Source organism: Sphaeramia orbicularis, chromosome 7 (assembly GCF_902148855.1).
Source record: "Sphaeramia orbicularis chromosome 7, fSphaOr1.1, whole genome shotgun sequence".
Classification (NCBI taxonomy): domain Eukaryota; kingdom Metazoa; phylum Chordata; class Actinopteri; order Kurtiformes; family Apogonidae; genus Sphaeramia; species Sphaeramia orbicularis.
In genome coordinates this window covers 8,070,480-8,142,568 of record NC_043963.1, presented here as the reverse complement: position 1 = coordinate 8,142,568, position 72,089 = coordinate 8,070,480, and the positions used below count along the sequence as shown (strand labels likewise).

The 72,089-nt window shown below is 36.2% G+C and overlaps 1 protein-coding gene across 2 annotated transcripts; it reads left to right on the top strand.

Moving 5' to 3' along the window:
- The first annotated feature begins 16,108 nt into the window (after positions 1–16,108).
- Positions 16,109–70,492, top strand: bcap31 (B cell receptor associated protein 31). Of its 2 annotated transcripts, none has more exons than XM_030139687.1 (8): positions 16,109–16,256; positions 18,442–18,541; positions 25,146–25,246; positions 25,321–25,465; positions 33,590–33,725; positions 59,547–59,673; positions 61,896–61,996; positions 68,397–70,492. In XM_030139687.1, exons 2-8 carry the CDS (start codon positions 18,450–18,452, stop codon positions 68,421–68,423), a joined length of 729 nt encoding a protein of 242 aa, XP_029995547.1. In that variant the 5' UTR covers positions 16,109–16,256; positions 18,442–18,449; the 3' UTR covers positions 68,424–70,492. The 2 variants fall into 2 exon arrangements, with proteins under 2 accessions (XP_029995547.1, XP_029995548.1); XM_030139688.1 differs by having other exon boundaries at positions 16,117–16,253; positions 18,438–18,541.
- Positions 70,493–72,089: the final 1,597 nt, after the last annotated feature.

Genomic DNA, 72,089 nt, shown 5'->3' with positions numbered 1-72,089 from the left:
ATTGATGTGGAGACGTCTCACTCTGGACCAAAGTGTCCGTCTGTAGAGCAGAAACAGACTCTGTTTACCGTCAGCCGGTGAATAAAAAGTCACTTAACTAATGGCTTTTCCTCATGTATTAAATTATGGAAGATAATAATGCGACTGATGTCATATTTACCAGAGTCTGGGTGGCTGGAGGTCACAGATTCACATGCGGTCAGGGTTTTATTTTGTGAAAAAAAAAAAAAATGTTAATAGACGTTTTCATGTAAACAGATTAAATTTTTTTGAAGATCAGAAAAATGGAAAGCATCTGTCCTCTATCCTGCTGTGATTTTTTTTTTTTTTATTCTCAGTCTTTAGAAGCAGACAGGGTTAAACTGCCTGGCAACAGACGAGCAGGTCAAGCTTTTGCATCATTTATGATTGGGTGGCAGCCAGTCACATGATGCTGGGGGTGGTCATGATTAATAACATGGAGTCTGGTCACACTTTAAACATCTGGTCACCTCAGACATACTGGATTTATCGTCTGTCTGTCATTTAGACGAGTGGAGAAACCTGAAAACAGTCGAATATGTGTGTGATAACATCCCAGTATCAGTCACAGCAGCCTGTTGTCTCATAAATAAAAGCTAAATAATAGCAAAGCAGTTTATTTATAGAGCTAATAATAACTTACACAGATACAATGCGGTGTTTTACTTATAGGAAAGGAACATCCAGAGGGAATTAGAATCAGAATCAGAAATAATTTATGAACCCATAAAGACCCAGTGTTACATTTGTGTCAGTTCCCAAATGAATTTTTCTTTCTATTTAACCTTTAAGTAATTTTTTTATCACTATTTATTATAATATCATCCTCTGTATTTTGCATTTTTCACAGTAAATCCTGTGTTTTCCCATATTTAATTTCCAACATTTAATTTAGATGTTCATATAAACTCAAAGTAAATACAAAGGCTATTATATGAAAACAGAGAAAACTGAAGAAACTGACTTTTCAGCAGAATATATCATTAACTGAACAAATACCCAGTGTGTCCATCTACTGTCATTGATCCAACTCCATGGGTTTTACTGGTGAATCAATGTTGTAGAAAATGGTGGTGTTCCCATGTTCACTACAGAGCCTCTGAACATCCAGATGGGTCATATCTGATGACCATGATAAGATGACAAACTGTATTTTACTCATTATTTTACAATTTGCATTATTTTACAACACATTTTACGATTATTTACATGTATTGATAGGATTAGTGGATCAACACTGATTAAACAGTTTAGATCAGTAGATGGTTTTGGACACTGGTGGATGTTTGGGTCTTTATGGGTTAATCCCAGAATGGGAAAGTATTGGTTACAGTTTACACAGAAAAAAGAGAAGACAAACTGCACAACAATAGCAATATATACAATTATATAATACAATAAGAGCAATGACATCAATGCAAAATTTGACTGATAATTGTTAATAAAGTGCAAATGAGAGATTGGGAAATCAATCCAGAGTTCAGTATAAGAACAATGTGCTTTAAACAAGAATAGTAAAAATAATAATAATGATAATAATACTAATAATATAATAATAATAATAATAATAATAATAATAATAATAATTCATTATAAATTAGTACAGCACACATATAATTATGTGTCAATAATAGGTGTAATAAACCCTTATTAACCAGGTTACCACCCTGATAACATCTTACAATCTACCTGGTCTCAGGTCAGTCACAGCCCCATAACATCCAAAATTACCCAAACAAAAATCCCATGTTTAACCCTATAACAGCAAGATATTTGCCAATAACAGTCAAATATCAGCCCAGTAGCTGCTCACTGTCATCATCCCATTAACAATCAAATATTAGTCCATTAACAGCCTGATAGCAACCAAATATTAACCAAACCACAACCACATATCAGTGTAGTAACAACCAGATATCTGCACTTCAACAGCCCAATATCAGATCAATAGCTGGTCAGTCTCAGCCCAATATAATTTGATTAACTGCCCAAAAACCAGCCCAGTAACAGGCAAATGTTTTGGTCAATTTATCAGTCCACAACAGCATGATATCAGTCTGTTGTCAGATAAATTTCAGACAAATAACAGTCTTATATAACCCTATATAAACCTGATAACATTTTAAAATACGCTTTGTGCCAGTAAAATTACAGCCCAGTAACACCTGAATAACAGCCTAAAATTAGTTCAATTAAAATACTTTATCAGCCTAGTAGTATTAGTGGCCACCATCAGCCCAATATCAGGCCTTCAACAACCAAATATTAGTCCATTAACAGCCCAGTAGCAACCCAATATTAGCCTAATATCATCTGACTATCAGCCTAATAACAGCTGGATCATCAGCTAATGTCAACCCAATGAATCAATCCAGTATCAGCCTATTATCAGCCTGTTATCAGGTCATTTAAAGCCCAATAATAGTCCCATATCAACCAGATTATCCTCCTGATAAAATCTGTATGATGTCAGCCTAATGAAACTCCCATATCAGCCATATAAAAGCCTGGTATTAACCCAATATCTGCTCAATAACTGGCCACTTTCAGCCCAGTATCATGCCATTAACAACCAAATATTAGCCCATTAACAGCCCGATATCAGACTAATGACAGCCCAGTAACAAATAAATATTAACCAAATCCCAACCATATATCAGTGTAATAAACAAATATTAGTGCTTTAACAGCCCAATATCAACTCAATCTGAACCCAATATCAGGTGATAAACTATCCAATATCCGGCCAATGTCAACTCAATTGATCAGCCGATGACAGCTAACTATCAGTCTATTGTCAGATGAATTATAGATAAATACTTGTCTTATATAACCCCTTATCAAGCTGATAATATCTGAAAATCTGCCTGATATCAGAAAAAATTACAGCCCAATAACACCTGAATTATAGCCCAACATTATCTTAGTAACAATACTTTATCAGACGTATTATAGTCTGATATTGGCCTGAAAATGGACCCATAGTCAGCACAGTAAGTGGTCACTGTCAGCCCAATATCAGGCCATCAACAACCAAATATTAGTCCAATTACAGCCCAATATCAAACATCAGTATCATATCAATATCAACTGGATTAACTGCACAATAACCACTCAATCACAGGGCAATAACAGGCAAATGTATTGATCAGTTTATTAGTCGATAACAGCCTAATATCAGTCTGTTGTCAGATAAATTATAGACAAATGCCAGTCCATATAAACAAGATAATAACCCTATATAAACCAAGTTACATCTTAAAATCCGCCTGTCAGTAAAATTACAGCAAAATATCAGCTCAGTAAATACCCAATGCCATTCCAGATTAGCCCAATAACAATAATAATAATAACTACCTTTTGTCAGATCAGTTAAAGTCCAATAGCAGTTCCAAATCATGAATCTCAGTCTCATTCCAGGTTTTGTGTGGAACCCATCGTGTCCACTGGCGTTACATGCAGAACCTGCCTGTTTAAACACATATATATCGTAAATTATTCTGCAACAGCGGGCATTTTTGTGAAACACTCTGCCTTGCATAATTAGCTCCCAAAATGTACCTGTGAAAGAATAAAGAAATATTTTAAAAAGTAGTAGCGCATCATTTTTGTGTCCTTCTGACTGTGTTACACGCAGAATTTTGTATTAAAAATAATGCAAAGTAATATAAAAATGTGTTTTATCTGAAAAATACTTTCTCTTTTATCTCAGTATTTATATCTTGTTTGAATTTTTAGCCCCTATATCCTGTTTTTAGGTACCAGTTTTATAGAAGCATCCAAATCTAAACATGCATAGACATTTAGAAAGTCTAGATTTTTTTTGTAGCGTGCACACTTAGCTATACAGTTTAATACAGAACAGTTGAATGCAGAACTACAGCTTGGATAACGTATATATTATTTCACGGAGGTCAGAGGTCGTCATCATCCTGTCAGAGATGTCTCTTCACCTGTCACATCCGTATAATTCCTATTAAACTGGGAAATAAGGAGTTAATCTGTGTGGCAGCTTTAAGTTTAATAACACGCACACACTTCATCCTGTAATCCTTCACTATAGAAAATCCACCTTCTCTCCTCCTTCATTTCCATTTAAATCCTCACCATTTCCTTTTTCTGGGGGATCTACTGCATATTTGATTTTTTTTTTTTTTTTTTATAATACCACTGTATTAAATGACTATAATGACATAAAGGTATCCTTGGTAGAGATGGAGACGGTGCATTGTGTTGGATTTAGAGGTGAGGTTCCAGATCTCAGATATGTGAATAGTCCTGACAACCCTCCTCTGAGCGCTTAGAGCTGGTTGGGTTGGTCTTTTCGACGACTTTAGAAACACGGCAGCCTATTACCGAAATGGATTTAGAAATTACCACATAGTAATGACACGCCAGTCGAATCTCAAATGACGGAAAATTATGTAGATATAGTTTCATCCAGCTCTTTTTCTATGGGTGAACTGTGCAGAATAAGCATAAGTGTGGATACGTCAAATAATGATTGTGTGAGCGAGTGTTACCTAGAGATGGAGCGCACTGTGACGCTTTTGTTGCCTTGATCGTACATTCTGGGCAACAGATTGAAAATATGTCACTCAGCATTAAGGGATTTAAGTGGCAGTGAAATAAGGAAATGCTATTCCTCCCTGTTGAGTCGGTTCCACTTCTAAGTTGTCACATATTTGGCCTAAGCTCAAGAGTGTCCATAGAGCTGAATTTACACAACACCATCATACAGAAATGTCTTTTTCTGTTTCCCTAAAAAAATTCTATCCACATAACTTTATTTTACAAAATATTCAACGTGATATCATGACTGGCATAAATATACACACCACTTTTTTTTTTCTCCAAAGTTTTTTTATTGAATTTTTATATTGTAAGAATCATAAATTGAATGTACATAAAATATAACATAGATATGTACCCCCACTCGAACAGAGTCCCAACCCTGATACACCTCATACTCCAACAACAATATATAAACACACATCCAAAATGAATACATAAAATTAAATTAAATTAAATTTGAATTAAAATGAAATAAAAATGAATTAAAAGTAAAAAATAAAATAAAAGTAAAAAATAAAAATGAAAATAAAACGAAATATATATCCTTTATTACAATGAGAAATTGTTTGTGTCCATCTCTTTAATATATAATAAGACAGGCTGCTTCATTGTGTAGAATTTGGCTGCATTGTCTGTTGTGGTATATCTTATTTTCTCTAATGTCAGATATATTCATAAGGTCTTTAATTGAAAGGTTGAATGACGATGGATTTCTGTCTTTCCATTTACTGTTAGTAGAATGCCACTTTTAATTGGCTTCAATTGACCTGTTATCTAAATCCATTATAAGCTTTTCTGCGTGTTTGTTCACGCCGCGTCAAATTCTACACACTGAGGGTCAGAGTTAGGGGTTTGGGGTTTGGGGTTTGGGTTATGTGAACCGGCGATCTCGGCATAAATTAACACGTAATCAAATGGTGTTGAATAACAACAATTCAGGTCTGCAGGTGCACCTGCTGATATGTACAGAGAGAGAGAGATAGGTAAGGTATACAAAGTATTTATTATTTATGTGCATGGGGACGTTCGCGAATTCCGAGACTGCAGACAGTTCGGTTTAGGTGAAAGTTAGTACCAGTAATGTAAGATATAGGTGGAAGAAGAGTCTGTCACAACCTGTCTGTTATTTACATTGGTTTGTAGTCACTGACAGGGTTGTCCTCCACCGTCGAGGATGAAATTTATTCAGCAGAAGTAGGGATATAAAAACCAGGGGGGATATTCCCCTTCTACCCCCCCACCCCCCCAACAAATTGTACCCAGTACATGACTCACATCATCCGGAGACTCAAATCATCCTTTGACATGTATGTATTAGGATGAATAAAATATGGAGACTGAATTTTCTTATGGGGAAAATAAAGTTAACCTTTTCTTTATTTTCACTCTTACATGTACTTCCCAAATGACTTCACAGCCAATCAGGAATGACTACATAAACCAATCAGAACCCAGAAAGGCCCATGGAGGTAAATGCATGAGAAACACAGAAGCAGATTCAACAATTAGTATCAAAGGATTCTAAAGATTACATAAACACTTAGGGGCGTTGCAACTTGGGGCATAAACGTTGTGGACCCTTCATAAATTCAGTATCTCTCAATCTGTCGGATCTAGGGGTAGGGGTGGGGGTGTGTGTGGGGGTGGGGGTGTGGTCCGTACATAACGTCACTTACACTAGCATGAAATGAAACTGAAGCTTAACATACTTTCAACATCCTACTCCTGACTTCTATGCCTCTGTTACATATCAGATCTTACATGACATTTTTACAACTTCTAACCTGTATCCACTGGACCCCCTCCACTGTTCTATGGCCCCCCCACAAATGTTGGGCCCCATGAACTTGTCATGTTCAGCCCCCCTTATCAGCGCCCAGTGAACACTTAACCTGAAAATACAGAAACATTAACTGTATGATTGCAAATTTTTCACATTACCCAGAATGCAGTAGTTTTGTCCCTTAAATGCGGTACATAAATATGAAACACAATGTTGTGACTTTATTTGGGAATATCAAGTATAAGTAATTTGCATTTGGATATATTATAATTTCATGATGCATATGCAATTACGTGTTCATTTATTTTTGAGTAAAAAGATGTAATATATTTCATTTGTGATTTATGTTAAAGCGGAGTTAAAATAAGCACTAGTAAATGCTAAGAAGATAACTACGTTTCCCATGAGGCTTAGCATTACCCATAAAGAATTTTCACGGAAGTAAGATGTACAGTATGCATGCCACAAGTTGTAAAAAAGTTGTATGAGTTTTTGAAGTTGTAAAGAGTAAAGAGGAATGCGTCTTTTTAAACCGAGAGTCTTCCTTCGTTATTTTTGGATGTAATTTTGATCATTACAACACACATGAACTGCATTAATCAATTTGCATTTTAAACTTTATGTAAATTAATCAAATCAGCTTTCCTAATTTTCCTTCTTAACTCTGACTCTGACCCATTTTCTATCCCGTTGTCTTCAGACTATTCCAACCCCCCGTTGTCGTTTTACCCTCATGTCCAGATGCGGCGCCCTGGCCAAGCATCAGTACGTGACGAGTTGGGAATGTGTTGCCTCATTGCCTACGGGTCGAACGGGAACCGGTTGCCACGTTGGCAGCGTTTTTGTTCCCCAGTCACATCGATAATATCTGGACACAAATCTGATCTGATCACTTCAAATACGAGTGCAGACAGTCCATCTTAAAACGTCTGATTTGACAGACACATCTGATTGGCCTTCAGTCTGAACAAAGCCCCCGCCTCCTATCTGGTCTCCTCATCTCCTTCCCCCCTTGGCTCCTTGTTTACTCATCCTCATCGCCTTATTTCCTCTGCTCTCTTCTCCACGGTCCGTTCTCACTCTCCGTGGCTGTATTTCCCTAATCGTTTTATCCATGCACCATGACTCGAACACACACTCTCCGGCAGAAGGACACATTACCCCCTGCATGAACCGACTCAGCTCTGCCAGGATCAGAGGGGCTGCACAGCGCTGATAACAACACACACACAGGCTTTAGTCGTCTCTGGTTTAATGTTGCAGCTAATCGATGTGTCTGAAATAAAACTCTGTTCGAAAAGACGACAGTTAAAAGACAGAATCCAACAATGAGACGGCGGGAAAGACTCGAAAAACGGAGCGAAATGCAGGAGAGTTTAAGATCCGACCGTCCTAAAAAATGACAAGTGACGACAATGAGGGCGAAACCTGAAAGCCTGTTATCCATGCTGGTGTCACTGCATCAAACACAATTCATATACAATGACAGAGTAAAGAGCTGACACTGCCCCCTATAGGCTGCAGTGAGCGACACACAGACATCCGACGGTCAACTAAGACTGGATAGTTTTCTTAAAGGTGGGGTAGGAGATGTTTTCCAGGAGCATTTTTACCCCCGCCAAGGACGGTGGAGGTTATGTTTGTTACCTCCACCAGAAGGTATTGTGATCACTTTGCTTTGTGTGTTTGTTTGTTTGCATGTTTTTTTGTTAGCAACCTTACGGGAAAACTATTATAACCATCTTTACCAAATTGTCCCCACAGATAGGCCTCGGCCCTGGGGCGAACCCATTAAATTTTGGGCCAAGTAGGCCAAAGTTCAAGGTCACAGCAAGGTCACAAAATCTCATATTTCCTATCTCTCATCATTGGGCAATTTTCAGAAATTCATAAAAAATTCAAAACGACTCCAATTAGCCTCCAATTTGATACACCCATAGCTTATAACAATATCTTGTATCTGGCACAAAATTGTCCACATCCACTGTGGAATGTGGACTCTGTGGACATTTCAATTTAACATTGAAAATCCTATTTACCACACATTTTTCATGACAACTCAACAAATATTGATTGGAATTTAACAGAATTGGACATACACATGACTGGTACCAAGCTTCAGCTTTTTCTGCTGTATGGAACAACCTTGAAACTGTTCAATTTAAAAAGAAATAGTCGATCCACACATGCACACTGTTCGGGGTGCTCGGCGGAGGTTTGCGTTCTCTGAACACTTGTTTCTATATCTGTTTGTTAGCAAGATAACTCAAAAAGTTATGGACGGATTTTGATGAAATTTTCAGGAAATGTTGGTACTGGCACAAGGAACAAATCATTAAATTTTGGTGGTGATCAGAGGGGGAGGGACTAATCTGCCTTAGCGGAGGTCTGCGCTCTCCAAGTGCTTTTCTAGTTTATTATATTGCTTAAAATCCCCCTCACACCCCGATTACAACCAATTAATTAAATGCTCTAACACAAAAATAAAAAAATTTAGTCACCTGTGGAACGGACAGGAGTGAAAAAATACTATTCAATCATTTTAAACTAGAAAAGCACTTGTAGAGCACAGACATCCGCCAAGGCAGGTCAGTCACCCCCATAACGCCACCAAAATTCAATCATTTGTTCCTTGTGCCAGTATCAACATTTCCTAAAAATTTCATCCAAATCTGCTCATAACTTTTTGAGTTATCTTGCACACAGACAGACAGACAAACAGACAGACAAACAGACAAACCAGCGCTGACAAAAACATAACCTCCTTGGCGGAGGTAAATATATCCAGAATTCTGCCGCCCGCCTCCTCACTCACATCCGCTCCAGAGACCACATTACCCCTATCCTCAAACAACTCCACTGGCTCTCCGTATCACACTGCAACCAATACAGGGTTCTCCTCCGCCATAACCTGGCCCCTCCCTATCTCACTGATCTCCTTCAGGAGCACTGCCCCACCCGCTGCCTCAGATCAGCCAACACCAACCTCCCCACTCCCACCACTAGGACAAAGCACCGGACTTTGGGGGATCGAGCCTTTGCTTCAGCCGCCCCCCACCCTGTGAAACTCACTCCCACAAAACATCAGGAACTCAGACTCAATACAAAACTTGAAATCACTACTCAAAACTCACCTGCTCAAAGTTACATTTTCTTGAGCTCCTTTAGTAATTTAGTAAGCAATTTATTGAAAACAACAAATACACTGAAATAGGCCATTCATCAACCAATGAAAGGTTTAAGACCGCAGCCTTTAAAGACATACATTTTTATAGATTAACTGGACAATCTAGCGCCCACTAGACCCTTCAGAGGATTAAAGGGTTCAGAAAATGGATGGATGGATGGATGGATGAATGGATGGATTTTGGTAATGTTTTATTTACTTTAATAGTTTGTTTCTTTTGCCTATTGATTGTGTTGTGTTCATTTTATTAAGTTAATTTTAGTGTCACTTGTGTCTGAATATAAGTTTCTAAACATGTGGATAAAATCAGAAGCTTCATTATTCATTCAATATTAGAACTAAGCTTGATTAACTTAGTGATGATTCTGTGGGCTGGTTATTGTGTTATCTTCATTGCCTCATATCTTCATTATTGAGTTACCACTTTTATATCAGTTCAGTGTTTCATTTAATCACAGTTCAGTCATATCATGTACATGTTTTAAGCTTTTATTGTGAAATGTAACAATAGCAGTTGATCTGCAGTGTGTGACAGTTGTCTTTCACTGTTATTTAGACTGAGAGATGACTAACTGCAGAAAATACAATCTGTATAAAAGGTGTAACAAAACAAGAAAATCTCATATTATGATAAAAAGTACTTTAAAAAATCAAAGATCTGTCGAAAGCAATGAAAAAAGAAGAAAAGAACCCAACCAAGATGAAGGCCAAAGAAAAAGGTCAAGACAATACAAAATTGTTGAAAACATCATAAAAAGACACAGACTCAAACCAAGGTAAAAGGATGAAAACACTTTAAAAAGATGAAAATGTACAAAAACGAATACAAAAATTACATGAAAACACAAATACACTGAAAAATGTGAAAACAAAGTAATAAAAGCAATTTGAAATGACAAAAACAACATAAAAAGCCTAAAAATTAATGCCAAAAAGAGAAAAACAATGTAAAAACAACAAAACAAAGTAAATGAAGACAAACTTTTCAAAGAAGTTTAAAACGGTAAAAAAAAATTGTAAAAAAAATGACAAATAAGTCAAGGCAAAAGTCATACGAAAACACAAATATGACATTAAAAATGACAAAGTCATGAACAAAGAGCTGAAAATTATGTGGGAAAAAAAAAGGCAAACCAAAAAATGTAACACGTGTTGTTCTAGGCACTATTTTTTTTTTTTTTTTGGGGGGGGGGGTCAACCAATCAGCTGCTGTTGCTGTGGAGATGAAAGGAATCAGAGTTTTTCATCAGTGCAGCTGTGGCAGAATTCCAAAAAGAACCATTTTAACCTTTCAGGTTTTTTGTTTTTTGTTTTTTTTTTACTAAAATTTGAATCTTTAATTTCCATTCTATTATTTTACATCTGTTGTAGTTGACTTCTGTTCTTTAATGTATTTGTGCACATGTTTGCATTTTTGACTTTTGATCACACATGGAGATATTTTCTAACCCCACAGAGGGCGCTGCTGATGCTGTATTCACATCAAACACTTTTTCTGTACTTAGTGATGAAGAGGAGGCACTGTCTTCATCTGACTTCACAACACACACTCTTAAAGTACTGCAGTTTACTGCCAAAATGCTCTGAGAGTGAGTGTGTGCGACTAATATAATGACTAATTCATTCCTCCTCAACGCTTGACCGCTCACTTGAGCTGCTTTTATAAAATTGCACTTTTATCCATCCTTCCACTGGCCACCCCAGAAAATGCCATCAGCCAATCAGCTGTCTCGTTGCCTCTTTCTGGCCCCGGTCTGCTTAGCGACTGGAGAAAACCTTTTAACGAGGTTTATTATGTGATTTAGGGCAACGATGGGGGGAGGCGGGTGGGGTGGGGGGAAGAGGGAGGAGGCAGATGAACAGAGAAGTGAGAATGTTGAGATGAAAAGAGAAAGAAGAGAGAAGAGAAAGCATAAAAACAGACACACACAGAACTGAAAGTCTTTATGAGCCCTGACGTTTTTATGAGAGTCAGTATGTGTGTGTGTGTGTGTGTGTGTGTGTGTGTGTGTGTGTGTGTGTGTGTGTGTGTGTGTGTGATCTTGTTTTTCTCTATTTATGGGTGAGGGTGGATATTTAATTTCCCTGTTGGTGGGGGGGCAATAAACAGAAACATTTCTCAAGAGTAATTCCTGAATTGGACGCCGAAGGCCCTGCCAAAGGTAAGGTTGTATTAAATATATATAGAAGAAAGAAACCTTGGTTACTATCATATATAAGCAACTGGATAAGAAGGAAATCAGGTGAGAGTTGTGCAACAAATTATAAACAAAATGACATCATTCCAGTCATTCTACATGCAGCAACAATAAAACAAACTGCGTTTTTTTTTTTGAACATATTGTCCTATGTCGTATATACTATATGGCCCAATCCCATTCACCCCTTGGCCCTCCCCCTTACCCCTCCCCCTCCCACTTGGCCCTTGCACTTGGCAAACATTCCCATATGAAATGAGACAACCCTTCCAGACCTGTTACGTTATCAGCAGTCATCGATGCTGCTATAAACAGATGCGACAACTTTGTTTCCGTAAGAACTCATCCTGCCGTCAGCAGCTATAACCATCACTAGCCACTTTTACACAGAGATCCTGGACAAAAGGTGACATGGTGATCCCACCTTTTTTCCACCATTGACTGATTTCCACTGCCAAAGGAGTAACAGAGGTGAGACAGGCTGGACTTTTACACAGTGGACCTATGTTTCAGAATCAAAGGGGTGGTGACAGTACAGGGTATAGTGTGACGTATACTCTTGCGCATCAGAAATACCCTGATCATGGCATAGAATAACATAGCTAACCTCTCCAGAGTCAGCCCGTCTTTCACCGTTCCACAAATGTTAGCGTGGATACAGTCCTCCGCCCGAAGTGGCAACAGCTCACAGATCTCAGTGTCTCCCCCGTTCATCTTTCTGGTTGCGTTGATGTGTTTGTTTACTGTAGACGGCCCGCACTCATCAAAACGTCACACCTTGGTTGTGGAATGAAAGGTGTTCCTTTTACATAGTGTTCCGTAACCATGATTCCAACTTTATCAGGGCTCTGTTACTACCTCCAGAGGTCTTACAATGCTGCGATAAAGGTGGGACCAAAATGAGCCACCATTTTGTTTACACAGACGTTGTTCCGGAATAAAGGCGAAATATTCCCGTACAGAAGTATTGTGTAAAAGGGGCAACTGTCCATGGGCTTTGGTCATTTTTTACGGCTGTCAACCGCAAACCACAGAAATGCGATCTATAACTCATTGAAATGATATTAAATGGGGCGGCTCATGTGGTAGAGCGGGTTGTCCAATTACCGAAGGGTTGGCAGTTCGAATCCCGCTCTATCCTAGTCAGTTGTGTCCTTGGGCAAGACACTTCACCCTCCTTGCCTCCAGTGCCACCCACACTGGTGTATGAATGCGTATGAATGTTTGGTGGTGGTCGGAGGGGCCGTAGGCGTGAATTGGCAGCCACGCTTCTGTCAGTCTGTCCCAGGGAACTGTGGATACAGATGTAGTTTACCACCACCAGAGGGAGAATGTGAGAGCGAATGAATAATGGATCGATAATGTAAAGCGCTTTGGGTGTCTAGAAAAGTGCTATATAAAATCTAATCCATTATTATTATTATTATTATTATTAAATGGATTATCAAATGATTAAGTTGTTTACAAAGAAAATACGTACATTTGTGTGTTTCTTTCGTCACACTGCTACACCTTTTTGCTGTTTTTACCTCCATTTTGCCGATGATTTGAACAGAATTATGGGAGATTTGTCACACCCCTCCATTTGTAGTGTAGTCCTGAAAAATCTCCATTTCGAGGACCAAACAGCCCTCCCCCTTAGCCCTTCCCCTCCGACTCATCGAGAATCAGGAAACCCCTACCCCTTTATATGAACACACAAAATGGTGTGTGTGTGTGGGGGGGGGGGGCAAAGGGTGAATTTGGATAGGGCCTATAACTTGGGCAGTATTTCAGTTAAATCAAGATTTCGGCTTAGATTTGGGAAACACTTAAGCCAAATTAAGATAAAACCAGTGTAATAGTTGGAGCTGATTCCCAATGGACCGCTCTTGTTATTGTTTTTGTTCCTTATTTGTTATCCATTACAGTTTTTTTTTTTTTTTTTTTTTTAGTTCTCGTGCTCAGATGTGATTCATCCAGTCATTGTCTTCCACCCAACCAGGTAATTATGGTGACAATTATCTAAAATGATATGAAATTACATATTCCATTGAAAAATGCAACACTTTTTTGCCAGGTCTAAATGGATGAAACAATACCTGTTTTTTTTACTCAGATAATGTCAAATCCCAATTCCCACAACGCCCATCCCCCTCTACAGACCCTGAAAAAACACAGGGAAAACCCATATTAAACACATTAAATATGTATATAACTCCCTCTTTATTTTTATTGTGCAGAAAAATAAGATGTCATTTGTGAGTCGTGCTTTTAGAGCTTGTTTCTACTTAAATACTATGAAAATAATAAAAACGGATGGGTAGTTTTTCCTGTACATTCATTTACCACAACAGCAAGAACATTAACAGCTCTACAAATGTATAACAATATTTATTCAAGTTTTTCAGTTTTTCACTGTTATCTATGACTAAACAAAGCACAGTACAGATGCATCAGATATTTAACATTATAATGTGAATTTTAAGTGTAAATAAAATGCAAATAGAAATAGACAAAAGTTGAATTATCACCCAAAACAGTCCAGCTGTATAAAAATGACAGCGCAAACACGCTAACACATGCACATTTATTTACAAAAGTTACATATTGCACTTATAAAATATCAGTGAACTATACAGTATCCATGTTTCCATAAAATGACAAGTTAATCTGAAATATGTTTTTATTACTCAATGTAATTGCAGGTTTCCTTTTTCTCATCCTACATTTAAAGTTTTATTTCTTTGGTTTTATTCAAAGGGGATGGTGCTCATTAATGACTGTTGCTGTAAATTCCAGGTTCCACAGACTCTGTCTCCCTCTGCTGGTGAAAAGGAGGAAATAAAGCATGAAAATGACGATACAGAAGACACTGGAATGAGTTAAATGTGTTTTAATAATTCATACTGCTTTTCATAAAGTGTTGAAACTAATATGCACCAGTATACTAATGTTGGACTTAGACTGTGTCATTTGTCTTTACCAAAAATGATCCTTTTTTTAAAAAAAAAATAATTAAATGATACACACCAACCCTAAATAAATATATGTAAATATAAAGTGGATACAGCTCTATTTATTTTTGAGCTCAGTTTTGAGAGACGATATGAGACTGATTTGATCAAGATGTTAAATATTTTTCAACCCTTACTCACTGGTTTGAAGTTTGACTGCTGACCAAATTTCCTGAATGCCTGGTTAAAGTGAAACAAAAATTGAAGTATTAAAAATTTGTGCTTTTATTCAAGTGACACAAACATTTATATTAAGGCTGTTCCAGGTCAAATGTTCCCCATATTTGTTGAAATGAATTTCAGAATTACCAATGTGGGTGAAATTCAAACTGTATTTCAGGGAATGTTAAATCCAGTATTCATTTAAAGATACTAAATACTATATAATAAATAGAGACAGGGCTAAAACAAAGTCACATAAAGTGGTGGTTAGGACTTATATCAATTATTATGTGTTTTGGGCCACTTTCTGTTTCAGTAAAATGTGTCTAAATGTCATCATGACTGTTCTGTTTTTATGCCTCAAACAAAAAAGGATCAGTATTGCATGATAGCGGGTGCAATTTTAAGATACAAAAGCTGAATAAATGATCTCAAGACCTAATATACCGATTCTAATGTTTTATTTGTTGCATATTGATTGATTCATTGATTGATTTCGAACATGAATGTCAAACAGAAGAAAATAAATAAACAAAACACTTAAACATAAGACATACAATACATATTCGAAAAGGAGTGAGAAGAAGTACAGCTTATAAACTCCCACCCCTTCTCCTTATATAATTAATAACAATAATAACCTTCCTCGTCTAATCATATCTATACACTATGCCATAATTTGACTGATACTTACTAGTAAATAGGTTTCTGGCTTTATATTATTATGAACAAATATAATATGATTTACGTAAACACATAATACAATACATAATACAAAGCACATTAATGTTGATGCCGCTTCATAAAATTCACTAACTATAATATTAATACCATGAACATGCTCTGTGCGTCTATTCTGTTGCTGTGATTCATAGAAAATAAAGAATTAATGGTGATGTTTTCATGGATTTATGAATTGAAAAATGACATTACATTTTGATATATCCACCTATAAATGTTTCCTCCTGCTGATTGTTGACAGAAGACAGTTATCATGAAGGATTATTTATTTAATTCATCACAATATCACAAAACTGTCCAAATATTGCCGAATTCCCCCTACATTACAAACATGTTACATCATTATGTCTCCACTCTTACAGCAGGTCCAGCCGTACGCACGTTTTCCCGCGTAACCCCACCCACCTGACTTACGTGTCCAATCATATGTCGCGATGAGCTGGCATTTACCACCGGAAGTAGGAAGTGTTTATAGCAGGAAGCTAAGCTAACAAACAAACCACCAAAACTTAGGCAACCCAAACCCTGTAGAGGCTTCAGACTCTGGAGGAGCCGCCGGTGTGATTTTTTTCTGTTTTTGCAGGGTTTCTCAGGTGAGTATTATTTATCCTCACTTTAAAATACTACATTTTATGTTTTATGACGGGATGCTGAGGTTAACTGTCAACACGCTAACAGCGGAGTTAGCTTGACGCTCCTGCTTAACACCAGCTGTCAGAAAAGTTCTTAATTAAGACGACGTGATTTGTGTTTTTGATGAGATATCTGACATATGAATTGTTCAAGCTGCTATGTAGACGGAATCTGTACGATTTTAGTTGAAACCTAATTCAGTAAATAGTCGGAGAAGCTAAACAAGTTGGCATCAAGTTGAACAAGTTTAGCCTTTTACATTCCAGTAAGTAGACGGTACCGACACGTTTTCTTGTCATATTGATGTTGTTTTACGTTGGCTGCGGAGCTTTAATAGCAGGAGCCTGCAGATAGAAACGGTTTTACAGCAGCTTGAGTTTACCTATCATTAAGTAGCGTAGAGTTTAGTATTAATCTTAATCATATTGATATAAAGCTTGTTTCTTGGTGTCCGGGCTGCCACACCCCCTTTAGCCTTTAGACTGATCAGCTGAGTCATACACTGACCCTAACACATCACATTTGTTAATCTAATCTACTGGCTGAGAGGAACTTGGCCTCACTGTTGTTTTTTCAGCAAGGTTTTGAATATTACATCATTTGTGATATCCTGTTGGTGAAGCATGTTTTGGATGCAGTAAAGCAATATAAGGTGGGATGGTAATAATGAGATAAGTAAAAGAGAACCATCAAAGAATTGTACAGATCATTTAAGTGATAACGCAGACATTGCTGTAAAGTTATGGATCTAAAGCAGCTACGTGTTCCTTTCATGACAGATAATAAATCACCTTAAAGGTATTTAAGAAAGGGAGTGTTTCCAGAATAAAGACATCTTGCAGGTCATCTCATGTCTATGGTGCTTAAATGCAAAAAAAACACTTTAACCTAGAGTTGAGTGATGAAGCCAAATATGCAACTTATTAAAAAAATCATATCGGTCAATACCAATGGTGAACACAGTGAATGTTAAATAGTTACTTGACGTGTTTTGAAGGTAAAAAGTAAGGTTTAGTTTTGTTTCTGACTGAAATCTGATGGTGTTTGTGGCTTTAAAATCTGCGTTGTGACCATAACGCTTTATTCTAGTGATGAAATGTTTGTTTAGTATCAAAGCACACAAGTACATTTACAGTAAAATAACAATAAAGCATTGAAAAGCTTGTATTTTAACCAAGGACATGAGAAATACACCCTAAAGAAAAAAGAGAAATCCATGTAAATCTTTCTATTTAAATAGGAAATAATCAAATAACCATGCTTTGAGTTTGCCCGTTAACATTTAGAAGAACTTGAGGACTAGATCTAATGCTATAGTTGCTGTAGGCGGGATAAGAGGCTAGAAGTATTTTCAAGTGCCTTTTACTTAAAACCCCCTTTGGCAGTATATAGCAACATATGCAATTTTCTGCTCTGAGTTGAGAACAACCACTCTACAGATTGTTGTAAAATACAGTGGTGAGGATGTGAGCTGGCATTTGTCACAAAGAGTTGTCCGGTTTATTAAGTAAGGATGAAGTCACATGGCCATAATCTAATATAGACACAAAGGACCACTGCACAGTTCTGTGTTGCCTTCAAAAGAAATGATTGAAGCAAAAACACACATATGGTCTGGTTTTTTTTTTTTTTTGTTTGTTTTTTTCTCCAAAATTTTTTTTCCAGGTTTTTCAATTGTCAATTTTTCACGAATCAATAAACCTAAATTTTTTTTTGTAAGAGGCGAGTGTTTCTCTTTATTGAAACAATGACACTGAACTAAAATAGAGATGGAGCGACTGAAGGCCACATAGTTATTTCCAACAGTGAGACCTGCAGTGGTTTAAAAGCATCCTGTAAAAATACGCTTTGACAGTTTGTTTCATAGATGGTGCATCTGAATGTAATTGTATCATCTGCATATAAATACAAGTCAACTGAATTCAGTGCATTACTTACTCATTTACTCACTCATCATTATAGGATAGAGAATAAAACATGGCTGAAATAGACCCTTGTGGAACACTGTTGGTTTAACAAGCATATTTAAAAGCCATAAATGTTGACTAATCAGTTTACATCAACCAGAAACGCATGACTGATCAGGTAAAACACTTAAACTGGTTTTAGTTTGATGAACTGAATCTGCTGTGTGTTTGTTCTCAGGAGTCAGGATGAGTCTGCAGTGGACGGCCGTGGCCACCTTCCTCTACGCTGAGGTTTTCCTTGTTCTGCTTCTCTGCATCCCGTTCATCTCACCCAAGAGGTCAGCACACAAGTGTTCTACACAAATGCTCATCTGCTAAACCTTCAGTAACACATAAAGACCTAGTGTTACTTTTGTGGTAGTTCCCAAATGAAGTTTTTCTCTCTATTTATTTTTTAAAGTGGTTTATCACGATTTATTATAATATCGTCCACTGTATTTTGCCTTTTTTTCCAATGAAAATCATGCATTTTCCTGTATTTTATTCACTGATCATTTAGATGTTCATAAAAGCTCAGATTAAAGTTAAGGGTTGTAATATCAGAAAGAGGGAAAACTGAGGAAAAAAGTAACTTTTTCAACAAAATCTATCATTAACTGAACATAAACAAAGTGTCTCCATCCACTGTCATTGATCCAACTCCATGGGTTTTACTGGTGAATCAATGTTGGAGAAGATGACAGTGTTTTCACTTTGACTACGGAGCCTCTGAACGTCCAAATGGGTCATATCTGATGACCATGAAAAGAGGACAAACTGCATTTTATAACAACTAATTACATGTATTGATAGGATTAGTGAATCAACAGGTATTAAACAGTTTAAATCAGTAGATCCTGTTGGTCCCCGATGGCTGTTTGGGTCTTTAAGGGTTAAAAGCCAGAAGAAAAGTCCTCATAAGACACTTACGGCAACACCCTGTAATCAGTTCAGGCTAATGTGGAGTGTACATTAATAGGTTGATACCCAAAGCTTTGATGCATTCTCAGATACTATATGTTCTGACACATTTTATTTAGATTACATGTAGAAAAAACAAAACAAAACTGAAACATTAAGTATGGATTAATAATAATTATGTGCTTTGTTCGGTCCTGCTCATAGGATGTAGTCTGATGGAATAAGTCTTTGATTACTTCAGTTTTCATCCTCCTCTCTTTCAGTGTCTGTGTGTTTACCTTTTTTCAATGTCCTCTTTGTCACAGCTCACTTTCCCTTATGCAAATATTCCATTAAAACAAGTTCTCATTGACAGTATTTTGCTAGAACCCTGTTGTGTGCTTAAGCTCCTCCCAAATGTTTGTTTTAAAGAATTACAAACTTGACAAAGAACCAGGGCTATAGTGTCTATAAAAAGCATCAAGATAATTTTTTTGTTTTTTTTTTTTACTTTTGAGAATTTACAATACAAATTTAATGTCTATTTCCAGGGCAAATGTGGAGATAATTCTTAATATGGAAAATGGCCAGTGACACTGAATTTATTTTGTTTTTACTGATGAGAAAAAAAAACTTAAGGCCTGTTAACTGCATCCATATGCATTTGCTTTGTCTAATTTATTCACTATTAAAATGTGTGTGTTTTCAATAACATGCATGAAACAAAGGTGTTATTCATCAAACATATAGTCCTGTGCTAAAGTCTTATTCCATCTTTGTTGTTTTTGCAGGGTTGAAATTAACAGGCATATTTATTTCTCATTCTCTTTTCTTCAGATACAATAAGAAAATACAGGAAATATGTGCACAGCCTTACAAGACACACAACAAAATTTAACTAAATGTGTTGTAACAAGAAGCAGCATGAACAGTTGGAAACATCTGACATATATTGAATGAAACCTGGTATAAAACATCAGACAATTAAAGCCATAAAACTTATATTGTCTGAACAAAAGGGTTAAAAAAGTGTTAAATACAAAGGGAGGTAAATCTAAAGACGACCACTTTCAGTTTATAGAATCTGTTTTATCCTGAACTAGTTTTTCCTGCCGTTCATACTTCATTTATCAGATTGGATCTAAATACAGAGACAAATGCATTTGTGTGGACATTAGAACTTTAATAAACCAACAAACAGAATGTTAAACCAGGACTTTTACACGGAACTGTATGCTTCTTCAAATAAAAAATAAAAGCATCTCTCTGATTATCAGAATCATTCATTTAGGCACAAATTTGCTATTCACATGAGTTATAGATGAGACCTGCTGTGAATTGGGTCGTGACGGTGTTTTTACTTTCCTAAAAAGTAGGTCCTAATAAAATGTGTATGAAACTGCTGTAGAAAGAAGGGAATTGAGTAAATGCATGAACAGTAATGAAACTAAAACAAAAGTAAGATCTGAACAACAGTAGCTAAAATGTAGGGTTTTCTAAAACAAATGTAACATCTGCAATAATTCTACTTCTTCATGTCATCAGTCATAACCCATCGACTACCACAAGGATGTCAAACTCATTTTAGTTCAGGTTCCACATTCAGCCCAGTTTGATCTCCAGTGGGTCAGACCAGTAAAATAATAACATAACAACCTACAAATACATCACAACTCCAAATTTATTTATTTTTTTGTACAAAGTAACATTAAATAATGACAATATTTACATTTGCAAACAATCCAAACAAAAAAGATGTGACTATCCTGTGAATAACTGAAATTTCTTTAGCAAAAACTGCAATTTTAACAATATTATACCTCAACTTACCATTTATACATGTGCAAGGATCAGATCTACAAAGGGACAAAACATTTAGTAACAGGCAGAATATTGTTACTATTGTACTTAATTTTGTTTAGACTTTTCAGGTTCATATCTGTTCAGGTTAGTCACATTTCATTCTTGAAGAATAGTTTGTTACTGTAAGTATTTTCATGTTTTTGCAATAAAACAAAGAGAAAAATGTGGAGTTATTTATATGTTATGTTATAATTTTACTTGAGCTCATATTGGTCTGTATATCTTCAGTGTAATTTTTTCACTTCACAAATTCATCCTGCGGGCTGGATTGGAACCTTTGACAGGCCATTTTTGGCCCACGGGCCACATATTTGACACCCCTGGTCCATCAGATATTCTTTTACCCCCACCCCCTTTTGTATTTTTTTGATTGCAGCAGCATCTGTTCCCATGTTGAAATTAAACATGTCCAGTGAGTCTTGCAGATGGCGACATGACAATGCTGTGTGCTCATCAACATGACTTTGCAGGGGCGTCTTAATTAGATCCTGCAGAGTCGTCTGTCCATGTCTGTGCTGATGGAAGACACTGCAGCCCAGTAGACACACAACTCCAAAACTCATAAACATGTAGCAGGCTGACGCTAAATGTAAACACAGGAGCCCAGAATGTTTCACTGTCAAAACAGTTCAGGGAACGCCCTCCTTATAACACGTCTAAGTTTTTAATTCATTGATTTATGAAGCAAAAACAGTAATTGCAAAAAATGTGAACATACACAAACCAGGTTCCAGTTTTTACCCCGCCCCCCGAAGGGGAAGCAAGGGGTATTGTTTTTGGTTTGGTTTGTTTCTTTGTTTAACACTAACAACAAAACCTTTGAATTAATTCATACCAAATTGGGTTTATAGATTACCAGTGACCCAGAATAGATGTCATTACATTTTGGGAAAAGTAGGTCAAAGTTCAAATTTGTTATAAATTTGTAAAATCTTTTTTTCTCTCTTAGTTACACAAAATGGCTGAAATTTCACATGTCTTTAAAAACATAATTTTTGTTTCAATTTACTTCAAACTTGGCACATGTGTAGAGGCAATTGGTATGCTGACATCAGCACACGCATGGACGTGATGACATCAGCTGGATCGATGCCAAAATAAGATACAATACGTGCGAGGGGCGGGGTTTGTTGTGTCTGGAACCAGTTGTTTATTTCAGGGTTTGTACGGGTGCTTGAAATCCTTGAAAATGCTTGGATTTCAATATTGTGTTTTCAAGGTCTGAAAAGTGTTTGAATATGAGTTTAAGTGCTTGAAAGTGCTTGCAATTATAACTCTATGATGTGATTTATTTTTAATATTAGCTGTCAGGTTAGATGTCAAGCCAAAGCTACTTAAAGATAGGTGATACATTTTTTGAAAAATAAAACTTTAAGTAAAAAAATAAAATAAAATAATAGGTGGTCTCAGGTCGACTCCAGGTATATCTTTAAACGTTTTCTCCGATGTAACTACTTGTCAGATTTATTTCAAATTTTTTATGTAGCTTCCTTGGGACAATGTCAGCGAAGTTTGTTCACGGTTTTGAGATATCTGGAGATACCAATATAGTTCCTACTGATCACTGATAGAAGTGTATATATGGACTTTAATTGAACTAGTTGAGTTCTGCTCCAGTGAAAGTACCACCCACTTCTGTTGGGAGATTGATCTCCTGCATCCAGACCACAGGACTGGAACATAGAACAGAACCTGACAACCTCACAAATTCAACTGGTTATTGATTCTTCATCGAACAGGACGCTGACCTTTTTAATTCTTGCGCTATAGCAGTGCCCTTTCTAAGACACATTTGTTGCATTGGGAGACAAATAAAGAAACCTTGAATCTTGTTAGAGAAAAAAACAGAAAAAAACTGGACCAGACGCACCAGGATGACTTAAATAGAACGTCTACTTTTTCTGTTGATGCTGCTGTAACATTAGAGCTGGTCTGTATCTGTTTCATGTTTGGATGAATCATTTCTTTCTTAAACATTAATCCTGCTGCTTTAAGACTCTTCCACGCACTATGTACTTCAGATAAGTGTAAAACCACATGTAGGAGCCTTTAAAGCATCATGTAGATGTCATTATCCAACAGCTGAGAGGTCCATTAGTTTAACAGAGTATTTGTTGTGTTTCCAAACAGAGCAGCTCTCTGTGAATGTCATCAGATTCAGACTCATCAGACCTCCTGACTGAAAACTGATTAACTGATCACTCTGTGTTTTTTATCAGCTCAGACTGAACTGATCACAAAATAGGATGAAGAAATAACGTGCAATTATAAAAAGTCATATTGTTAAAAACTTTCAGACTACTATGCTACTACTACAACTATATAGATTCTGTTGGGTTTCTGTAAATTGACTTAGAGTCTGGTTTTGACCAACTCTATATATAAAATGTCAAGAGATAACTTTTTTTTGTGATCTGGCGCTATATAAATAAAATTTTGATTGATTGAGTGATTTAATTGGTTTTCCCCTGTAAGTCGCTTTGGAAAAAAGCGTCTGCCAAATGCGTAAACATAAACATAAACATACTATTGTGACAATTCAATCAAGGCAAGTCTCCTTAAAGTCACATTTTGCAGTTTGATTTGAAGCTTGTCATCCTTGTATCAGGCATAAACTGAAGTTTGAATTCCCAGATGTGTGAACGTACAACTGGAATGTATTTAAGTACTTTTACTGCTGTCTGTACTTCGAAAACAAATTAGAGGTTGCTGTTACTCACATGAACTTTCCTGCAGTTTTACACTATACTGTAATACTGTTTCATATTTCAGCTTTAATTCTCATTATTTATTTTGTATTCGGCACATGATGACTTATTTAATGTATCTTTCCAAAAAAAATTACCCCCTGGGCTTCTTCCAAGTCCCCCTTGTGGTATGCGTACCCCACTTAGGGAACCCCTACTGCATATTAATCTGTCATCAGGATATAAAGGATGAGCTCATACATTAATGCAGCATAAAAAATCTACCCAAAAACATCATATATAAAGTTTAGCTGATACTCCATATATGATTTATAGTTGTGGTCTCATGGCACTTATTTTCTGTTCCGTTTCCACTGAGCCACTAGATGGAGTTGAGTCGTTTCTGCTGGTAGACTTCATCAGGTTGAAAGACAAATGTGGTTTAACTTCAACATGTGTCTGAAGTGTTTCCCAAACCCTGGAGATTCACTGTTAAAATGAAAATCTGTTAGACCCAAATCTACAACAGGCTTCAGCTATAAATAATGAGACTGAATATTTTTGAACCGTTTTTATGCCATCTTATGATTTTTTTAGTTCCTCTCATCAGTAAAACAATATACACTTAACATACTTTAGAAATGACTGCTGCTTCTTGTTGAAGTTGGTGCTGGCTAATAAACTGTTTTTCATCACTGTAGCATTAGCCTATAAATGCAACACTGGGTTATTGAATTGTATGGTATGATGGTTTTAAATGATATATATTTTTTATTATACTTCAGTGTTGTGGAAGAGCCCAACTGGGGACTGGAATTGAGAATTAGCACTAACTATAAACTCTATATGTATCACATCGGCCCTGTCAAATAAATAAATAAATAAAAACTGCTTTGCAAAAGACTACATTGCAGTTATTATCAATACAAGAAAAAACTAAATAGATGCACTATTTGTAAAAAATTTCACAGAGGCCAAATTAATTGTGTTTAATGGATAAAATGAATGACTGAGCTACTATAAAGTAGTAAAAAGTCTCTTGTATCATTTGATGCCAAATTTCAATATATAAAGAGTAAATTTCATGAGTGTCTATACAGACACAAACAGCTTTTTAAATGTTTTTATTTGGGCAACCTCACATAGTTTTTAAATATGTTTCTGCGTTGTTTAATAAAACTATTGAATATATAAAATGCACATGAACTGAAAAATAAAACTAAAGATTTGTAGCCTAATATGTAATATAATTATTTTTGTTCAAATGTAGACTTGGTATCAAATGTTTTGTTTATTACCTGGTGCTGAAGTTAAGATAATAATAAAATAATAAAAATAATAAAACCAAGGTCTGTTCAGGTTTAAGTGAAATAGTGAAACTAAAATCTCAGCTGTGGTTCACGACCACGTCTTGTGAAACAGGTGTTCTAACGTGTTCCCATTGGTTCTCCAGGTGGAATAAGATCTTTAAGTCCCGTCTCATGCAGACCATCGCCCTCTACGGAAACACTTCGTTCATGGTGGCCATCGCCATCCTCGTCTTCCTCCTCATCGGTACGTTTATGTCTCCGTCGCCTTTTGTGAAACCAGATGTGACCCTCACGTTAACGTTTCTTCCGTGTTCGCAGATGCGTTTCGTGAGGTGAGGAAGTACGGCGTTCCTGAGAAGGTGGACCTGGCCAACAACCCGACGGCCATCGAACACATCCACATGAAGCTGTTCAGAGCTCAGAGGAACCAGTACATCGCCGGCTTCGCTCTGCTGCTCTGCCTGTAAGAAAACAACACACACACACAACTCTGGATGGAATTAGAAGGACTACAGACCTGAGATATCAACAGTCAACACATGAGATGTTTTACAAATGTAATTAATGAAATAAATTATACTGAAATTAAGGAGAAAAGAGCACAATGTTTCTCAAAAACAAGTAGCGAGGAAAGAAGTTTTAAGAACAGACTCAGTCTAGTTGAATGGCTTTTCTGTTGAATTTCTACAGATGATGATGATGGTGATGATAATAATAGAACAGGACTTTATTGTCAAAGGAAAAATGAAAATCTGTTTAGCAGCTCTGTTTCTCTTTAGCAGCAGTTAAAGTGCAATAAAGACTATTTACTAATTGTTCCAAAAAGTACTGACCATATACAAAACTACAAGAAATGCTAAAATATACAATAAGTCAACTCAGATAGATAGATAGATAGATAGATAGATAGATAATATAGGCTATATACAAGGTGAAATGGAAAACAGTATTATTTGTGATGTAGTATTATTCCATTAATCCATTATTTCATTAATCCGTCCAGAGCTGACTGTTACATTTTGTCATATTTATGTATTTTTGGTCAAGGAACAGACTGGCAAAAATGGCAAGTTGATAGGACCAATATTTTGGAAGGTATTAGTGATTTTGGAATACAATAGCCTTACAATCACGCTGCTATGGCCAGAACGCTTTGGTGGTGACTGCTGGACAAATGCAGTACACCATTAGGGCTGCACGATATTGGGGAAAAAACTGATATTGCAATTTTTTTTTTTTTAATCCTGCGATATATATTGCATATGAAAAAATGCTCAGGAGGATATAATAGCTGTGTGGTGCCGACATAAATGGTCAAACAAATGAGTTGTTTCCTCTAATTGTGGCAAAAGGTGTAAGACACTACCGACACAGAACATTTGTTTCAGTATCATCCTTGTAGCTGAAGTAATTCCAGATAACTGACATTGCTTTTCTTCTTGGCACAAGTCGTCATTTTTGGTGATTTTCTCTTGTTCGTTGCTCATTTTTCAATGTTGTTACCAGTGACTCACTCCATGTGCAGGGGTGTGGTCTGCTTCGGCACACTGATTAAGAACGATTGTGATTGGTGGATTGCTGCGCCCAGGTTGAAATTGTCTGAGAACACGATGAGTTCATTTGCCTCCTACTTTGCAGGACCTGTGATGTGACTATTGCGCACATGTGCATTGCGACGATGACGCTCAAATGATATATTGTGTAGCTCTATACACCATGCACTAATAACACAACAAGGTTATAATAGTTTTGGATTTTTCATTATAGTTTAGTTTTATTTAGTTTTGACTTTTTTTTTTTTTCTCTAATTCAGTTAGTTTTAATTAGTTTTTAGTGTAGGTTTGCTAGTTTTTATTGTCGTTTTTTCTGAATGCTTAGTTTTAGTTTAGTTTTAGTATTAGTTTCAGTTTTTTCATATATTTTATCTTCCTCGCCATCCTATTCAAAGAAATCAGTGAGGTTACCCTGGACACTTTATTTGGAGGTCAGGTTAGGGCGGCTCTGACTGAGCAGAGACACAAACATATGTATAGTACCATGTATAAATTCCCTATAGCAGGTTGGAGGGGGTAATGTAGGTGGGGGTGTGATCTATACACAACGTCATTTATGTGAAAACGAAAATGGAACTTCCCATACTTTCAACGTTGGCCTCCCGAATTCTATACCGCTGTTTTCACGTTCTATCCTATATCAACATTGACAAAGACGAAAACTAAGGGAATTTTACACATAATTTTTATACGTTTTAGTTAGTGTTTTGAGCACATAATACAATTTCAGTTACCATTTTTTTCTTTTAATTATAGCTTTTATTTATTCCAGTTAACGAAAAAATTTTTTCAATTCTAGTTTTTGTCATTTCATTAGTTTTCGTTAACGATAATAACCTTGATACACAACTGCAGGGGTGACCAACCCTGGTCCTGGAGAGCTGCTATCCTGCATGTTTTAGATGTATCCCTAATGATAAGCCTATCATCAAGCTCTGCAGAAGCCTGAGAACGACCGTCAGGTGTTCTGGAAGAGGGAAACATCTAAAACAGGGGTGTCCAATCCTGGTCCTGGAGAGCTACTATCCTGCATGTTTTAGATGTTTCCCTCTTCCAACACACCTGACGGTCGTTCTCAGGCGTCTGCAGAGCTTGATGATAGGCTTATCATTTGAATCGGGTGTGTTGGAAGAGGGAAGCATCTAAGACATGCAGGATAGTAGCTCTCCAGGACCAGGGTTGGTCACTCCTGCACAACAGCATAGAAACTACACATCTAGAACCTGTGGATCCCCACGGGTCAATGCACTAGTTTTATAATAATGTTGGTGTAAAATGACACAGAAATGCAGAGTTTGTTGTCAAATGCAACAACAAAAAGCCACCACACACAAACCCTTGAAACTTGGTTTGGTTCTAACTCCTGCTTTTTAGAACGGGGCTGTTAGTTGTGAGTCAGATTGTGAATCTACCTCAAAGGATACTCGGGATGTTTTGCTCAGATCAACCGTAATTCATAAGGTTTTATATATTTGGGGTTTCCCATTTATGAACTCCCCCTGTAGCTCTGAGTTAACAGCGACAGACAGATCTAAATACAGAGGAATTCCTCCAGTCGGATGGAAAGAATGAGCAGCTGTGTGTGTGTGTGTGTGTGTCTGTGTGTGTGTTTCCATTGACAAATGTATGGTGTAAATCCTGGAGTCCGCCTCCTGATTGGACGGAGCACAGAGGTGTGAATCTGTCTCGGCTCCTGATTAGCCATCGGGGTCAAACGCCGGTCTGATCGTCTCATTGGTTTCTGAGCTGTTGTGATGTGGTGTGCTGTGATTGGCTGTTAGCTTGTCGTCAGGCTCATAGGCTGTAAAGTTACCTCACATAGAAGGGTCGCAGTGGGTCATTAGAAAAAATATCACTTTTAACTGGTCGCTTAGATACTGGTTTAAAAGAGGTCTGAGTCAAACTCAGATGCATTCGGGGAATTGTACTTGGCTTTTCTCTTGGACTTTGTGCCCACAGGTGTTTGTCTTTTGGTTTCCATTTTAAGTAGAAATATTTAGGGGTTGGCATCATTACTAGTACTTTTACTTTTATACCAAGTCCTGAACGATACTGATTTTCCATTTTAACAACAAAAAAGTGACAGTATACATTATAGCAGGGGTGTCAAAAACATGTGGCCAGCAGGATGAATTTGCAAAGTACAAAAATAACCCTGATTTTATTAACAATCAAGGGTGTTGAACTTGTTTTAGTTCAGTAGCTACCAACAGACCAAATGCGATTTCAAGTAAAGTAATAGCATAATAACCTATTAATAATGACTCCAAATATTCTTCTAGGTTTAATGTGAAAAAATATTACATTATGCCTATAGATCATGACAACTCCAAATAAAAAAAACATTAAAAAAATTAACATTAAATTTTAAAAATATTTACATGAACAAGCTATCCTTTAACAATAAAATGTGAATAACCTGAACTACATTTTTGTAATTTAAAAAATAATCTTAATTAACACAACTTTATGTTCACTTTAACCTATTCTTGTAAGTATAATGGCTAATGTTCAGATGGTAGAAGTAAGGAGAATACTGTCTGAACCGGTCGCTCAGTGGTTGGATTATTCCAGCAGAGTACTTCCTGTAAACCACTAGAACCACAGGGAGTGCATTTCCTCTGTGCTGCCTTTAGGGGGCAGTATTGACTGCAGTGATGAGCAGTGTGGCAGTGCTTCAGCTGTTCACTGACTCACCTCAGCATGTGATGGAGCAGCTGCTCCAATGCTGCACTCAGAAGGAAGTGCTCCAGCATTTAGACCGAGCCCTGTAAACTCAACACTGTTACTCGGGAATTTCCAGTCTCAGCCAAAAAGAAAATCAGGAGCATGGCAGCTGATCAGATTATTTCCAGCCTGTGAAGTCAGCGGTGGCCATATTTGGAGCTCAGGGAGTTCTCTGACTGAAAAAAAAAATCTTAGACGTCTTCAGTTTTGTTTACATTTCATTCTGATGCTTCAGACGTTCATACAGATCATAGACGAGTTTATTTGAGGGAAACGATGACTGAAAAGTGTCCTCTTTTTTTTAATCACACACCTGAATTATTATACAAAAACTATTAAAACCCACTGAGCCACGTGATGTACACCATAGGATGTGAAGTATGAGGGAAGGGTTTCAGCAACTTTACAGTCAATATCAGATAAAATGACAGTGGTGTTTATTTATTTATTTATTTATTTATTTATTTTTTAAAACTTCATTAAAATTGAATCTGAAGTTGGATGATGCAGCCAAAAATTCATCATGATAAAAATATTCATATTGGTCAGTGTTAATAATCTTGAATTTACTTAATTTATTGCCACTTCTCCTTCATACAATGTATTAAATGACTGTATCGCTAAAACATAAAGTACATATTTTTACTCAATTTGTTGGATAATTTCACTTTTCATTCACCAGTGTATTTTACAGAGCATTGCATCGTGGGTTGTAGCATTCCTGTCAGGTTCGTGAGTTTAGGGTAACTGTTCAGCACCAAAAATATATTATGAAAAATATACTACTAATATAGATACTTGATATATTACATTTATTATAATAATAATGGATTAAATGTATATAGTGCTTTACTATTTTACATATTCAAAGTGTATACATTGGGTCCCTTATTCAGTCACACATGATGATGATAATAATTTTATATATTATAGATAATATAAAATCTGCTACTAATACACCAAAAATATGCTACTAGTCAACTTTAACCAACTGACATTTTGTGTAATAAGTCATGATGAAAATGGGTTCAGGTCGTCTTCTGACATCTTAAAAAAATCAGATGATGAACTCAGGAAGACGTAGATGGACTTTATTTGTCTTTCAGATTTACATCAAAATGAGATTTCAGTGCAATGGCTCAGAGGGCAACAGGAAGGAATAAAACAAGCACTATATATACAAAATAAAATAAATATATATTCATAAACAATGTTTCAAATAACTGAGGTAAAAGTTAGAATGCGGCAACAGAGTCATGTACATTATTTTACTAATTAAAACCCAGTATGTACTTATTATAGTTCCTTTTTATTTTTTATAGTACGTTGCATCTTTTCACAGTTATAGTAAGTTGTTGGTTTAAGTGTCACAGAACATGTCAGACATCTTTCAAAACGGTTATAAAGATGAAATGTTTGTTTAGCTTCAAAATATACATGAGTAAAATGAATGAAAACAACAATTATTAACCCATTTTTAGTGTTTTAGCTGAAAAGATAAATATAAATGGTGGGTACGCTGGACACTAGATGTTACTTAATGCTGCAGTGATGAGACTTCATTTAATAACTTAAGGATCCAAACCAGAAAACATACAGTGTGGCTCATCTGCTGATTGTGTTTCTAAATACACCAACACCCTGTCAGACCAGATACATTCATGTAGTTTCTGCATCACATGACCTCGATAAACACTTTTAGATGTAGTCAGTGACACCCACCACTGGTCCTTTATGGTGACAGACTAAACTGGCTCTGTATTCCTGTAGACATGAACGGGCAGTTACTGTATCTCACATATTTACCCCCCCTACCCCATGAGACAGAGTTACATCACTGGTGTTATCACATTGCACCAGCAATGGGAAATGTCAGGGGTAAGGGTGTGTTACTAAATGTATATGTGTGTGTCATGTGCTGCGTGTCTGTGTATGACACACATGTACACACAGAACAGCTGATGTAGCAGGGTTTTGTTTTCAGGACTTCAACTACTTTAAATCATCTTTATCAGACTTTATCACAGGCAGAGAATGTTTGGTCACATCTGTAATGATACACTATATGGACAAAAGTATGTGGACATGTTGAATTCAGGTGTTTCTTTTCGAACAGGGGTCTGGGATACAAAACAATAATGACTAATGTCAGAATATAGTTTTATATTGGGATTAATATCATTGCATTGGTCAGAGATGGGTTTTACCTCATTTCTCGACATTGATTTTAATTTTTTAATTTTTTTTTTTTTTTTTTATCCACGGCTATGAGTTTAATTGACCTATCCCTAAAGTATTTTTCATGCTCTGACTGTAAATAATTTTCTACCACAACTAACCATTGACTTTCTTCACATTGCACTAAGGAAGAAAAATCTCCTATTAAACTTTGAGGTAATATTGATGATTATAAACTTTATGGACATAAATATTGGGACACATCATGGTCCTGCTCATGCTGATTTGACATATAAAATGGTAGAAAATTATTATTTACAGTCAGAGCACAAGAAATATTTTAGAAATTTAGGGGTAGAACATTTAAAATCATAGTCATGGATAAAAAAAAAAAAATCAATGTTGAGAGAAACTAAGTAAATTCTGGAAGCAAAGATAACAATTTAAACCAAACTAACCAATGCAATGATATTAATCCCATTATAAAACTATATTGGGACGTTAGTCATTATTGTTTTGTATCCCAGACCCTTGTTAGAAAAGAAACACCTGAATGTCCACATACTTTTGTCCATATAGTGTACTCTCTCATCTATTATGGTATATTTAATCTTGCTAACGGTTTAAATTATGATACTGTAACTGTTTAATTCACTTAAGAAATAGCTGAAATAACCACCAGTCAACACTATGTATTTCACTTCTCATGGTCAGAATCCCTCCACTCTGTCATGTTCCCACTCTTCAGTGTTGCCTTTTTGCATATGGATTAATGCCAAGTATATCCTAATTTGACGCTGATTTGTTCATTTTATGACACAGAACCAGCTGTATTTAGTCTCTTAGCTTCATGCAGAGGTTTTACTAGGACTCTAACAGTTATTCCACCATGATCTGATGTTCAGTATTTGGTCTGACCCTTATTATTTAGTATTAAATGGTTTCCAAACAGTTGGATGAAACTAAATGAAATGTCATATTTCCACAATAACGTAGTCTAATGTAATGCTGTTGGAACTGTCAGCATTAGTACATGTTTTCATTGTTAGTTTGCGTTGATAGGCTAGTGGCTGACTGTGACAGAAAATGGCTCAAAAGATTTAAGAAAAGTATCCACACCTAGATTTAATAATCAGCTTGTATTAGTTCCACTTGTATAGACTTGAGTTTCAATGATGCAGATTCATTCCTGAAGGTATTTAATACTTGGACGTTTCTGAAGTTCAACCCAACAGTTATCGGTCTGGTTTCTAATACAGTGTAAGTTGGTGAATGTCAGACGTGCAACCATGTGACCATCAGCTTCTCCCTGTTCCACAAGATTCATATTTTGCCGACCTTTAAAAATCAATCGACCTCTAATTTCTACGTTTTCCTCTGAGGTCTGCTGCTCTTTTCATGGCCTCATCCTGTCGAATCCTTCTTTAATGGTTTAACGTTCATTCTTTTTATTCTTTATTGACACTCCCCATTAGCTGACGCACAAACGCCAGGCCAGTCTTTCTGGGGTCTTAAAAAAAAAATAGTTCAGGATGCAAAATCACAATACACAGATCCAGTTGCAGTAAAAAAGAAAGGAGATGGAAAAGAAAAACAACAAAAAAACAAATCCCAAAATGGTAACATAAAAAGACTAGAAACTCTCAAGCCTGAATAATTACTTTGCATGTTTTTTAAATGCTTTCTTCCTTGAAATGTTTCTAATATTTAAACGAAGAGTGTTCCATAAAGAAATGGCTCTGTATACAGCAGTGCTTTTCATAGAATTACTTTTTGGGTGTGGTAATCTAAGCCGACCTTGAGTTGAAGCTCTGGTACCATAGTGATGAACATCAGAATTATATCCAATTTGATTAACAAGAGCTGCAGGATACTTGGTGTAAATAACGTTGCGAATAAATAACAATAAACTGATAGATAACCTATGAATAACCATGGTTTAATGACACCTGAGCAGAGAATAAACGCTATAAACTGTTAATCTTTGGTCTTGGGTGGTCATCTGTTACCTCTAAAGTCACAGATTTAGTTGTAAAGCCGAACACCAGAGCAGTGCTGTAGACCTGATCAGTCTGTCCTTGGGACCACATTGAACAGATGTTGTTTTTATTTATTTATTTATTTTCCAGGTTGCTGCGCCGCCTCGCCACGCTGCTCTCCCAGCAGGCATCACTCATGGCCTCCAACGAAGCCTTTAAGAAGCAGGCGGAGGGCGCCAGCTCTGCTGCCAAGAAATACATGGAGGAGAACGAAGTACTGCAAGAGGTGATGGACACACACGTACAGGAAAACACACAAAGGAAACACACAAACAGGAAATCATACACAAAATCCCACTAAGAAAAGAAACATATACAAAGTCACAAAGAAAGAAAACTCACATACAGGAAATAACACAAAGAAAACTCACATACATGAAATCACACAAATAAACCACGTACATGAAATCCTACTAAAACAAAATACATATGCAGGAAATAACAGTTCACAGTAACCCCCCCCCATATTACACTGTGTGCGTGTGCAAATACATTGTACAATATGTATATGATATTTAAATTTATATAAATACAGCTCTTTTCTCTTTATTTTTTGTTTCACACATATATTTTGTCTTTCCTGCACTTTATTTTCGTTTTTGCTGTCAACTGAGGAATTTCCCCACAGTGGGATCAATGAAAGTCCATCTTATCTTAAATCATACAGAAATAAAGCACGCACACAGGAAATTATATAGAAATAAACCTCACATTCAGGAAATTATATAGAAATGAAGCACACATACAGGAAATTATAGAGAAATAAAATACACATACAGAAAATTGTACAGAAATAAAATGCGCATACAGGAAATTATATAGAAATAAGACACATATGGGAAATGGTATAGAAATAAAGCACATACAGGATATTATAGAGAAATAAAACACATATACAGGAAATTGTATAGAAATAAAACACACATGCATGAAACTGTTCAGAAATAAAGCACACATACATGAAATCAACTTGTATTTATATAGTGCCAAAACATAACAGTGATCTCCTGACATTTTACATTTAGAGCTGGTGAAGCCCATGAAATCATACAGATATTAAACACACTTAGTTCTTACTTTCAGCTGAGGGGAGACAAAGGAAAAATTGTACCAGGGTCTGTTTTACAGTTTCCTAACTAGGAATAAGAGGAATTAGAACACACAAAATAATAAGAACCTTAACGTCTCTTTCATGTAAATGTCTAAACTATAAGGTTAAAAGTGGTTTTATGGTTTGTGCGTAGCTGCCCCTGAACGCATGGATACATCTGTTACTGTAAGATGCTGCTGTTTTCCATCTGACCAGTAGGGGGCAGTGCTGATCCACAGCTGCAGAACCCAAATAAACATTGCATATGCACAGTGGAGCACGTAACACATGGCTTGTGTGTCCCATTCACAGAGAAGACAGTCACTCTCTTTGGTAACCTGACCCGGGTTTGTCGGGGTGACCAGATCACAAATTCCTCCACAGCTAAGAAAAGGAATGGCCTCATCTGCATGTGACACAACACACATACTTTATAATCCATGCCTCTGTTCAGTGTTTTCAGGAAATGTTTCTGGGACTTTAGGCAGCAACTGAATTATCTTAAACATTCTTTAAGTTTAGCGCTGTGGTTTGTTTGGCTGTCGATGCCAAGCAGCAAATCAGACATCTGTGACTTTCATTCACACTGCGTCATCTACAGTTGAACCACACGGGTGTCGAATTCATCATAATATTAATATAATAATGTCATGTCAGTCTACAGTATAGATGGTAATTCAAACCACTGTAGTTATTTAATGTGTTGTACTATTAATAGACTGTACAGAAATACACGAGTCTGGATGAGTCTGGAGGTTTACAAGTGGGTTTTAGACTTTTTAGACTGGCTTGTATCGTCATTTCAGGACACATGTTAAAAAAAAAACCTGTGCACTAGAACGGAATTTTGTTACATGACTCTTAAAAACACACTATAAAAAGTAAATACAGTTGTCAAATCTGAAATGTAATTTATAATTTGTGGGGCGGCCATGGCTCATTATGTAGAGTGGGTCGTCCAATAATCGGAGGGCTGGAGGTTCGAATCCCGCTCTGTCCTAGTCCTAGTCCTAGCCCTAGTGTCCTTGGGCAAGACACTATACCCTCCTTGGCTCCAGTGTCACTCACACTGGTGTATGAATGTTCGGTGGTGGTTGGAGGGGCCGTTTAGTGCAAATTGGCAGTCACGCTTCTGTCAGCCTTCCCCAGGGCAGCTGTGGATACATATGTAGTTTAAAGCGCTATAGGTATCTAATCCATTATTATTATTATTATTATTATTATTAATAAGTATTGTGTGGTTACAGTGAAAAATCTTTTTTTTTATACTTTATTTTTGTTTGTTTTATCAACAGACAATACAACACACAAACTAGGGGTCACTGGTTAAACACAAAACATTTAAATGACACACAGTAGTCATTATGCATTGTTTGTTATAGTCCAGCACTTTATGAAGATATGTTCCTTGATTATAAGGTAATCTTTTCAGTTAAAAATCTCTTTTAAAGGTCTAAAATCTGTTTAAAAGTCTATTAAATAGTCATAGAAGTGGTTTTTAATGTCTTCCTTTACTGAGAGTTCAGGAGTCTTATGTCTTGAAGGATGGAACTATTGCAGAATCTAACTGTTCTGCTCCTCACACTGAGTCGACCGATGAGAACATGTAGATGCAACACAAGTGATTCACAATACAGAGGGAAACAAGACGACAATAACCGTCACTTACTTCTACTGAAAAATAACTTCCTCTTGCCCTGATAGTGGGGGTGCTTTGGTAGATATGTGTCCAAATGTTCATTTCAGCACCATCACAAGCTTACAATTATTAACCCACCCCCTGAAGGGGAGGCAAGGGGTGTTGTTTTTGGTTCGGTTTGTTTGCTTCTTTGTTTAACACTTTAGCAGCAAAACTATTGGTTGAATTCATACCAAATTGGGTTTATAGTTTGCCAATGACCCAGAATAGATGTCACCACATTTTGGGAAAAGTAGGTCAGAGTTCAGTTTTTTTTTTTTTTTTTTTTTTTTTCTTACTTATAATGGGCAAAATACGTGTGAGGGGTGGGGTTTCTTGTGCCTGGTGCTATTTGTTGGTTGTTTAATTTTGAATATCAACATTTAAAAGAAAAACAAAAAGGAAAATCATAGAAAAACCATCTTATATACTCCTGTCCCCTTACCCCATCTTTTTCTACTGACCTTAAAGCCCCATGTCAGCTTCTCAAAGTAACATAAAGGAGTGATATTTTACTTTTTTAAATGGAATTCTTCATTTTCAAACATTTCCCTGTGCTCTACATAAACTGTAAATGCTCTGCTTGGTCTGAATTCTTCATTAATTCAACTCCACAGGTCCATCTTCAACCCTATAGAGCACAGGTGTCAAACTCCGGTCCTCGAGGGCCAGTATCCTGCATGTTTTAGATGTTTCCCTCTTCCAGCACACCTGACGGTCGTTATCAGGCTTCTGCAGAGTTGGATGATAGGCTTATCATTTGAATCAGGTGTGTTGGAAGAGGGAAACATCTAAAACATGTAGGATACCGGCCCTTGAGGATCTGAGTTTGACACCCCTGCTATAGAGGGTATGCACGTGATGTCACCACTAGCGGAAGTCACCGCGGTTGAGTGGCAGAAAGAGGGAGACGAGTAGTGGCTTTGGCTTGAATATGGCGAAAACTTTAGAACAATCTTAAAAAATGGGGAAGAGCTGTTGTGCCATTGATCGCACAAATGGGTTTAAAAAGCACTCGGAACTATTGTTTTACCAGCGACCTAAAGCCAAAGACAGAAGAAGCAGATGGATCGCTGCAATTCATAGAAATAACTGGAATCCAGGCAATGAAACCTGGATTTGTGGTTGCCATTTCGTGTCAGGTAACGTTAATTTATGCTGTGTTCTTGCGTAAAATCATACCTTAAATTAAATATAGTTTTGGCTAACGTTACTTCTTAGTAAAGCTCTTAATGTTAGCATCTGTCATTTAGTTCTATATTTCATAACTGAAATGTTCTTGTCTTCAATTGTGTGATTATGAACCTTGTGTTCTACATAATTTGTGAACTAGCTTAAACTGAGGCTAACCTAGTTTTCCAAATAAGGGGGTACTCTAGCACAAAGCTGTTGTAGCTGTGTTGTATCAAGTATTTGATGTGAACTCTCCTTAAATCTCCACAGTACCAGTAGATCATACACCCACTTGGGTCAATACTAAGGGTTCAACTCCAGTAAATCAGTAGTGAACTGTGAGCGCTACTGCTGGGCCTTTACCTTTACCAAGAACATACGTCTGCACTGACATAAAACCTCGAAAACAATAGTATGTTGAACTGAAAGCACTCACCAGCTGTAATTCTCTGATTAACGATGACGAGGATGTCAACAACTCTTTGGCTTTTGGATGCTTTCAGCCTTTGCATTGTGGATTTTGCCGGCGTTGAAATCAGGTTCATATAAATGTCAGGATACATGATTTCCGGCCACATATCTGTGTTCGTAGACCACTTGTTGTTTGGTAGCTTGTATGGATCCATGTCCAGTCCAATTGTCTTTAATTTCATGTTCTATTCCACATTTTTCCCGGTCTCGCTGTAGTTACTGCTATGCTCCGCCATGTTGAGCCGGTTTGTTTTTGCCACTCAGTCTGACTTAGAGGGGCGTGGCCCACGGGGGAAGTGACGTATGTGCATTCCCTCTATTTCTGAGTAATGACACCAGAAAGGTGGTTTGGAGCGCTGGCTCTTTAAATGCAAATGCCCCACCCCCTCCAGTTTGTTAGCCATGCTTTCTGTCCAGTTCAGCCACTTGTGTTTGTTAATTCAACCAACAACTGAACATTTTAATCGGCTCAAAGTTTGGACATATTTTCAGTTTTTACACCAACTGCTCCTGCTGATAAACAATTATGTCATACTCTGAGAAATGTTCTTCAGAAGTCTGGACCTTTATATGTGCAAATGCCATGACGTAACTAGTTATAAAACGTAACAAATTAAGAAGGAAATGAAACAGGTTGTAGAAATCCACTGGATTTTTGCCAAAATGAATATAAAGATAGTTTTGCAGCACCTGGAGGGTTCAAATTCAAACTTTATGAACTATTAGGGTCCCCAAATGCAGAAATAAATGAACCAAAGACTAATAAATGACCTCTTTAACAAATCTTACACATGTCAAAATAAATTCTAGCCAAGCCTGCACAAAACACAAAAACTATTACACATATCAAAAATAAACTGTCTGTAGATAATAAACACTCCTCTTCTATTTTTTTTCTGGGGGAGTGCATTAGATGCACTGCACTGTTATGTATTTTTATCTGCGAGGGGAAAAGTCGAATGGCTTCATGACACGGTTTGGACCTGATCCTATGTTTGGGAGAGGCAGCAGTGGCCAAACAAACCACCCTGAGGTCAACAGGGGTTTTCCTGGCTCAGACACAGTGGGCAGTGGTACCGTCCAGATCATGTGCTTATGAGTGTGCACCGGTTCAAACGAGGACTCTTGGAGTTCTAATGATTAAATGATTGTAAAAGTTATCAGTACTTTTTACTTTTTACTTTTATCGTATAAACTAAGATAACCGTATGAAGTAAGATAAATCAGGAAATGTGTTTTTACTTCCCTGCAGTATTTGCTGTAGGTCTTGTCGAAAACAACAATGTGACAAAGCATCTGTTTGGCAACTCGCAGGAATGTTTTAGAATGTGTTTTCTGTTCCAGCGCAGTGATATTTCAACTAGGAAATGATCTAATAAGAAAGGAATATCTCATAAATGTCACAAAATCAGATGTTCTTCTGAATGGAGCATTACTTATTGAATTTTTTTTTTTTCATGGTGAAATTAGCTTTGAAATGGCAGTAGATAAACAGTCCAACATTGTGGGTCATCGTGTCAACTGTCAAATGTATCACCTCAAGATTACTCACTACAGTGTAACATTTTCCAGGTGCTTTAAATAGGAGTCTAACCACTTTTGTCTCAGCTGCACCAACTGTTTCTGCCTCCGAACTACAATACAGGAAGTTTATTATAGGAAAAAAATCAGGTCAACACAACTAGAAAGTGTCGTCAGTGCAGCATCTGTTAGCAGCTGGTGTGTAGGTCACAGGAGAAAACCTTCAACATGGAGGTTAACGTCCAAAACCATTTCAGTATAGCAGTGGTTACCAAACTCTTTTGGCTCATGACCCCATTTTAACATAACAAATTTCTGGCGACCCCAGACATTCAGACATTCTTTTTTGCTAAAATTAATTTGTTTTTGATCACGTAATAGTTTGCTATGCTATGTTGCATAAATAAACATTAATTTTAGATTACATTTAGTCAATATAATGTATATTATTGTGGATGGAGGCAGAAAAGCCAGGTGTAGATTACTGCACAAAGTGAGAATTTTATTTTCCTTGGTCAGGATATGTACAGTCAGTCCAGCTTGGATTTACAAGGCTGATAATTAATACTGAACAAACAAGAACTCAAACTATGAATTATGAAAGAGCTGCAGCATCTGAAACTGACCACAATGAACATTTGACAGATAAACAGAACCACAGTGCTTCAGTTTCAGCTTCACAGGTTGTCATGTCTGTTATGGATTGTGATGTTCTCTGTCAAGTCACCATATATTTTTTATCAGTAAGTTTTTTTTTTTTTTTTTCTAAATCAATTACTAGAAATTTTGGCTGACCCCATTTGAATTCCAAGCAACCCTACGGTTGAAAAGCACAACAATACAGTGTGTATTTTTATGCTTTTGGATTTCACTCAGTCAGAACAACAGTATATGATCATCAGCTGGAATTCTTATTTGGATAAAGAACAAACACCCTGGTTTAGGTTTGCTCATTTGGGTGGAAAATAATGCTAATTTCAGAATAAATGTGCTTGTGTTCCTCGATTACATGGATCCAAGTCGACTCAAATCTAAATAGCAAGTTTTCAAATTTCAGTTTTTACGTGTGTCCTTCATTCTGTGGGTTTAAAGACATGACCTTCTGTAAACGAGGAAATGAGCAGCAGTGGTCAAATGTCAAGAGTGCATGAAGCGAAGGAGTGGACAGAGTAAAACCCGCCCACTCATTCTCACAACTGTGTGGGAAGTTTGAGTCACTTCTGCCAAACCACATGCTTCATCTTATCTGCGTCCTCAGAGCGGTCACGTATAACACCCTGACCAGGGTCAAATATAACACACTGACCAGGGTCAAATGTGCCCGGGCATGGTCTGGATTATCTAGTGTGTGCATACCCCAGCCCATAAATACCTCCTATACAATACACGTTGGTTGCTATGTAGGTTTCCTTGTGTGGTGACATACGTCCACTGCAGCCACTCCTCACAGGTCTGTATTGGTAAAGAACATTTGTCGACTCCCTCTTACTGTTAAAAACTGTTGCGACATTCGTATCATGTTGACTGTTCGTTTAGTTATTACTTAATAAGTCAGAGGTGAAGGTGAATCATTCCTCCCACCCACCCCGCCCTCACTTGTTTTTGCCTCTTTTGTGGAAAACTCCCTTCACCAGTGCTTGTTTTGTCATTAGCTCTTTTTCGCAGGGTATCTGTCACATCCACAAACATGTAGAAGCAGCGGGTGCAGGTTCTTGTTTGTTGACCAAATCGCTGCAGACTCCTCCTGATTTGGTGAACGTGCATCTATATCCATCTGCTGTCTTATTTGCATACAGTTGCATTCTAACTGTGGATACTGTTCACTGCACTGAACTGTACATGCTGCGTTTTGCATTTCTCTTTTTTTTTTTTAATTAACTTTCTTTATTGGAAGTAATTTCACAGGCATGACATGACAATGCAATGCGATAAAAAGGACTTCCTTTCTTTTATATTTGTTTTATCCCTCCCACAATCCCACCTTACCCAAAAGAAGAGAATCTTTAATTTAAATCCAATATTGTAAGTAATCAGTACAGAATAGATACAGCAACTGTCTAATTAATAAAACAAAAAAAGGTGTCACTAAAATAAAACATAACAAATGAACAAAAAACAATCAAAACAAAACTAGAAAAGCACTCCGCCAAGGCAGATCAGCCTCCCCCCCCCCCCTTTTTTTTGAGTTATCTTGCTAACAGACAGATGACCACCACCACCACCCCCCGATCACCACCAAAATTTAATCATTTGTTCCTTATGCCAGTGTCAGCATTTTCTGAAATTTTCATCCAAATCCGTCCATAACTTTTTGAGTTATCGTGCACACAGAGACAGACAAACCAACGCTGGCAAAAACATAACCTCCTTGGCAGAGGTAAAAAACAAAAAAAGGGGGGTGGGGGGGCTCAGTCATCACGATCAGGCAGAGATGTCAAGGTTTCAATATAATTTAAGAGAGGTCTCCACGTTTTTTCAAATGATTTTAAGGAGCTATTGAGGGAAAATGTAAGCTTTGTTTCAAGTGCCTGCTATGAGATGGAGGTTGAGGGTTTTTCCAGTTGAGGAGAATGAGACGCCTGGCCAATAGAGTTTTTCTTCTATATATAATATACATAGTTTTGATATACATATTCTTGAGTGGTTTGTTTGTTTTTTATTTAGCAGAGAACTACCTCTAAGAAATTTGGTTATGTCGACATATTGACAATAAACATAATAAAAGGCCTAGTAATATCTCAGCTCAACAGTTTTCAGTGTCAGCAGCAGAACTTGAAAAATGTGGTCCAATCTCATTTTACTATCCATTTTATCTTGTATGCTTTTTTTATTTTTATTTTTTTATTTTTTTGAGAGACTGTATTTGCCATGTGCTTTCTGATGGTCTTAAACGCAGGGTTTCTACAGGTCATTAAAAAGCATTAAAAGTCATTAAATAGATTTTGTGAAAATGAAGGCCTTAAATGGTATTAATGTTTAAAAAGATCCCTATTAGCTGCCACCAAAGTGACAAGCTAATCTTCATGGGGTCTATATAGAAGGACAACACAAAATTAAATTGGAAAGACTTAAATTCGATGTCCAGAGGCATTAAAAAATTAAATACACTTAATTGGGGAAAAAGAAAAGTATAGTTGTTCAGTTTATTTTGGTTATATAAATGTTTGATAATTTTGATCAGAAGTATATTGTGATGATTGACAGGTGGAACCCTTTAATTAACTGTTGTTCATGGCCGATGCTTGAAGTCGCAACACTGGGTAATTGGAATGCAGTGTACTGTGAGTGTGCTTATGCTGTGGCGAAAGAGCGGAGGAAATATTAGCAAATGTTGGAAAAAAATGGGAAAAATGCAAGTTTCAGCAGAAGTGATTGGAGGAGGAACTATTCAGAACCTGGTTAAAGCTTGTCGAGAGTAAACCAACATAAAATGATATATAAAACTGTGTGTACATTTGGACATGGGCATTAAATTTGTTTAAAGTGACATTAAAAAGGCTGTAGGATACATCATTTGACCTCTTTAACCCTTAAATACCCAGTGCTACTTTTGTGGTAGTTCCCATATGATTTTTTCTCTAAATTTCACCTTTTTTAAGTGATTTATTACAATATTATCCTCTGTGTTTTTTGTTCTTTTTCAGTGAAATTCGGATATTTTCCCATATTTAAGTTACTGATCATGTAGACGTTGATTAAAACTCAGACTGAAGTTGACGGTTATCAAATCCGAAACGGAGAAGACTGAAGAAAAGTGACTTTTTCTAGCAAAGATATCAATAACTGATAAATAACAGTGAATGGAGACACTAGTATTTATGTTCAAACTCTATAGGTTTTACTAGTGAATCAATGTTGTAGAAGATGATTGTTTCCACGGTAACTACGGAGCCTCTTAACGTCCAAATGTGACTTATCTGATGACCGTGAAAAGATGACAAACTGTATTTTACACCAATTACAGGGTGGGGAAGCAAAATTTACAATGAACATTTAGTTGTTTTTTCTCAGCAGGCACTACGTCAATTGTTTTGAAACCAAACATATATTGATGTCATAATCATACCTAACACTATTATCCATACCTTTTCAGAAACTTTTGCCCATATGAGTAATCAGGAAAGGAAACGTCAAAGAGTGTGTGATTTGCTGAATGCACTCGTCACACCAAAGGAGATTTCAAAAATAGTTGGAGTGTCCATAAAGACTGTTTATAATGGAAAGAAGAGAATGACTATGAGCAAAACTATTACGAGAAAGTCTGGAAGTGGAGGAAGCAACAAAAAACGTACCAAAGCTTTAATTAAAGCTCTCAAATCCAAAATCCTAAAGGATCCAACCAAATCCATGAGAAAAATGGCAACTGAACTTGAGGTAGACAACAAGAGCGTTAGAAATGCAGTAAAATATGATTTGAAGTTAAAATCTTACACAAGAACACCAAAACACTTGTTGACAACAGTTATGAAGGAAAAGAGATTGGAAAGGTACAAGAAAATTATTACATGGTTCAAGAAAAAGTCCTCCATTGTAACGATCTTTTCAGATGAAAAGATCTTCACTGTCGATGCTGTTCTGAACCACAGAAATGACAGATTTATCGCAAAATCGAAAGCTGAGGTTAAGGGGACATTCAGAACAAAACATCCTGCTCAAGTTATGGCTTTTGGTGTTGTGGCTTCCGATGGAAAGAAAATGCCTATAAAATTCTACAAAGCTGATGAAAAAAATCAATGTTAATACTTACTACAAGACTCTGAGATACCAGGTATTGCCAATGCTTAAAGCAAACTACCCAGATGGAAATTATGTATGGACACAGGATGGTGCTCCAGCCCACACAGCTAGAAAAATACAAGATTTCTGCAAAACCAACTTTAGCAGTTTTTGGGAATCATGTTTATGGCCGCCTTCTAGCCCAGATCTAAACCCTCTGGATTCTGCTATTTGGGGCGTTTTAGAACATGCTACCAATAGAACATCACACAGCAATGTTGACTTTCTTAAAGATACTATTAAAGAAGAACGGGAGAAGTTGTCACCCGAATATTTGAGGAACACTTGCGCAAGTTTCAGGAAGCGTGTGAAGGCAGTTATTGAGAAAGAAGGAGGACACATAGAATAAAAACATTTTCTATTATGTACATTTTCTTGTGGCAAATAAATTCTCATGACTTTCAATAAACTAATTGGTCATATACTGTCTTTCAACCCCTGCTTCAAAATATTGTAAATTTTGCTTCCCCACCCTGTATTTCCATGTATGGATAGGATTTGTGGATCAGAAGTTATTAAACATTTTAGCTCAGTAGATGGTTTTGTTTCTCTGTGGCCGTTTGGGTCTTTATGGGTTAAAAACACTAAAGAGTGAACAGTCCTTCAGTGCTTTGCCTGTTCAGACTACTCGACAATGTGACCAAATGCATCCTGAGTGTTTATTTCTACTCTCAGAGCTGTTCACATGTGAGTGACTCTGCCAGGGTGAACACTAATGCCCCATATTTCTGCCTAAGCTGCTTTTGTTGTAGTTCAACTTCTTCCTTGGCTCATTTTGCTTCCATAAGGGCTTCCCCAAATCTGTCAACACCAGTGTGACAACATGCTGGGCAGTAAAACCCACAGTCAGGAGTGGGTTTCTTTGATAATCATCAGGGACACGCACACAGTCTGTAACTATTAAACACAACACTGAACCAGCCAATCTGACATGTGTTTATAGACGCAACCCGGCCAAAAACAGTCCCACACACTTTGCTGGACTGCTCACAGCTTTATTTACAGCAGAGGTGTCAAAAGTATTCACATTCATTACTCAAGTAGAAGTATAGATATTAGGGTTTTTAAAAAGAATTTTGTAGAAGTTGAAATATCAACTCAAGTAAAAGTGAAAAAAACTGGTTTCAAAACTACTTAATGTTTTAATGTATTTTAAATTTTTATAACGGTGACAATGTGGATAAAAATCTGTATTAACCTCCTAAGACCTAGGAAATGTCAGCAAAGTACAAGCTTTTTATTTTTTATTCAATAAGTGCCTATATTGGAAACATTGTGATGCAACAGTTTTTTCAGATGCAGTTTTTAAAATGTTTATGGAATGTCCTTTGTGGTGAACAGTTTTCTTTTTTTTTTCCTATAAAGTTGTGAAACTCTTGTCCACAAATGTGGACAGAAAACCCATAGTCTTAGGAGGTTAAATTAAAACTTTCAGAGTATGATGAGAAGATTCATATTTTATAAACGTCTCTAAAAGGTAGGTGCGGCAGTCGTAGATCTGATCAGTTTGCATAACTCAGTTCTGTGGAAATCAAACATTTTTTACTGGGATGTTTTCTTAGGAGCTTGTCATCTTTTTGGAAGGTGATAAAGTACAATTCAAGTAAACGTGTTTGTCTTGATATCTGTGACTCAGATTTCCAAGTACTTAGACAGTATATGTGTTATGTGATAAATACCAGTAAATACCTGCCTTTACTTACCAACTTCAACTAATGGAGCTTAGATCCAGATTCAGCTGCAAAATAGAGGTTCTGTAGCAATAATAATGATAATTATAATAATGATGATAATAATAATGATGTTAATAATGATAATAAGAAAAAAATTCAGACTGTTGCCACCGTCAAATCCCAGTTTAAAACATATTTATTCGGACAGACCTACTTTGTTCCATAATTTCACTATTCTCTGCTGCCATTTGTACATGAGTTTTATATATGTATGTTTGTAATTTTAATTGTATTATTTATTTTAACAACTTTGTACGGTGATCTTGAGTGTCCTGAAAGGCACCTATAAATAAAGTGTAGTAATAATAATAGTAATAATAACTAGAAGCACTTGGAGAGCGCAGACCTCCGCCAAGGCAGATCAGTTGCCCCCCCCCCCATCATTTGTTCCTTGTGCCAGTATCAACATTTCCTGAAAATTTCATCCAAATCCATCCATAACTTTTTGAGTTATCTTACACACGGACAGACAGACAGACAAACCAATGCCGGCGAAAACATAACCTCCTTGGCAGAGGTAATAATGGTCCTTTTTTTGCAGTGATAAGACAGACATGATCACTACAGTCAGTTTCCACTGAGTAGAACTGAAACCATTAAATATTCATAAGTAAATCAGAGACATGAGAGTCTGTGTGGAACAGGAATAACCCACATGTTGTGTTTGTTTACATGTCTGTGCATATCATTAGCCTCATATCATAATTGTCCAAGTCATATTTTTGGCCAAATTGTGATCTGTGCGTAACTTTACTCTCCTAACACTCCTTCATTTTGCATCATTGGCTACAACTGGAAAAAAAATATGACTTATGATATGAGGCTAACCATGTGTTGTAGGGTCTTCCCTTTCTATGTTTACAACACATCCACTACCAAACGTGGAGGTCTGATGCAAGTGCAGCTACTGGTCACTTTAAAACCTTCATATCACTCATGCATTTTTAACATGTTTTGCACACGCGCAAATGCCACATGCCATGAACATTGATACCGCAGACTTTTTATAAAGCTGGATGACACCGCAGGGTCTTAATGTACAGCCAAAATATGCGCTTTGCCCTCAAGTGGACGGATGCCATTTGGGTTTGAAGTCAGTGTCTGGTGGGAGATGCATGAAAGTATCAGCTGATCGACGCTTCAGTCAGCTGCTACTCTGTTATTATGGCGTAAACCGTTGATTTTGCTGTTGGATTGAACTCTGTCTGCACATCCCATGTAGTGTCACACAGGACTATAGGTCATTTTTAATTATTTACAAATCCCTGCGTATGTCCTTCCATAATGTATGCATGTTTATTTTGTCAGATGTGGTTTGAAAATGGCTCAGCTTAACCAGTAATCATTATACAGGACTATTAAATGAATGTTTCTTTGGCTACATAAGGGCAAAAAAAAATTTTAAGTAAATTCCACTGATATCCTGCTAATGGTAGTGGTCTGCTCTGTGCCCTGTGGCACACCTTCAACTCTCCGAATAGATCACGACCTCATGTGACCCTGTGTCAGAGGTTTATGCAAAGACCAGCTCGGTCATCAGGCCAGTGTCCAGACGAAGAGACAGAAACAATGACTTGACTAGTAGTGCAGGAAGAGTAAACTAGTTGGTTAACACAGATTTATGGCTAGTTGTTTACTTTTCATTTTCTTCAGAACAGTTGCCCCTCCCCCTTCATGATTAAAAAGTATGTAAAGTGCACGTCCAGTCTATGCATTTGTAGGAAGAGTTAGTTTTTTGCTAAAATCTGTACACGTTAAAGTGGAGACAGAATACATCTCATTATTTTTCACATTTAAGTATTTTCCCATAAATGTGTTGAATTTGCATTTGGACCTTTGCAATATTTGGAATATGTTTATGGACAGGACAAACTTTGGTGGAAGGGGACCTTTCCAAATTTTGCAAAAAAAGATTTTCGTTTTGCTGGCTCCTGCTGCTCGGTTTTTATTATTTTTCACCTGAAAGTAAAAGTGCTTGAAGAAAACAGAAATCCCTTTTTTTTTCTTTAAAAAAATCATGATATAGTGAATATTAAACTTGCACGATTGATCAGCTGTTTGCAGATATTCCAATAAATTGTGAAAACATGTCTGACAAGAAAAGCGCTCAGAGAGCGCAGACCTCCACCAAGGCAGGTAAGTGCCCCCCCCCCCCCCCCCCATCACCACCAAAATTTAATCATTTTTTTCCTTGTGCTAGTATCAACATTTCCTGAAAATGTCATGAAATCCATCCATAACTTTTTGAGTTATCTTGCTAACAAACAAACACGCACGCACGCACACACACAAAGCAAAGCGATCACAATACCTCCTGGCGGAGGTAATAAAACAGGTTGTGGTGTGGAAACTCCTGTCTAGCCCATACAAAAAGATCGAATTCTGTTTCTTCTAATATGTTTGTCAATGTGTATTGTAGCCTGCAGTGCCACCTGATGGTGATACAGGGCAGCTTAGTTTATTTTGCTCTTAACCAGTTTATGGAATTGTGTATAATTTTCAGTTTTGTTTGTGCAAATTTTCAAAAGTTTACATCAAATTCACTTAACATTTATGAAAACACAGCTACTGTTGGTTAAACCAAGGAAGTGGCTGACTTATTAAAAAATGCATAGCTGATATATTTTACTTTGGAATCCACAAATCACCCGAAGAGCCAAGACTATGGGATTTACCCAGAACTTTATTTTTACGTACTTGACCCAAAATAATTTCGCAGTATATTTTGTTTGTCGGAGGAAAGTCTAAAACTCAGACCTGCAGATAAGCAGCATAAAATCCATCAGGTTTTGGGTGAAAGATGTGAAAAATTGGAATATTAGAGAATACTCTTGAAAGTTGGGTGAAATAAAGTTCCAGCAGCTCTTAAATATGTTGGGATGGAATCTGAGTTTATCATTAATTCAAGGAGGAACAGGATGAAATATGCAGGAATTCTCCCATAATGTCTGCAGATCTGAGCAAGGCTTAAAGGAGTGGTATTTTCCTTTTTTTAAATGGAATTATGCATTTTAGAACATTTCCCTGTGGTCTACATAAACTGTAAATGCTCTGCTTGGGTCTGAATTCTTCATTAATTCAACTCCACAGGTCCATCTTCAAACCTATTTCTGAGTAATGACACCAGAAAGGTCGTTTTGAGCGCTGGCCCTTTAAATGCACATGACCCCGCCCCCTCCAGGTTGTTGGCTGTGCTGCTCTGTCCTGTTCAGCCACACAGTTTTTACTACAACCGCTGCTGCTGACAAACAATTATGTCGTACTCGGAGAAATGTTCGTTGGAAGTCTGGACCTTATATGTGCAAATGTGGTGACGTAACTAGTTTTAAAATTTAAAAAAAAAAATGAAAAAGGAATTAAAACAGGTTTTGGAAATCCACTGGATTTTTGCCAAAATGAATATAAAGATAGTTTTGCAGCACCTGGAGGGTTCAAATTCAAACCTTTTGAACTATTAGGGTCCAAATACACAAATAAATGAACCAAAGACTAATAAAAGTGGGTTTAGAGAAATATGAGCCCTTTAAAATACGACTCTATTTTACACTGACAGTCAATGGAAACGCCCAAGTGACATTTATAAAAATAACTTTATTCTGAAGCTATGCAATTATATAGAAGTTGTACAGATTAATAGTGTTAACATAAAAGCACATGGAAATGAACATCAAATGACCGCTGCTGCAGACAGTGATGATGTTCAGTCCAAACACAACAGCTTCCCCGTCATTGGACAGTTTCAGCCTCAGTAGTGAGTGTTGTTCCCACCAACAACAAAACCATATCTGATGTAGTCCTCATACCTGAGTTTCCCCATGATTTGAGGAGAAGGTTTTGGTTTCTCTCTTTAGTTGAATTTTAGAGTATGCTCAAAGGTACATAAGCTTGTAAGATTAAAAAAAATAAATAAATACATTAAGAAAACATGTAAAAAACTTGATGATTTCGTCAACTGGTCGGAACTGGAATGATTCTAGTGAAACTTGATCGATTGATATAAGTCTTTATTTCGAACATGTAGACAGTGAAATCAAAACAAAAATCAACCAACAAAATATCAGTACTGGTACATAAAAGGTTGATAAGTAAACAAAAAAAGAAAAAAATAATAATAATAATAATTAAAAAAAGAAATGAAATGGAATTACACATGCTCGAAAAGGAGTAGGAAGAAGTAAAAACTTATGTACTCCTACCCCCAATCTCTATTCGTTATGATCACTATATAGCAATTATTATTTTATATGAATATCAATATAGTAACAGTAACAGCAACAATAAAAATACCATAACAATATCGCACATCCTTTTTCCTATATACACTAATATAATAATACCATTTACAAATTATCCTACCAGATATTAATACCAAATATTAATAAAAACTAAAAAACTTTGTGTCATATCCATGCACTTTAGTGATTTTCATATATTTTTAAAACGTTTCTCTCAGTAAAACATAATTTACTGCGAATTATGCATTAATTCATACATTTATTTAAATTAACTTTCCTACTACACACAACAGGTACAGTCTCAACCCAAACAGTAGGAACACATGTATAAAAGTACATAAAGTCAGTGTCTGAGGGGAAAAAAATTGCAGTTTTGAAAAAGTCTGGAATTTGTATTTGGATACAGAGCAAACACCCTGGCTCACGTTTGACGACATAACTTCGGTTTTCTGTCATTTGAATTGTTTTTATACATGCACAAATGTAAAAGAACGAAGTAAATCAGATTAACCTGTAGAAGTGACATTGGAGTATTAGGGAAAAATCCAGGTGTGTTATTCTGATTTCTCATAATCAGATTACTGCTGTTATCTGAAGAAGCAGATCAGATTATTCTGTTTATACTACCAAAAGTTTGGACTCACCTTCTCATTTAAATGGCATGAGATGGACCACAGATGGCCAACAAGTGCTCAGCATCACAGGGAACTTCTTCCAGACTTTTGGAAAACATTTCAGGTGACTACCTCATGTAGTTCATTGAGAGAATGCCAAGAATGTGCAAAGCAGTAAAGAGCAACAACAACAGTATAAAAGAAAAAGAAGAAGAAAAAAAAGAAAAATGTTGCAATTTTGAAGAATCTAAAATATAAGACATGCTTTGAGTTATGGCACACTTTTTTTCACTACATAATTCCATCTGTTCATTCATAGTTTTGATGCCTTTGGTGAGAATCTACAATGTAAATAGTCATGAAAATAAATAGAGCTGCAACCGATTAATCGATTAGGTGCTTGAAGTGAATGCAAAAATTCACGATGCGATTAATCGACTCGAATTGATTGAAGGGAAATATTCTATCACAGTTTTCCTGAATTGAAGCTTCTTTGTGCGCTACAATAAGCGTCCGTGTGAAACACAACAGTGGAACCACTGTTCAACAGCAGAGAAATGAAGGAAACAAAGCTTTGATTCAGGAGAATTGTTGTTGAATGATTTTTTTGGATCACTTTGAGTCGATTAATCGGTTGCAGCTCTTAAAAAAATCAGGTGAGTCCAAACTTTTGACTGGTACATGATCACGTGAATGAATAATCTGATAATTCCAGAAATCAAATAATGATTGGAGTACTAGTGTGCATGTAAACAGGCTCACTAACAATGTTGGGGAATGAGGGAACTCAAGTGGACTTTAATACACTCTATTATATCATCTATCTATGTTAATAAAATCATTAAAAGGGAATACACACCTACAGTCAGCTCGACAAAAAGTTAATTTCATCCCTGATCCAAACACACCATCCATCTGACTCGTGTGTGTGTGTGTGTGTGTGTGTGTGTGTGTGTGTGTCATGTTTATGTGTGTGATTTAAGGTGTCTGTGCTGTGGTGTTGCTCTCGTCGGTGTCTTGACACCATCATCCGTCTTCTTGACTCCGCAGATACATTACATTAATTATGTGTGTGGTTGTGGGCGCACATGTAGCAGGGTCTTCCCTGAATTCCAGGTATGGAAGCGCAATGACTTTACAACATGTTACGGACTAAATAAAGAGTGTGATGTTAGTTCTAGGAGTAACAGTTTTATCAGAATACTTTTACTGAGTAACATTTACTAAACACTGACTTTAGCCAGTGAGTGTTTTAATATGTAGAGTCAGTTTTGCTCATTTTTCTTGTATAGGTGTAGTTTTTCTGACTCTGAAGTGCTGAAATGTCTAAAAATACTTGGTACATGTTAATGCAGAAAAAAAGATAAATATGCAGAAATATTGGGTAGAAAAATATTCAGAAATGTCTGTTTTTGCTGAGCTGGAGTTTCGTTTGATCTCTTGGCCTGATATTTAATGTTTACAGCTCCTCCCCCTCTTTTATCAGGTTTAATCACAGCTCATTGATCCAGAGATGGTCAGATGTGCCCAGAACATTAATTTCCATAAAGTCAGATAAAAGATGTGCATGTATGTGTGTTTTATTACATGAACACTGAGGCTCGAAGGTCAGTCAGACACGTGACACTGATGGTTGTCACTATTTTTGACGCGATGCTGTAATTTCACTGCAGGCAGTTACTCAAGGTGACACAACTGCAGTGTATGTATATATGTATGTGTGTGTGTGTGTGTATGAGTGTATATGCACGTGTTCTCAGAGCGTGTTACTGTGCAGGTTGACCGACACGTACTGTCTGTTGCACTTTATGCGTCACATTCTTCAAGCTAGAATTAAAAAATAACTGTAATCATTTTGACTTTAGATAAAATGATTGTGTTTTCTGCATGAACATCAAAGCCACAGCACGTTCATAAAGATCGACCTGCAGCACCTCCCTTTAAACAGGTTACATGCATTATTGATTTTTTTTTTTGAAGTGGAAAAAAAAACTAAAAAAAACAACAGCAAGAAGTCAATTCCATATGCACCCATCAATGGTCATTAATCACAGAAAAAAAGTAGCGAAATACAAGAAGTTTAACATAAATATACATATGAATCAACTCATAAACACACTTTGAGAAGGGACAGAAAGAAGCAAAGGCTTATCTAGTTCTGCCCTGTCGTTTCATAACCAAATATAATTGACTCCAAATCATTAACTGAATGCACCCACAGCTCCTGAAATTACCAACAAATTAACAGTTAATCTCCAGACTGTATCAGTCACTAAATGAAGTTTGAAGCTCATGACTCACACAGATCTGTTCTATGGTGTCAGCATTTCCCATTAATTTTATCCACTATATAGACAATGACAGCTATTTAAGAGAATTAAACAGTTAGAGTATCATAATGTTATACCATTACTCAGATTAAATATACCGTAATAGATGAGACATTACACTATATGGACAAAAGCATTTGGCTTTGACTAGAGTCTGTTTTGCGTCACTATGTTCATAAATGAACTGAGCTGAGAACGCTGTGGTGAACAGTTTCACTTACCCATGTTACTAAAGCTGTAAACGTGCACAGCAATGAAAGTGAAACTAACCAGACTGTCTGCATCTGACTCTCATAGAAACACGTGTCCTGTCCAGTTAAATTAATGACTGAGAAGTGTCTTAAGCAGCTAATTACAGCAGGTTTTCTTTATAATTTGACTCATTTAGTGTAGAATAGAATATCTTTATTGTCATTGTAACAACTACTACAAAAATAAAAGTGCTTTCCAATCTGTCCATCATATATAAAACTATAAAAATACAAACAAAAGGAGCTAAAATAAGTAGCGTTTGGGTAAAACGAATAGATAAAAGAAAACAAGCAGAAACCCATCACTCACAAAAGTATACATTCTGTTTTTGAACTGATCCCTTGAAAACACACATCTGCACATCAAATGTGTTTTTCTGTATTGAGTGTGGTGACTGAATAATTGGCTAGATTTTGCAGGAAATGCAAAAATCCTAACCAGAAATGGAGTACTTGATGATTTACGGAAGAAGAAAAAAAAACAATGACCCAGGCAGTTATTTTAGGAAGGTAACGATGCATTAAAAATATTAAAATATAATATAATATATAAAAATATATCGCAGCATTAGATCATTTACTATCGACGACGGTGGCAACTATAATAATAGAAGGAATAATGATGATAGTACAAGGAATAATGATAACAATAATAAGTGGTGCCAGGCACAACACCCTCCCCGCACAAATTACCCATTGTAAGTAAGTGGGAAGATTTTTTTTTTGGTTTTTTTTGGGATCAGTTTTTTTTAAATTTATTTTCATTGTGCATCTCCAAAAGTACAATACAAAAAAAAGAAATTCACATTTTATGATACAAGATTTTGTGACACACAAAGTATAATCCCCCCAGAATTGATGGCAACCCCCAGACCAACCCAACCTGGATCTCCAAATGCGAAAACCACTAATAAAACCAAATACATGTGTATGTGTATGCAGATAAAAAATGAATACAATTTACAGATATAAACAGATGGGTGATCAGGATAGTCAGAGACAATTACGTTGCACTCTGTCTTTACCCATAATATAAACACCATCCCATGTACTAAGGGTTTTTCAGCTGGCTGTATGCATCTGACCTCTAAATGGGAAGATTTTAAAAATGCATAAAAAATTTGAACTTTGACCTACTTTTTCCAAAATGTAATGAGACCCATTCTGGGTCACTGGCAATCTATAAAGTCAATTTAGTATGAATTCCACCAATGGTTTTACTGCTAAAGAGTTAACAAATAAACAAACTGAACCAAAAATAACTAGAAAAGCACTTGGAGAGCGCAGACCTCCGCCAAGGCAGATCAGTGACCCCCCCCCCCGATCACCATAGACAAACAGACAGACCAACGCCAGCAAAAACATAACCTCCTTGGCGGAGGTAATAACCCTTGCCTCCCTTTTGGAGGGAGGGGTAATAAAAATGTACATCCATTTTCACACTGTTTTTACTTGACGTACTTTAACTCTTGGGTCTGTCTCCATCCCAGCTCTGTACTGAACTCACTCATTGTATCACACCTTTGCTAATGCAACATTTTGTTGAATAACGTGGTGTGATAAACATAGACTAATGTAACAGGACCTGATGTGTGGAACCTTTTACCCATAACGTGTTAACTTCCTGCAGGGTCAAACCTCTGCTACTGGATACGATCTGAACTCCTGTCAGGACTGATATCATGACTTTACAACGGCAACAAAACGCGTCTCACAAACTTCTGCAGGTTAAAGAGGGTTAACGGAAACACTTTGAACGCTGAAGAAGTCAAGGCATCACTGTAAATAAACATAACCTGTAATGAATTTACTGACTTCGAAATAGAAATGATAAGAACCCACAATGCAACAGGCTCCGTATGAGACATAATGGTTTCACAACGATCTTCTTTTAGCCTTGACTCGTGCGCAAGTTGATGTTCTCATATCGTTGACATTATCGCTGACAGACACATGTTCAGCGAGTCAGGACTCGGCGTTTAACGTGGACTCGGGTCCTCGTGGCATCTGTGATCCGCGGACCTCGTGCTGCTGGATTCGGTTCACACAGCAGTAAAATCAGGTTTTATGGCTGAGGCTCCTGAGTTAAATGTGTGAGGAAGAGCAGAGCAGCTGTTGGAGTCGCTCACGTTCACCAGGACAAGTGGCTCTGAAGGCTCAACGGCACTTTCTGCATTTTCAGTTTCATCTGAACCTGAAAGAAAAGAAAACAGCCAGAGCAGATTTCAGCTGCTCATTTATTTTTATTAGTCGGTGCTGGTGGTGACAGAAGTTTAATGTCTTCATTTGATATTAGATATTTGGAGGTGATAAAAGTTTGCAACGTAGTGAAACAGTGAAGCAGCTCTTTTAAACTGTCGAATGATACGAGTTTAATAGATGGATGAATTGGGTTCATACTGTCTACTAGTACTTATACAGATTTCCTTTCATTTTTTGTCAGACAGATGGAAAAAGAGTTAACATGTCAAGGTAAAAGAATTAACTCTTTTTCCATCTGTCTGACAAAAAATAAAAGGAAATCTGTAGATGGATAAATAGATGTGTTTTTTTTTTTATTTCAAATGTGTTTAGCATTCACAGTTCTTACATAACACTTTTAAATTTCCTTCTGTTTCCAAGTTTGTAAAATATTTGCAGCAGTATAAACTTTTGTAATCCGACCTCCTTCCCATTACAAACAACTCAAATGAATTTTTAAAATAAAGAACAGGACAGCACAAAGTACAGCTGTATTCATTTCTTTCTTTAAACACTGTCATTTTGTCCTGGATTAAAATACTTTTCCTCATCCTTATATTTATTATATCTCCAAAATGGAGTTTCAGGAATATAATGGTCTTACCCCGAACGCCGCCTGATATCCTTCATGTGAACATGATAACTAGGACAGATTTGGTTGGATTTCTTAACTCTTGATGACCAACAAAGGGGGCCACTAGTAGAAGAACCTTATCGATTTCAGCTTTTTTATAGCCCCTTTTTCACAGCACTTCTGTTCTGGGAATATTCCACCTTTATTCTGGAACGACGTCTGTGTAAATTAAATGGTGGATCATTTGGTCCCACTTCTGTAACGACTCTGGAAGTAGTAACAGAGCCCTGATAAAGGTGGAATCATGATTACGGAATGCTATGTAAAAGGAACACCTCTTATTCCGCAGCCAAGGTGACGTTTTGATGATGTATTGCGTGTGCGACCCCCGCGCCGGTAGGATTTAAAAATGAGTTTAGGCCGTCTACAGTAAGTAAGTAAAGCTTTATTTATATAGCACTTTTTAAAACAACATGTTACAAAGTGCTTCACATAAAGGAGAGATAGATAAGAACAAATAAATCAAATCAACAAACATATCAACGCAACCAGAAAGATGTGGAACTGTAGAGACGCTGAGATCCGTGAGCTGTTGTCACTTCGGGCGGAGGACTCTATCCATGCTAACATTTGTGGAACGGTGAAAGACTCTGGAGAGGTTAGCAGTACCGCTATGCTTGCGCAAGTTATACATCACACTATACGCTGTGTTGTGTCACCACCCCTTTGATTCCAGTCCAGCCTGTCTCACCTCTGTTCCTCCCTTTATCTGTAGAAATCGATCAGTGGTGGAAAAAAGGTGGGATCAAAATCTCACCTTTTTTCTGGGATCTCTGTGTAAAAGTGGGTCATGAGTATAAGTCAGCTTTAGTTGAAAATCAGTTTTTTTGGACATAAATCAAGCAATAATAGGCTGATTGAGATCAAATTTGGTTGATATTGATCGTCTTACAAATGTCCATTTTCTGTCTACCATCCAGAGTTCATATGGGGTCATTTTCATTCACTAGGTGGAGTTTTGTGGGAAAAATTGGTTCTGAGATCATTATTCTGCCACTATCAGGTCAATGTAACTCAAACTGAGTTCATATCAATTATCTAACAAATACTGTATATAGATTTATATATAGCAGAGGATTGGAGGGGGTTTTGGGGATATATACCTTTAGCCTTGTTTAAAATTTGTGTTTTCTATGTTCCTTTAAACTGATTTATGTATTTCCTTTGTTTTAATTTGTCTGTTAAACTGTTCCATAATTTAACAGCTGAGGTCTAAACACATCCTTTTTTACAGTTGTTCTGACACAGTGCATTTATAATTTCCGATATCCACCTTCTCTCTCTGAAAACAATGTCTGTATTTTATTTGGAAGTAATTCATAAATATATTAAATATTATAAATATATTCATTAAATATTGGTTGTGTTGTTTTAATCGGAACCTAATCTGGAAATTTTAGTTTGTACTCTTAAAAAAAGTTTGTATGTCATGAGCGTGGTAGTGGTAGTAGTAGTAGTAGTAGTAGTAGTAGTAGTAGTAGTAGTAGTAGTAGTAGTAGTAGTAAGTACATGCAAAATACAAGTAAAAAGTGTATTAAAACAGTAGTAGTAGAAGTAGTAGTAGTAAGTACATGCAAAATACAAGTAAAAAGTGTATTAAAACAGTAGTAGTAGAAGTAGTAGTAGAAGAAGAACATGCAAAATACAAATTAAAAAGTCTATTAAAACAGTAGTAGTAGTAAAAAAAAAACATGCAAAATACAAAGTGTATTAAAACCATAGTAGTAAAACATGCAAAATACAAAGTGTATTAAAACAGTAGTAGTAGTTGTAGTAGTAGTAGTTAAAAAACATACAAAATACAAATAAAAAGTGTAATAAAGTAGTAGAAGAACATGCAAGATACAAATAAAAAGTGTATTAAAACAGTAGTAGTAGTAATAAAACATGCAAAATACAAAGTGTATTAAAACAGTAGTAGTAGTAGTTAAAAAACATACAAAATACAAATAAAAAGTGTATTAAAACCAACAGGATTAACACACATTACTTTCTAGATGTTGAAAATGCATGACTCTGACTATGGTTGAAACTGTTTAAAGTGGTGATCGGATTACTTCCCTGCTGCCTTGCTTAAAGGCTCATAGATGTGGCAGAGACTAAAGGGTCATGTCAGGTTTAACTCTGAACTGTAGGTACTTTCCAAACATGTGTGTATCCATGACAGGTGTAAATACCACACACTCCTTCCACACCACAGCTGCTCACACACACATGCATGGATCACTACTTCTATGAGGACACACACTAACACCATGCATTCCCAAACACATGACTAACATTAACCCGAAAAACAGTCCTGGATGTGTGTGAATCTTATTAATGGAGGAAAAATGTAAAGACTGAGTGAATCACTTATTAGAGGAACCACATAATGAATAACTCCTGGAAATGAAATGCTGACTTTGTATTTTTAGAGAAATTAAATGCACGTCAATGGGAGCCGAGCATTTAAGAAAGGTTACTAGTGGCCGTCAGTGGTATTACAACTTTAAAATAGTTTGCATTTCTTTTAGAGCTGAAGTCTTTGCCCCTTGGTACAGACTAATCTAATGTTTGTGTATTTGTAGATTCATGTTGTAATGCACATGTGGAAATGTTAAGTTGAGGCATAATATTGTTAAAATTGCACTTATTTATTCATTTTTGGGGGGGGGATTTCAGGTTCATGGTGGTTCATGTTCACATTTTTTGTGAAAGGATAATTTGTAGATGTAAACATTTTCATAATGTTGTTGCACTTTCGCACTATTTTTTTTTTTTTTTTTTTTTTTTTTAATAAAACTGCAAAATTCTGAACGGCTGGATACAAACTGTGAATGAAATATTTGAGATGGAGTTTCTGACCCACAGATAGAGGACTCAAGAAGAACAGTGTCATGTTAAATGGATGAAATGGGCAATTTTCATTTCAACGTCACATTACTAAAAACAATTGTTAGTCACAAAGATTTATTATGGTCAATGTATCCCAAATGTCCCTTGTGTTTGTTTTGTTTTGTAATGTACAGAAATTAAACAGTAAAAATAAAGTAAACCAAAAAAAAAGTAAAATTCTGATAAAGAATTGGGGGCCCAACACTGAACCCTGGGGGACACCACCAGGAAAGTCCAGACATGAGGAGCAGCTTCAATTCAGTAACTTTCACCAAATGTGAGACAACATCACTGTTACTGCAGAACAGACTTTGAAAAGTGACTTTACAAAAACTCTACAAACTGAATCTGCAAATGCTGACTTAGTTTAACGTCTAACAATAACCTTTTTTCTTCTTCTTTTATTTTTTTTGTCCCCTGTAGAAACTCACCGAGGCCGGCATTGATGTACCCGAGGCTGGAAAGAAGGGACCAGGACCTCAGGAGGAGAACAAGACCCTGAAAGAGGAGGTGAAGAGCTTGAAGGAGGAGCTGGATACGACCAAGAAAGGTGAGGATGCACATGATGTAACACCGAAAGAAGTCACATTAAAGGAGCTGTTCGACATAATACACAAACTATTATTACTGTTTAATATATGAGTTCTGATGTTCTGTTAAAGATGTCAGTGTATTGAACTGCAGAGATATGAACTGACCACTAGAGGGAGTAGTGAGTCACTCTGCGGGCCAAGACAAGAACCGTTAGAAACAACATTCAGTCAAATAAACTAGAAGATCAATTAAAAATAGAAGCATCACATTTGTTTTCTCCACTGGACTCAGCTGGAAATGTAAAGAATGGAGTCTGATGCTGAATGTCAGTGTTTTTTCTATACGAGTGAGTTTGATTCTGAAGCTTATGAAAGTATAAATTTATTATGGGATGTTATTATCTTTGCTAAATTGCCGTTTGTTTCTTGATCCATGGTTCAGACTAAACTGTGACAGTTCTGACTAGGGCTGTGCAATTAATCGAAATTCAATTACGATTTCGACTATTAAACGCAACGATTACAAAAATTATGTAATCGAGAAAAAACAATTATTAATTTCGAGGAGTTTTAATTCACGCACGCACAAGCTACCATGAGCTGCTCCGCCCCGCCCCCTTCTAAGCTACAGCTGCCCGCTAGCCAACAGGTCCACCCCACCAGGACAGTTGTACCTAGCGGTCTTGAAAAATGGCAGGAGAATCACAGCAGAAGTGCTTGGTAAACAAAAAAGGCAAGTCAAATTCAATTGTATGGAATCACTTTGGGTTTGATGAAGAAGACGAAGAGCAAAAACACATCACGTGCAAAAAGTGTTTCGTAGTTGTGTCCGCTCCGACTGCTAACACAACAAACCTTTTTAAGCATCTAAAGTTGAACCACCGCGACCTTTATAATAATCTTATGAAAAACCAAAACACATAAAAACAACTCCATCTACAACTTCATCCGCGATGCAATCTTCAATCTCCGACTCTCTGTACGCTGCAACTCCCGTATTAACCTAACCCTAACGTGCGTATTCTATAGATGGCTGATGTATACAGAAGGCCTGAACTGAAACCTCACAGCACGCCACTGAATTTACTATGTTTCATACTACATTGAACATACTTGAATTTATAATTTGAATGTGCGGTTTTTATTTTTATTTTATTTTATTGTATTTCTGTTTTTATTTTTTATTTTATTGTATTTCAAATTTCATCTTATTTCTTGCACTTCAAAAATTCTATGCATAATCAAATATTTTAATGTGCGCTGCTTTTATTTTTATTTTATTGTATTTCTCTCAAATTTCATCTTATTTCTTGCACTTCAAAAATTCTATGCATAATCAAATATTTTAATGTGCACTGTTTTTATATTTATTTTTATTTTATTGTATTTCTAATCAAATCTTAATGTATTTTAATATTGTATTTTTTCAATCAATGTGAAGCACTTTGGGCTACAATTTCTGTATGAAAGGTGCTATACAAATAAAGTTTTTTATTATTATTATTATTATTATTATAATTTGCGCTTTACATGAGTTTTTTTTTTTGCTGCAGTTCTATGGCAAGTCTATAGCAGTTTAATTACAGTGCACTATTTGTTTACAAAAGGAAACATACTTGAATTTACAGTACACTTATTTGTATTCAAAGGTTTTTTTGTTTCGTACAAAAGTGAACATACTTTGTTTTAGTGGTTAAAAGCTTTATTTATGTTTAAAGAGTATATTTTACATTGTTGTGCAAGAAAAAAATAAACAACTTTAAGGTTAACAAATAATCGTTTTTAATAATCGTGTTTTCAATTATTGCTAAAATAATCGTGATTTTTTTTTTTTTTTTTTCTATACTCGAGCAGCCCTAGTTCTGACCTTGTTTGTTGGATTCAAGCAGGTCTTTAGTTCAGCTACTGACGACACAAACTGACAGAAAACAGGTGATTAGTGGTTTTACTGTGGCTGTTTTAGTCTACAAACAGAGTTAAGCTAACAGAGCTAAGCTAACCGAGCTATAATGTAAACTATCAGCTAATGTGACGATTATAAGATGAGTGACTGATAAAATAAGCGCCTATGAGTTTTAGTTTGAAGACGAAAACTTGATGATACCATAATACAGATGTGGAAACGATGAGCTTTAGACTTCATTCAGTCTGCGGATGCATCGGGTTGAGTCTTTGCTATTTTTTTGTAGCTGTAGTTTGAAACCGATCAGTGACGCTGTGTTCTGTGTTGGACCTTCAGCTCTACAGAAGTCAGACAGCGACGTTCGTGCAATGAAGAAACAGGCTGAGAATCTGACGGTGGAGTACGACAGACTGTTGGACGAACACAGCAAACTACTGGTAACACACACACACAAAGTTTAGTGTTTTTTTTTTTTCCACATTGTTCAGATGAAAACACCACAAATATGTCAGAGTGAAGGTTATTACATTCTCCACAAGAACAGAGAAATTTGTTGTCACTCAAGGCTGCGAGAAAAAAATGTAATCATTTCTTGCTCCTTGTTCTCGACACATCATCCAGACAGAACTTTATTCTCCTATGGTGTCCGACAACTATTGTGTGATTGGTCATATATTTGAAGTGGGCGTGGTTAATGCAGAAAAGCAGATGATTTCCTAGGAGTTGTGCATTAGAGTTTCTCACCAAGTATGAAATGTGCTGATCTGAACAAACTATGTTCATGTTTTTGCCGCCTCGAGAAAACAAAGATGTCTCAGTTTTTCTTCAGTATGTAACAATCTGTAGCGTGAGGATGAGGGCATGATCAAACTTCTAAAATCCAGAGCTTCAATCATGTTTTCTGCATCAGTACACGAGGTTCATTCCAAAAAAATAGGTCAATTTTTACCCCTCGACCAACTGTGATCAAAGGGGGTATTGCAGCCGTTTTGTCATCAGCCTGTCTGTGTCCATTCATTGACCTAATCGCATTATCTGAAGAATACATTGACATATCTGCACCAAATTTATACTGTGGATGCATCTTGGTATGGAGCAGAAGAATATTGAAAATAGGCGACCTTGACCTACTTTTCCAAGGTCAAATTGTATCAAATGGCGATCTGACCCCTTTGTTGAGGTGATGTATTTGCTTGAAACAGCCTTGTGCAGTTATAATATCGGAGCGCTTTCCAAGGTTATTATCGTTAACGTAAACTAACGAAATGACGAAAACTAGAATTGAAAAAACATTTTTGTTAACTGAAATAAATAAAGTATAATTAAAAGAAAAAACGATAACTGAAACTGTATTGTGTGCTTACAAAACTAACTAAAACTTTTTAAAAAATTACGGATAAAGTTCCCTTTGTTTTCATCTTTGTCAACGTCAGATCGATACAAAATTGTTTTATTTCGCGCTAGCAATTTTAGCTAGCAGCACCATACGACACTTCACGGTCCGTCACTTCTCATCACTTGTGGTTTCCAGTCGTCTTCTGGTCCCCGCTCTACCTGGAAACATGGAGACTAAAGTTGGGTGAGAGCAGCAGAGTCCTGTCTGGGATTTATTTGAATACGACGGCGAAGAAGAGAAAAGATACGACAAAACTAAAATTAATACTAAAACTAAACATGTAGAAAAAAATGCAAACTAATAAAAACTAGCAAACCTGCTCTAAAAACGAGTGAAAACTAACTGAATTAGAGGAAAAAAAGTCAAAACTAAATTAAACTAAATTATAATGAAAAATCCAAAACTATTATAACCTTGGTACTTTCAAATATAAATATGTATGTAAGAAGTTTTACACAAAAACAATCTAATCTAAATTATAAGGCAGGAAATCTCCAATTCCTCCATCCCATGTTCTTTGGATCCAGTCCATCCTGAACTGCATACATCTACAGAAGATACGATATATACACTTCAGGGCTCTCCAAGACCAAATTTTATACAATGTGGACCCTTTTTCTTTTGTCTGCTACAGATCTATATTCCCATGCTATCCCTGACAGATTACTTGTGTCTTTTGTACTCGTATATGTGGCCGTTCTCCTGCTGGACTGGAATGAGCTAAACCTAATTTACTCCTGAACATACAGGAGCCTGAGGTTATGTGGGTAATGAGGCACCTTAAATGCTGAGATGGACCATGTTTACAATGATTGACCTACATAAGATCATGTAATTGTATTCTTTAATGTCGAGGTACTGTTTGTCTGTTTTGTTCTTTAACCCTTTCATGCATGAATTGTAAGAACTTTAATCAAGATTTTTTTTTCCTGAGTGTTTTTATTTCTCATTAGGCATGAAAAAAACAGTGATTGAAAATTTTTTATGAACCTAGTTTTCATGGAGTTACAAAAATGTCCACTCAGCTGGACACCATGCGTTTAATTTTTGAAGCAAAGAGACATGCATTTACAGTCATACTGTGTGAAAACTATGAAATAAAAACATTTTCAATGCTGCTAATCTGATGTTGTCTCACATTTTAACATACTATAACACTGGGTTACAGAAAATTTTTTTTGCAAGTTTTCTAGGTTTTTTTCAACTGAATTAGGACCATTTTGCACCGCGAAATCTAAAAATAACATCTGTTTTTCTCAATCAGGTCAGGTTTTTTTTTGCTAATTTGATTTTGAAAAATTTGATCTTCTCACAAAATATAATAATTAATACCAAAATAAGATTGGTAAGCACACTTTATGAAACTTGTGACTTGATTCCTGTTAGGTACAATGGTGAATTCACTGCAAATGTAGCAGAATACGTCAGGTTTATTTTTGCAAGATCTTCTAGTCGAAGCCATTTCATTCACCTGTAATATTAAAAAAAAAAACATGAATCATAAATTGGCAAAAGTAAAATCTTCAGAACTTGTTTATTGCAAGAAATATGAAAGAATTTTGTATCATATGATGTGAAAATGCCCATAAATGTAAGCAAAAATGTTAAAAAGCCAATATGTAGCATAGTTCAGAAAGTTGACCTGATTGAGCAAAATTAATGTGATTTTTGGATTCAGCACACCAAAATTATCCTAAATCAGCTCAAAAAACTTAAACAATAAATTTGTTATTCACCAGTGTAATACTAGTTATTACTCACCCAGATAATATGCAAAAAAAACCCAACAACCTGTTAATTACAGTCTGATAACAATTAGCAATTGATTTACACTTAAACATGTTACTGCAGATCAGGTTTATAAAGAACAGGAAAGTTACAGTAATGTCAGTGTATGGGATGATGCATAAGCGTCCACTGTGTTGGTTGATATGGAACTAAAACAACAAAATCCATGAATACACAAGAGAACAGCTGTAGAATAACTGTCCACTGTGGTGACCAGTATGCATGAAAGGGTTGAGGTTGTTTTATTTATTTATTTTTTTTTTTGTATATTGCTGTCACTTAGGTTATTGACTTCCTGTCCTTTCACCATATTTATATATCTAAAACCGCACGTGTCCAAATCTCTACATATTCAAATCCGTATTTATATATTCTTTTATATTTATAACCATTTGCACTACATTCATATCAAACCATCTCTGCAGTCTCATTTTAAACACTTTTTTATTCAAATTTATATGACTGTTTGTTTTTCGTGTATGTTTATGTGTATGTTTGCTGCTGACAACACTGAATTTCCCCATTGTTGGATCAATAAAGGAATATCTTATCTTATCTTATCTTATCTTACAAAGGTGTGTTGTATACATGTAACCTGTGACTGAAAAAAAACTCAATAAAATAAGTTGGGGGGGGGGGGGGGATTTGTAGGGCAGTAACTTTCAACAGAATCTTGCACTATATTTGGCTGAGGGGGATTAAAAGTGCACAGCATGTTATGTTTTATTTTAGAGACACTTCTCTGTAAAATGTTGCAGGTTCAGGTGTAAATGAGGCTTCAAACATCTGAGTCGAAGCTTTATTTGTCAGTTTTTCCATATGTATAGCACATACAGAAAACTGGAATTACAACACTGTAAGGCCTACGGGGTCGCAAGGAACAGAAAAAATATTTTAAAAAATAGAATAGAACTGTAAACATACAATAACGTATTAACACGTTACTCTTAAATGTCAAACAGTTGAATGTTTAGAACAAAATCAAGGTGATTTTTATGTTTTTATTGTGTCTGTTTTTCTGTGTACAGTGAGTTAAAATGTCAACTACAGAACAATCTGATCATGGTTACAGTTTAATATTGAAGGAGAGTATTTTATGATGCTGTAACAGATTTAAAGTTCACATTCAGGTGTAGCGTTAGTTCGTTCTTTGCTGTCGGAGCAGTTGGTGTTTTGTGATTCACCCTACTTTTTTAACCCTCCGGTATCCGGATGCGCCTTTTAGGCACACTTTGCACTTTGTTTTAAAAAACTTCATATTATTTTTCACAATTTAAATAAGGTTAGAATTCAAAAGTTCATTTGTGCATGATCTTTAAAATTCTGGACACCAACGAAAATGTGCACATTGTAAACAAAAGAAAATTACAAGACTAGCATCTGTCTCCTAAGTGTGCCTAAAATGCACTATTTCTTCCATTATAACCACTGTTTTTGATCTGAAAACCATTAAGGCATAAATCCTGCTTTTACTGACATCTGGGCTTCATTTGAGAGGTGAGGGTATAAATTAATTTATGAACATTGTTAATGTTGCTGTTAATCATTGACATATGCCAGGCTACAAAAATCAGATAATATGTGATATATCCAATTTTATGTAGTATTTTGAAAAACAAACAAACATATTTTGTGTTTTTTGCATCAAAAAATCTAGAGACATCATGATGAAAAAAGATCGTTTGGAGCGGGGGTGTCAAACTCAGATCCTTGAGGGCCGATATCCTGCATGTTTTAGATGTTTCCCTCTTCCATCACACCTGGAGGACATTACGTCATTATCAGGCTTCTTCAGAGTATGATGATGAGCTGATCATTAATTGAACCAGGTGTGCTGGAAGAGGGAAATATCTAAAACATGCAGGATACCGGCCCTCGAGGACCAGAGTTTGACACCTGTGGTTTAAAGGGTTAAAAAAAACAAAGTAAAATGAATGATTATTTGATATGTATGATTAGGGCTGACCTTGATTTACAAAAATAAAATCAAACTAGAGCAAAAAAATAAATCAATATATAATATTTAATAGTTTGATTTATAGGTGTGCATTTTACGCACACTTGGTGACCGATGCTAGTATTTTTGAACATTTGGCCCAGCGCCAAAAATAATAATGCAAATTAACCAATGTTGGAGTTGATCATTGACATATGCCAGGATGAAAAAATCAAATAATATGTAATCCACTTTTTATGTAGTATATTGAAAAAAATTACATTTTTTTGTGTTTTTTCCATGCAAAAAATGGTTTGTTTACATTACAAACATGGCATTTAAAGGGTTAAAAAAAATGTGACAATTATTGAGTATTTGGTATTTTTATTTACGGCTCAAGTTGATGAAATAGAAAAAAGTGTAAAAGAATTAAAAACAAACTGTATGAACATTTTTTGACATTATTCCACAAGTGTGCCAAAAAGGCACACTTGGTGCTTAGTAAGGGCCTTGCTGGACGGGGTACCGGAGGGTTAATCTTACAATCTCACCGTTGAAACTGAAACATGTGATGAACCCATGATCAGTGGACGTAACACCTCCTACACTTCCAGAAACGTCATGTATGTTTGTACAGTTGTGTAGGCAGAGTCTGTCTGTCTGTCCGTCTGCCTGTTTATAATTAGCATGTACAGTGTTGTGTATCTGATCAGTGTAGCAGCTGGTCCACCTTAAATCTGTCTGACAGTCGACGCGTATAGAACACACACATTCACATATCGTGTAGTAGATACAGGCTTATGTAACGCACTGCACCTGAGAATAAACACACACACACACACAGTCGGGTTAGCACGTTTGGATGGTTGAACCAATGTTTATTTAATCCACAAACATAATTATTTCAGATTGTGTTCTACTTTATTTCATTTTTTAAAATTGTATTTTACCCTGATCCTTGTCTGTAAATAGTGTGTTTTATTTACCCTGCCCTTTGTCTGCAGGCAGTGTGTTTTTTATTTATATTTTCTGCAGTAGGGCTATAGTAACCCTTTTTATTTCTACAGGAAGGGTTCTGTTGTGTATTCTGCTTTGCTGGCTAGCAATATTTTTATTTATACATTTATTTATTTAGATTGTTTCCCTCTTCATTTCTTTTTAGGAAGTGTTATGTTTACCCTGTGTTTACCTGAAGGCTGTACATTTTTAAAAATTGATTTTTATTTATTTATTTTTTGTATTTTTTTTGTTTTTTGTTTTCCCTGTTCGTTGTTTGCAAGTTGTTTTTACTTATTAACTGATTTAGTTTCGTCCTATTCTTTGCCTTCAAGCCTTATTTATTTATTTATTTATTCATTCATTCATTCATTCATTCATAGAGAGTAGAGAGAATAGAAGCTTTGTCAGTGCATAAAATACAACATTCATTCATTTATTTATTTAACCTTACCTTACCTTTATTTAACCAGGTTGGTCCAGTTGAGATTGGGATCTCTTTTTCAAGGGAGACTTGTCCAAGACAGCAGTGATACAGTGACATAATCACAGTTTTACAATAATAAAAGCATTTGTATTTTTGTATTTTACCCAGCTCATTGTCTACAGAGAAAGTGTTTTTATTTAACCCAAATCTTTGTGTACAGGCAAATGTTTTACTTTACGCTGATCTATGTCTACAGGCAAAGTGTTTTTATTTAACCCTAATCTTTGTCTGCAGGCGACCAGTGACAAGAAATCAGACTAAAAAGGATGTGAGGTTTCCATCTGGTCTCGCCGTCATCTTCATCATCCTCACCGTCCTCTGAAACAGTCTGCCGCCTCTTCATCCACCTGTCGTCTCTTCATCAGCTGATGTCGACGCATGGCTGTCATTGGTTCATCAAATGAAGTCGGACTTTCAGGAAACTCAAGATAAAACTGTCAAACTGTTATTTGTCACCGGTGAAGTTTTTTTTGTTGTTGTTGTTTTTGGGAGGGTGTTTTTTTCTGTTTCTAATGAGCAGAATTTCCTTTCGATTTATTTTGACCATTCCCAGTTTTTCTTCTGCTGGAGACCAAAAAAAGTCATGATTACTTCAAAGACGAACAAGATTCATTCCAAAATACAATGTCAAATCAAGGACAGACATTTCTCTTTAAGAATCAACAGTTAGAATCCTTTTTTTTTTTTTTTTTTTTTAAAGACGTTTTCTGCACAAATACACTGTTCATTCCAAGATTACGGTCCATTTTTAATTTGACAAACATTTCTCTCCTGTATTAAAAGCTGAAGGTAAAGTTTTGCACGTTCAGATGTAAAATCATCGGTTCACATGTTACTCTTTAATATCAGTTTAAGAATCCATAGGTTGAATGTGTGGAACAAAAAACTGTAAAATCCTGTCTTTGTTTTCTGGTTTTTCATATATTTGCCGTGTCCAGAACTTTATTATGAATGTGGAAAAACACAAACACTGACATTATTGATCAGAGCAGATGAAGTGAATGTGAACCTGTGTGTTCTGCTCATGGTGACCTTGTTTTGTTCATTTCTGTGGATTTTTTTAAACTTCCACGTCCATGTTTTGGTGAAATATCTTGGTTCTCACTTCGGTTGTTGGTTTGGTGGATGACTTTTGTCCAGTTTACCGTTTGTTTCACGTGGCTTTAAGGCTGAAACAGTATTAATCTGAAGTCATCACCTTCTTCCAATGGTTTTGTTTTTTTTTTTTTTTACTTTTCAAATTATTCATACAAGGTTTAAATAAAACTGTTCAAATGTAAACAACTCGGTCTGAAAACCTCTCCTGTTGGTTTTGATACTTTCACATGTAAAAATGTTCTGCTTGTTCTTCAAGTGAATATAAAGATGAGTTTAAAGGTAAAGTTATGTTTGAAATGTGAATAATTTCAGTTTGATCTGAACCAGAAACGCAAAGATAATACTACCTGTCATCAGTATTTCGGAGTCATTTGCTGCTCTTTCTTGGATTTAACGATAAAGGTGAATTTAGTTTTATTAGTTATAGGTGATTATTAGAATACATTTTTGATCCAATATAGTTAAATTCTCTAATATTGGCTGGATTAAGCTAATGGGAAATGACACAAAATTAGCCTGACAGATTCAAGGCTTGGGAGAAAACCTTAAATCCACGTTTTGTTTTTTTTTAATTAATAAAGAAAATGTAGGTAATCTTCTCCCTCATTAAGGTTAATTTGCTTTATTATCCCCATCAGGAAATTCAGTCTCTGAGTTTTACCCAGTCTAATGCACACAGTACCTAGCATTAGCATTAGCCGTTAGCTTTGGCGGTTAGCACTAGCATTAGCGGTTAGCTTCAGTAGCAGTTGAGCCGTCACTGAAGGCGCTCAGGGACCAACTCCATGTTCAGGGACGGTAGAATTAACGTTTATGTGCCTGTTTTTAGTGTTTTCAAACCAGAGGAACCTGGCATGGAACGTAACGAACAAACACGACGCGGAAAAGGCCCTGGTCCGGCCGGGAATCGAACCGTCTAACTCAGGTGGACATTCACACCACAACACCACCGTTAGCATCACACATTAGCAATGTGTTAAAGAAAAGACAGTTTATTTAACTGAATCTGACACGTTTTATTTAGAAGTACTGATGACAGAGTAGTCAACGCAGGTAGAACCACAGAACTTTGGTCAAAATGAAGCAGTGACAACACTACTATTGACTGTTTATTTAAAAAAAAAAAAAAAAAAAGTTACTGCAGATTAATTATGGTGTTTAAAAACACTCCAGATGTTGTACATGTGGGTGATTTGGGGCAAACATTGCATTTTCTGTTGTGGAAAATGTAAGTATTGTAGTAAGACGTGAAACTGGGGTAAAATATTAAACTGCCGTAAAATTTTGGTAGATACAGGATATAGACAAAAGTATTGGGACACATTAAATTCAGGTGTTTCTTTTCTAACAGGTCTGGATTGAAAAGAAAGAAAAATAATATTGGGAAAGCAATAAGGAAATATTGATGTTTATAAACTATATGGACCAAAATATTGGGACACAACATGACTACAGCTGTAAGATATCCTGTTCATGCTGATTTTAGAAATAAATTAGAAATAGAAATGGTTTTTACTTAATTTCTGAGGCATTTTGGAAGCAAAGATAATAATTTAAACCAAACTAACCAATGCTATTATATTTATCCCAATATTAAACTATATAATGACTAGTGCGGTCAAATGATTAAAATTTTTAATCCAATTAATCACAGGGTTGCTGTGGATTAATTTTGATTAATCATGATTAAATATCATTCATTTTTAATCTATATTGATCGTGTTTCGTTTTTCATGGGCAAACAGACTCAAGAAAGAAGGGAATATATGCACGTAATGGGTTTATTAAACATCTTCAACAGTTTCAACAAAAGAACTGTAAACAACTGTTCCATCTTGGTTTTTTTGTCCTCATATTTCCATCCTGAGGATCAATGAGCTGTTTAGTGTCTTCCATCTTTACAGGTTGGTTCTGCTGTCTGTCACTAACGCATCAGCTGACCATTTGTTCATGTGCGTTAACGCTAACTCTACTTGGACAAACTGACCCAAATGTGTTGCCAGAGAAGTTCAGAGTCATTCTGTAGTGCAGATGGGTTAATGGCGTAAAAAATTTTAATCATGATGATGGATTAATCATCAATTAATTAACGTGTTAATTTTGACAGCCCTAATTATGACATTTGTCATTATTGTTTTGTATCCCAGACTCCTGCTAGAAAAGAAACGCCTGAATTCATCATGTCCCAATAGTTTTGTCCTTTTAGTATTTTTTATTTTTTGTTTGTTTGTTTGTAAATCATCTGTTCATTTATACAAAAGCACCAGGTACATTTAGATAATGGTTGAACTTAAAACCAGTAAGAGAAAGCTGTTGTCAGTCATTTTAGTGCGAAATTTCCCAAAACCTGAGAGTCACAAAAACCAAAAAGTCGCAATAAAATGCACAGAAGTCAAGATCATAGGAGCTTTTTCTTACTGTAGAAACTCCCTGTAGCGCCTCCTGTGTCGACACACCGACACTGCTTTGTTTAATTTTACAAACATGAGCCGAAATTACCCCATGATCAAGTCAATATAATGTAGCTAACTGTGGATTGAGTCCATGTGGTTCTCATGTCCTCTGATCGCAGTGGCCTTGTTCATCCACATTAGACCTTACATAACAAAACAGAAGGTTTTCAGCTTCATTTGTGTGATTATGTTTGATTTTTCAATTAAACTCAATATGTTATGAAAAATCTCCTCTTGTTTATTGTTAATGAGTTTATTAAATGCTCATAAATCTGCATAATTTAGTCAAAAACAGGTTTTAGTGTTTATTAATGTGACAAATACTGTACATGAATAAACACAACACAGAAATGTGAGTTATATGCATTTTTTACAT

What these genes read in the sequence shown, in the direction of transcription:
- bcap31 (XM_030139687.1), top strand. Translation starts at nt 18,450, where the DNA reads ATGAGTCTGCAGTGGACGGCCGTGGCCACCTTCCTCTACGCTGAGGTT. An exon ending in CCTCGTCTTCCTCCTCATCG is followed by an intron (nt 25,247 to 25,320) that starts GTACGTTTATGT and finishes CCGTGTTCGCAG; the next exon opens with ATGCGTTTCGTGAGGTGAGG. An exon ending in ACGAACACAGCAAACTACTG is followed by an intron (nt 61,997 to 68,396) that starts GTAACACACACA and finishes CTTTGTCTGCAG; the next exon opens with GCGACCAGTGACAAGAAATC.